General features: G+C 41.4%; 2 protein-coding genes across 6 annotated transcripts in view; one reads left to right on the top strand and one right to left on the bottom strand.

Annotated features, from left to right (window-relative positions):
* LOC121293128 (A-kinase anchor protein 12-like) overlaps positions 1-18,419 on the top strand; it is a 378,319-nt gene extending 359,900 nt beyond the window's left edge. For all 3 annotated transcript variants that reach the window (XM_041215844.1, XM_041215863.1, XM_041215854.1), the window contains 2 exons: positions 5,800-12,084; positions 16,900-18,419. In XM_041215844.1, the coding sequence (XP_041071778.1) occupies positions 5,800-12,083 (6,284 nt within the window). In that variant the 3' untranslated portion in view covers position 12,084; positions 16,900-18,419. The remainder of the gene's footprint in view (positions 1-5,799; positions 12,085-16,899) is intronic.
* Positions 18,420-23,459: 5,040 nt separating this feature from the next.
* LOC121274849 (zinc finger and BTB domain-containing protein 2-like) lies at positions 23,460-71,383 on the bottom strand. Of its 3 annotated transcripts, none has more exons than XM_041182223.1 (4): positions 71,300-71,383; positions 28,817-28,937; positions 28,304-28,485; positions 23,460-27,944 (listed from the first exon to the last, which is right to left on the bottom strand). In XM_041182223.1, the coding sequence occupies exons 3-4, from the start codon at positions 28,474-28,476 to the stop codon at positions 26,546-26,548; spliced, it is 1,572 nt and encodes a 523-aa protein (XP_041038157.1). In that variant the 5' UTR covers positions 28,477-28,485; positions 28,817-28,937; positions 71,300-71,383; the 3' UTR covers positions 23,460-26,545. The 3 variants fall into 3 exon arrangements, with proteins under 3 accessions (XP_041038157.1, XP_041038165.1, XP_041038174.1); XM_041182231.1 differs by lacking the exon at positions 71,300-71,383 and adding an exon at positions 30,198-30,221; XM_041182240.1 differs by lacking the exon at positions 28,817-28,937 and having other exon boundaries at positions 71,300-71,341.
* Between the last annotated feature and the right edge of the window lie 706 nt (positions 71,384-72,089).

Here is a 72,089-nt window from a genome sequence, read left to right as displayed (position 1 = left end):
AAGTGGGCAATAAATACCCATTTACTCTCATCCTGCCACTGGTATTCAACCGGGCACGGGCAGAGGACTCTCCATGCAGGAAGCCTGAAACGCAAAACTCTGTTGGCATCAGTGGTGGGGCTGGGTAGGGGGGGGGATGGTTCCAGCTGAGAGCCATAGTTCTGTTCTTGTTGACAACTTCCATTCCACCCTCACTCACTCACCTTTGGCCTGGGGTCCGTTGGGCCTCTGGTGGATGCATTACTGGCAGCTGCTACTGCTCTCGTTGCCTGCAGCAGATAACTGCCAGCCTGTTTGGCAGGCAGCTCTCGGGTGGGGGTGGGGATAGCCCTCTGCCCCGGGGAAGGCCTTCCGCTAGCCCCGCTGGCCTTCTCAAAAGGAGGTAATGTGGGGCTCTTGCCCATTGTCTACCCCCATCACCTGCATTAAATACCACCCACTTGCTGCTTCCCACCTCTGAACTCTCACTTTGAGCGAGCACTCGGGAAGGTCAGGGAGGGAAGTGACGATTTGGAGTGAGTCAGTGAGCAGACTGCAGGAAAGACCATTATGGGCCGCAAGTGACCTAGGGCCACGTATACCTCGGATCTTTGCGGAACACCATTGCTCAGTCTGCAAGCATGATGCCGGCCTTCCTGTCGCTTGCCATTTCAATTCACCATATTGCTGTTGTGCCCATAGCTCTGTTCTTGGCTTGCTACAATGTTCCAGTGAAGCTCGATGCAAACCAGGAGGAACAACATCTCATCTTCTGATTAGATACTTTGCAGCCTTCTGGACCCAGCATTGAGTCCAACAACTTCACACGATGAAGTTTTGACAGAAGTTTTTTCCCTGCCTCCCCACAGAGTCAGTCTCCAGCAATACCTCTGATTTAATTCGTTACTATATGCAGTGAATAGCTGAGGCCCCAACACACTCTTGCAGGACACGACCAGTCAATTCCTGTCTATTTTCCACGTGTTCAATCACCCTTAATTATAAACTTTAATCCTCCATCAGCGTTAGGCTGTTTGGTCTACAGTTCTCTGGTCTCCTTCTATCACCTTGAATAGTGGAATGAGATGAACAGTTTTCCAGTTTTAAAGGAATAGTTTCCAAATTGAGGGAAATTGGGAAGATTGCTGTTAGGGCCTCTATAATTTTCTCACTTTCTTCATTTAAAACCTGTGATGGGAACCATCTGGTCCTGTGGATTTGTCACTTTAGCGCTATTATTTTCCTCTTTGCTGCTGTTTTTCTTACGTTATGTTAAATTTGGTGAGCTCCTCTCCCTGATTCGATATTAGTTTCCTTGGGACACCTCGTATGCTTACCTCTATTGGTAAGCAATGCTGCAGAGTAATTATTCAACATGCCTACAATTTCCTCACTTTCATTGATGACATCATTCAGTTTTCAAGGGGCCTATGTTGCTCCTGACCAGCCTCCTTTTCCCCAATGTAAAGGAATATTTTTGTTTTGATTTTGATATCCCTTATAAATTTCCTTTCCACAGTTTTTACTATCTGTTTTGCAAGAACTGGCAAAGATATAAAGAGCAATCTTTTCATATGCTTTTTCTTTAGTTTTATGTTGTTTCTGGTCTTTTTCAGTTGTTCATGGCCTTTTTTGGCAAGCAGTGCTCTCGCCCCTTAGGAGTGTAAACTGGTTCCCTTTTAGAAGGGAACGAATTCTTTTGTGAATGTCTCCCACTGATCATTTGTCATTTGGCCCATGTAGATTTGCTCAGTTTATTGTTGACTGTCTTTGCCTCAGTCATGTTGAAGTGATTATCCGACAACAGGAGACTGACTCTCCTGTCTAGCCTGTTCCTTCCATTGAAAATGGACAACAACATACCGTGCTCAATCGCACATTATTAATGGAGTCACGTAAATGTCACTGAGTGATATTGGTGCAGCCTGCATGCAAATTCAGTAGCTAAGATACATCCATAGCTTTTACATCCATTCGTAGTCTCTACTGCCCATGTCACCCCCATTTCTCCAGCTCTACAACCCAACAAAAACTGTGCACTCCCCTACTCCCTTTGCACTACCATTGGCAACCATATCTTCAACCGTCTAGGTCCTAAGCTTTGGAATTCCCTTCAACCAACCAATCTTTTTGTTTTTATTCACCGTTCATAATATATCCTTTGGTTTAATGTTGATTTATTGTCTGATTGCACCCTGTTGTAAATTACCGTTGGTTGAACCTTTTGTTAAAGGTGCTATATAAGTGCAAGTTGATGCGCTGTGGATATGCTACTGTAGGCATTAGATTGGCTTTCTGTGTACCAGTCCATTAAATCACTGATCTTCTCAGGTTATTGAAGTTTGCTGGCAATGACGCTAACATGTATTTACATAGTTTTTCTTTAAGAATTGAGATGGTTGGTATTGTGCAAATAGACTTCCAAAAGGTATTTGGCGAAGTACCACATAATAGACTTGTTAGCAAAATTAAAGCCTGTAGGATTAAGTTGACACTGATGGCGTCAATACAAAGTTGGAAAAAGAACAGGAGGAGATTGAAAACCATTCACCACCAGACTGGAGGGAGCTATACTCTGGTGTTTCCCAAAGATGCCGCTGGTATTAGAACCACTGTTACCCTTGATGTATTTAATGACCTGGACTTTGGTATACAGGACTATAATTTCAAGATTTGCAGATGACATGAAGCTCAAAAGTAGTGAGGAAGATGGTGACAGACTTCAGTGCATCAAAAGGGAAGACATAGAAGGTGAAATTTAAGTGAAGTGATTTGTTAGGAAGACTGAAGAGAGGCAGTAAAATTAAATGGTATTATTTTAAAGAGGATGCAGGAACTGGGAGACCTGCAGACATACGCACATAAATCTTTGATAGTGACAGAGCAAATTCAGAAAATAGTTCAAGCATTTGGAATCCTTGGCTTTATTAATGGAGGAATAGTAGGAGGATAAAAAGTTATGTTAAGCATTTATAAAATGCTGGCTAGGCCTAGGATGGAGTATTGTATTCATTTCTGGGCATCATGCTTCAGGAAGGACTTCAAGGCCTCAGAGGGTGCAGAGAAGAATTACGAGAATGGGACCTGGGCTAAGAGACTTCAGCAATATGGAGGAGGTGGGGTTCTCCTTGGAGCAGAGGAAAATGAGAGGACTTTTGACAGACATGTTCAAAATCATCACTAGTTTGGATAGAGTAAATTGAGGAAAGTGGCATAAGGGTCAGTGACCAGAGGAGGCAGACTTAAAGGGATTGGCAAAAGAACCAGGGATGACATGAGGAAACCTTTTTGTTGTATAGTGAGTTGTGGTGTGGAATTCTTTTTATTCATTCATGGGATGTGGGCTTCGCTGGTTAGGCCAGCATTTATTACCCATCCCTAATTGCCCTTAAGAAGATGGTGAGCTGCCGCCTTGAACCGCTGCAGTCCATATGGTGTAGGTACACCCACAGTGCTGTTACGGAGGGAGTTCCAGGATTTTGACCCAGTGACAGTGAAGGAACAGCGATATATTTCCAAGTCAAGATGGTACGTGGCTTAGAGGAATTTGCAGGTGCTAATGTTTCCATCGGTCTGCTGCCCTCGTGCTTCTATGGATGGAAGCAAATTCAATAGTAACTTTCAAAAGAGAATTGGATAAATACTTGAAAGGATAGAATTACAGAGCTATGGGGAAAGTACGGGAGTTGGACTAATTTGATTGCTTTATCAAGAAGCCAGAACAGGCAGGATGGGCCGAATTACCACCACCCATATCATTTCATGATTCAACGTTAGCAGCTTTAATGTAGCGCAATGTTGCAAGGAGGCTTTGAAGCAGAGGATTGTGGAGCAAGCCAAAGGGCATGAGGGTTTGATTGAATGTCTGAACTGAAGGATTGGTTCCCTGGTTGGTTGGGGCATGGGGTGTGGGATCATCATTAGATGAGCAGAAGTTGGTGAGGCAAATAGGGGTTCACTGGGGAAAGGCTTAAAGAAGGACTTGAAGATGAGGGTAACTCTTAATAACTCCAGCTCCAAATTCGAGTTTGATGATGGCACTGCACCACTACAGCTGAACACCAACTGGAGAAGTTGCCAGATCAGAGGTCCTAAGAGCCTGAAGAACAACAAAGGCACCTGGGATCAACGAGATACCAGCAGAGCTATTGAATCAGGACAAGAACACTGTCACACAGAGCTTGTGGACCTCTTCAAGATCTAGACTGCGGACGATATCCCGGATGACTGGAAATGAGGATTAATTGTTGAGCTGCCAGAGAAAGGGAATCTCAGTGATTGCAACAACTGGAGGGACATAATACTGGTGTCAGTACCTGGCAAGGTCTTCAGCACATTGCTCCTGAATAGAAATAGATAGTACCCTTCATTCCCAGGCTGGCAGATTGTGCAGTGAACAGATCTTTACACTCAGGAACGTCATAGAGCAGAGCCTAGAGTATCGGAAGACATTGGTTATCAATGTCATCACTTTCAAAAAGGCTTTCGATAGCATCTATCAGTAGTCATTCTGGTACATCGCAAGATAGTACAGCAGCCCAGAGCAGTATGTTAACATTGTCAAAACCTTATACTGTGACTCCAGCTGCTCCGTCAAGACCAGCAGGGGCACCATGAACTCATCCAACATCACAGGAATATGGCAAGGCTGCATACCCTCCCCATTCCTTTTCTTCATGAAGGCAATGGTGGGTGCAGACTTTGGTGTCCTGTGGCAACACAACCAGTTGACAGAGCTGGATTTTGCAGACTATATTGCCTTGCTGGCTGAAAATCGATTACCATGATCACCAGTCTTGAGTGGCAGCACAGAGGTTGGTCTAAGCATTAGCTGCAAGAAGACAATGGTGGCTTCTCTGCAACGGGGCCCTTCCATCACCATTGGACAACAGAACCTTGAATGTTGACTGCTCCTCCTACCTAGAAAGCAACTTCTCTAGGGAGGGCATTGAAGTCCACAAGAATTGGTAAAGCAGCATCAGTCTTCTGATAGCTTACACGGTCTGGGCATCCAACACCAACATGGCCATGAAGCTGTGACTGTGTCCATAGTACCAATCGTAACCTATGCTGGCGAGACATAGAAGAGAAGAGCAAAGGTGTAATTTAAGTTGGATGCCATTCATCAGCATGGTCTACGTAAGATCCTGGGCATCGCATGGAGAGACATTGTTATCAGTGAAGTGCTACAGAGGGCTGGTCAGAGGTGCCTGTGGGACAACATGATGGAGAGACAACAGAGGCTGGCAGGACACAGATTTTGCCTTCTGGAGGACATTTTTTTTATATTTTGGCACCTGGACAGGGTGTCCATTCTGCCACTACCAAATGGAAGACGACAACAGGACTGGCTAAAGACGACCTGGTGAAGTACATTTCAGGAGCACCTTCATGAGCAGGACACTACCTGGGCTGGAACGAAATAAATTGTGATGGACCAGGGCTGATGACAGAGTTTTGCTGCTCATTGTTCCTCTGGTCCCACACAGGACAAAGTCTAAGTAAGTTTTTTAATAGTCTGGGGGAAAGAAATTCAGAAAGGTTATTTTCCTGTTGGAATTCTCATTGGAAAATTGAAATCAATGAATCTTCAAAAGTTGACTGTTTGGAAACAGCAAAATATTTTAACTTTCTTTGCCACAAAAGCAGGATTGAGGAGGTTCAAGTACTGTATTGTTTTGTATTATGCTGATTGTGTTTTAAATCTTTAATTGAATGTTTGTCTTAAAAATGCTGCCTATTTGTTTCATCCTTTTTTGCTTTGTCAAACTAAGTCTGATTCTGTGTCAAGAGACTGACTTTTGAGTGTTTCTGTTGCAGTTGAACCAACGAGTATATCCCGAGAGGAAGAGCTGGGGGAAATGGAGCTTGGACAGAAGGAGACTCCCACTGAGACTAAAGATGAGGAGCAGAAAGATTTCCAAGAAGTCACCGATCCTCTTGCAGAAATTGGAGAGGAGGCACAAGCTGGTGAGATTGGCTTTAAGAAGGTCTTCAAGTTTGTGGGCTGTAAGCTCACAGTGAAGAAAGAGAAGCCAGTGAAGTTGGAGCCTGTGCAGTTGCTGACTGTGAAAAATGATGAAGATGGTGAGGTGGACAGTGAATCCAAACAAGAAATGGAAGGAAGCAAAAATGGTGAAGTGAATCCAGCTGCTGATGAGGCAGACAGAAGTCCACCTGAAGTTCTTTCCCCTGGAAAAATGGAAGAATCCATTGGCCAGGCAGAACCAAAACCAGCTGCAGCTGAGGAGCCATTGGTGCAGGTAGAGTCTGCAACCAGTCCAGTAGAAAGCCCTGCTGTGGATTCTCCACTGAAGAGATTTTTCAGACAAGGCTTTTTCTCGGTATTGCGAAGGAAGCCAAGTTTTAAGAAGGCTAAAGATGAGCCGCTTGTCATCGGTGAAGAGAGTGAAGTAAATGGAGAGCAGAAAGAAAATGGGGAGCAGATCATTGCCCTTGGAGTTGTTAAAGGTGAGGAAGGTGACCATGGAGCTAAAACTCAAAAGGAGGCTTCCACTTCACAAGAAGCTGCTGAAATCTTGGATGTTCAGACAATTGAAAAGAGCGAGAGAGATGACGACTTTGAGGATCTCACGGCAGAACTAGCCAGCGTTAGGGAGGCAAAAGAGGCACCAACCATAGATGAAGGAGAAGATGGTGTCTCTGCAAAACAAGACCAGTTGCGGGGACCTGAGTTGAGGTTGACTGCCACAGCATTGGAGACGGATCAGGCGAACCAGCTGACGACGAGGGCTGAGCAAAGCGCGTTAGCTGGAGGACAATCTGTCTCCATTGAAGCTGCAGAAGAGCTTCGAGCTGAACACGCTGATATAGCCCAGGAGCAATCTTCACTCAAGGCCTTGGAACCTATAATGGGTGAGGCAGAGCTCTTGTCTTCACAAGAAAAGGCAAAGTTGCAAGGCAGCCCACTGAAGAAACTCTTCACGGGTAGTAGTATCAAAAAGCTGTCTGGTAAAAAAACAAAAGCCAAAAAAGGGGAAACCAATCTGGGAGATGCTGGTGACGATGTGCGTTTGCAGTCTTCAACTGAATCTGAAGGCAGCCCTGAAGGCCAGAAGCCAGATACTCCTTTAACTTCCCCAGAAGAAATGGGTGAGAAGATCCCGGTTGAGACGGTAGAAATGCCTGATGTGCATCCAGAGGCGGAAGGAGTAAATGGTGCTGCCAATGGAGAGACCAAGAAGGAAAGCATCACTGCATGGGCTTCGTTTAAAAAGTTAGTGACGTCAAAAAAACGTTCCAAAGTACCATCTGAGAGTGACAAAGAAGATGAACCAATCGATAAAGCGAAGAGTGCAACAATCTCTTCCAATGAGAGTGCTGCCTCAGTCGATAATGAAGAAGCTAAATCAGTTGCTGAGGAGCAAAGTTTAGAACAAAGCACTGAGGATCCTAAAAAGAAAGCTGATGCTCCTGTATCCTGGGAAGCATTAATCTGTGTCGGATCTTCGAAAAAAAGGGCGAGAAAGCTGTCCGATTCAGAGGCCCCAAAACTAAATGAAGAGGCCCAAAAGCTGACTGAGGATAGCAGTCAAGTACAAGATGGTGCTGAGGAATTAAAGGCTAGCAGTCTGCAAGATACTGATCAGGAACAAGGTGGAGCATCTCCAGAAGGTGTTGCGAGTCCTGTGGAAGGTGAAGTGTCTGGTGTTGCCTCCACATGGGAATCTTTTAAGAGGTTGGTGACCTCGAGGCGCAAGTCCAAATCCAAGCTTGAAGAACGTGTGGATGAATCTGTGACCTCCCCTGAAGCTGTTCTTCCTGAGACTGAATCTGCCAAGGAGGAGTCATGGGCTTCTTTCAAAAAACTGATACCCGGCCGAAGAAAGAAGAGGTCAGATGCTAAACCAGAGCAGTCTCTGGCTGAGGGCGTTGGAAAAGAGACCAACTGGACAGAGTTTGGAGTGAGCAAGAGCGATGAAGAGTCTGATACACCAGCAGTGGTTCCTCTCTCTGAATATGATGCTATAGAAGAAGAGAGACTGACTAAGGAGCAGCAGATAACAGTAGCAGCTGACTCAGTTTACATGGGTGAAGTTCCAATCACATCTGAAGCTCCACTTGAAACTAGAGAACTAAGTACTGAGCAAACCGTTACAGTGGAACGGGGACCATTAGAAGCCATCAAAAGCAGCATTGATGAAAGATCTCCATCGTGGATATCAGCAGCAGTTTCAGACGCCATTGTGAAGGATGTTGAAGATGAAAAGATAGTTGAAGGAACCGTGGCTGCAAATAAACTTGTAAAGGAACCGATGGTGCATGGCGATATAACCCCATCAGCGGATGTGACTGGTGAAACCTATCCTGTTGAGATTGCTGAAGAGGCACAAGAGATTACCTCTGAGGTGGTGATGGCACCAGAGTACCCAGCCGAGGAATCATTAACAGAGGAGACGACCGAGATGGTTTCAGCAGTCTCACAGCTGACTGAGACACCGGTGACGACTGCAGAGGGCACTCCTATACGTGAGGATGAAGCCCTAGTCAACAAGCAAACCCAGGAAGTGCTGCAGGAAGCTGCTGAAAAGGTGAAGCTCTCAGCAAGTCCAGGCGTGTCCTTCTGCAAAATGGTGGCTGCATCAGAGATGCAGGAGCCTGAAATTTCCATGGAAAAAATCCAGGATGAAGTGGTCAAAGTCTCGTGTGAAATAGAGGTGCCCGAGTCTGCCCAGAAGGGAGAAACTGAAACATCGGACACTGCCTCCGAGGCCTCTGAAGTAACTCGAGGGGCTAGCCAGGCGGCAACTGTAGAAAGTGAAGAGGTGCAGCAGGAACTTGGTGAAATGGTTGAGCAAACAACGATTGAAATGCAAGAGGTTTCAGTTGCCTGGAGCATCCAGCCTGAAACCACTCCTCCAATAGAGAGCACTGCTGCTCACCTAGAGATTACAGCTGAGGTGGTTCAGGATGTAGAGGTTAATGCAGCACACGTGGTTGAATGTGGCATTTTGCGAGACGAAAAGATTAAAGGGCCTGTGGGGATGCTGCACAAAACTGATGACGTTTTAGTGAAAGAGAATGTGATAGCTGAGATTGAAACTGGAAAGTCAGAAGCTGTGGTAAACAAGCTGGGGACAGAAAAAGTGGAGCGTGTACTTGAAGGGACCTTGGAAGCCAGTCGAGCAGAAGATGTGGCAAAACCCGAGGCTACATGTGAAGAGCCCACTGAAGCTATTAGAGCAAGCTGTATGGAAAAGATTCTGACAGAATATGAGGAGACTACTGAAGCTGCTCCTACAGAAGCTGCTGAGAAGATGGGAGCAGAGGAAGTTGCTGAATGCAGAGAAGCCACTGAAGTAATTCCAGCAGAAATCGCTGAGAATGTTGAAGCAGTATTGGAACAGACGGGTGAAGCAATTCCAGAAGTTGTTCATCGGATGAAAGTGGGAAAAGCTGAGGCTGTTTTTGAAGAGACTACTGGAGATTCTCAAGAGATTGGGGAGGTGGGAGCAGAAAAGGCTGTGGGCATATGCAGAGAGGCTCTAGTAAGTGTGAAAAACATTGAGGCGGTATGTGAACAGAGCACTGAAATCATTCCAGCAACGATGGAAGTGAATGTGACTGAAACTGTGTGTAATGAAGAGACTGTGCAAATCACTCCAGTTGTGGAAACGACTGAGGCCGTACTTGGTGAAGAGACCATTGAAATCATTCCAGTAGTGATGGGGACTGAGGTGTGTAGTGAAGAGACTGTCAACATCACCCCAGTTGTAGAAGCGACTGAGGCTGTACTTGGTGAAGAGACCATTGAAATCACTCCAGTAGTGACGGTGACTGAGGTGTGTAGTGAAGAGACTGTCAACATCACCCCAGTTGTAGAAACGATTGAGGCTGTACTTGGTGAAGAGACCATTGAAATCACTCCAGTAGTGATGGTGACCAAGGTATGCAGTGAAGAAACTGTCAACGTCACCCCAGTTGTAGAAACAACTGAGGCTCTACTTGGTGAAGAGACCATTGAAATCACTCCAGTAGTGACAGTGACCAAGGTATGTAGTGAAGAAACTGTCATCACCCCTGATGTAGAAACGACTGAGGCTGTACTTGAAGAGACCATTGAAATTACTCCAGTATTGACGGTGACTGAGGTGTGTAGTGAAGAGACTGTCAACATCACCCCTGTTGTAGAAACGACTGAGGCTGTACTTGAAGAGACCATTGAAATCACTCCAGTAGTGATGGTGACCAAGGTATGTAGTGAAGAAACTGTCAACATCACCCCAGTTGTGGCAATGACTGAGGCTATACTTAGTGAAGAGGATGTGCAGATCACTCCAGTAGTGGAAGTGACCGAGGTGCTACATAGTGAAGCACCCAATAAAAACACTCCCATTGTGGAAGCGATGGGGGTTGCGTGCAGGGAAAAGGCCATCGAAAGCAGTCCAGTGGTGGTGACTGAGATTGTGTGTAGTGAAGATACCACTGGAGTAATTTCAGTGGGAGTGATGGAGGCTGTAGAAAGTGAAGAGATTGTCAAAAGCAGTGCAGTTGTGGAAGTGATGGAGGTTGTGTGTGAAGACGCCGGTGCTATGGTGGCGGTGGCAGAGGCTGGACGTAATGAAGAGATCACTGAAATCAGTCTAGCTGTGGAAGTGATTAACGACAGTCCAGTTGTGGAAGAGACGGAGGCTGTATGTAGTCAAGAGACCATTGATGCCAGTCCAGTTGTGGAGGTGATGGCTGTACACAGTCAAGAGGCCATTGATGCCAGCCCAGCTGTGGAGGTGATGGCTGTACACAGTCAGGAGGCCACTGATGCCAGTCCAGTTGTGGAGGAGATGGAGCCTACACGCGGTCAAGAGGCCATTTATGTCAGTCCAGTTGTAGAGGAGATGGCTGTATGCAGTCAAGAGGCCATTGATGTCAGTTCAGATGTGGAGGTGACAGAAGCTGTAGGTGGTCAAGAGGTCACTGAAATCTGTCCAACAGTGGAGACTGTATGTAGTGAGGAGACCATTGATATTGGCCTAGTGAAGGTGGGAATGGAAGAGAGCAAGTCTGTACCTGAAGAAAAAAGTTGTCTTGTGATTATAAAACAGGGAGAAATTGAAAGAATTGAAAAAGATGTACATGTGATAGCAACAGACAATGATAAAATAGCACAAGAGCAGTTCAGTGCAGTCCAGATTATGCAAGAGATGGCTGAAGTCAAAAAGTATGTGGAAGCTGAAGCTGAGAATATGGAAACTGAAATGAATGAGGTAGTGTATGAAGAGATCACTAAAACCCTGGAAAGAATAGATGAGCAGAAAACAAAAGAACAAGTAGTTGAATCATTGATTCCAGCAATGGCAATTATACAGCAAGACCTAAGCATTATAGAACTATCCAAAGAAACAATTCAGGATGTTGCTATGCCAACTGAGAACACAGAGGGACAAGTAGATACTGTTTCTACTGAACAGGATAAAGATGATGACCAAATGCATAAATATGATAAAGAAAAGATGCCAGGGCTACAAAAGGTCACAGCAACAGAAGAAAAAGGTGATGAAGTCGTTGGCCAAACAGTGCAAACCCAAGAAAGCAAGGACACTGAAGCTTTAGAGCAAGAGGTGGTGGTGGTGATGCAGTCAACCAAAGTGGTGTTTGAGGATGATCAGAAACCAGTTGAAACTGAAGCTGATGCATCAGTGGGAGCTGAGAAAGAAAGGAAATTGCTGTCTGACCACGTTTCTGAAGAGTCTGCAATGTTGCCCGATGTAGCCAAAATGACTGAAGTAGAATGCTGCCAATCATTAGAGAGGCCTGAAGGAACATGCCTGTCTCTAGAACTCACTGAGGGAAAAGGCCAACCTATAAAAACCCAGCCACCGGCTGAAGAAAAAACATCAGTACAAGATGTCCCAGCCAGAATGATATCTCCTATCGAGGAGAACCTAACTCAAGGAGTTGCAAATGAGAAGCTGGAAGGTGACGCAACAGAATCCATTGGTCATGAGGATGATAAAGAGACAGATCAAAATAAGGTGATTGAGGCAGTTGAAAAGCAAGAAAGTCAAGAAGTGCAGATTAGGCACCAAATGGATCAATCTACTTTAGAATGTGCAAAAGATGCAGCAGAGAAGACACCATCCTGAGGCAAGTGAAACCTTAACTGTGTTGTGGGTAATGATCCTTGAAAGTTTTTTAATGTCAGGTCCATTTTTGCCCAGGTGGATTTCTTTTTCACTTTTTCCTCCGTGTTCTAATGTAAATATAATTTCAAGTTACTAGAATGAAATCAATTTAAGTTCCATCTACAAGTTTCCCGTCCAATTTTAAAACTCATTATCTGAGCGTAGCAGAATCGAAAGAGACAAACCAGTAAATTGGCTGAACAGTGTGGTTTAACATTTAAACGGTTTGTTTTTAGTTTTTCCTTTCCCATTTCTGGCACACATCCCAAAACACTTAAGCCGATGAGTACTTTTGATATGCAGTTACTGTTATGTCGGCAAATATACGGAAAATTTGTGCACAACAAGATTCTATAAGCAGGTGATTGGCCATCTAATCTGTGATTTGAGGGAAAAATAATGGCTTGGACACCAGGACAAGCTCTCCTGACCTTTGTCAGGCATCCACTCGTGAGCAAACAGGGGTGGGGGGGCTCTTTTTAACTTTTCATCTGAAAGATGCTACTTACCACTCTGGCACTCCAGTGCAGTACACTAAGTCTGGATTGTGTTCAAATCTCTAGAATGGGACTGACCTCCTGACTCCAAAGTGCACATTCTGTCACTTGCAGTCCTGCTGATGATAATTGAGTTTGATTTCATGTAGATGTTCAGGCAGTGATGCATAGGCGGGAGAATGTGGAAACTTAAAAGCAATGATTACTCTTTTTTGTCATTACTGTTCTAATGTTTCTCTTTCGAACACCAAGTAGAATGTTTGCACATTGCATTAATGTAAATCATATTACAAATGATATACCCTCCCCACCCCCTTTGCCACCATTGGAGAGAACCCTGTATTTGACTGAGTTCCATAAGAACATATCCACTCCATGCACAGAAACCTCAACTAACATCCCCTTCCTTAACTCAGGGACATGGACTACACATTGCACCTCTATCATCAGCAACGCCAACTCCTGACAGGCTGTGATCACTGATCCATCTTCCAGGCCCCTATGGTTCATTTACTCAACAATCTGTGTTCGAGGCAGAATCAAAACTCTGAAGTTGAACCTATGGCCTCCGCCTCAGCGGCAAGTGTTGTTAGTTGAGTCAAACTGGCAAAAAAAAGGCTTCTCAAGTCTCAGTCATCGTCTAAGTGCCACACTGATTGACATAGGTGACCATGGTCTTCCAAACTTTCTAATCATAGCAACAATGGATGACCTCGTTGGAGTTCTGGTTAAGCCAGTCTTTAGTGTTGTCTGGCTGCTTCCTTCACTGTCAGCCTCTTGCTCTTGTTCTGTTAAGCCTTCAAGTGGTGATTAGGCACTGCAACCCCTCTGCACGATAACATGTTTGAAAAATTCCCTTTGCCTTTTGATATTGAGTTCTCTTGTTCTTCCAACCTCAATCAGTACTACTTCATTAGTTCTTTTCTCCAGCCAGGTTACCATTGGGATCCTTCTTGGGCATAGACACCGCATTTTGAAGCTGTTGATTTTCTTCCTCTTTCCTAATGCTCCAAGCTTCACATCCATAATTCATTACAAACCAGACCTAAAACTATCTAGTACACATTTTTGGTTCAAGACTCACTGACATTTCTTAGAATGTTGCTTAGTTTTGTCAAAACACTTCTAGCTTGTCCAATTCTCTTTTGGACTTCAGTATTTGACATCGGATATTATTGTGCTTTCCATATAGTTGGAATTCATTGCTGTGCTCCAACTTGCTTCCATTTACTGTGATGTTGCAGTCTGGAATGTCTTTTTTCATTGTCATTAACGTAATGCATGTTTTCTTGCAGTTGAGTATAAGCCCATAACCACCACTTTGCTTTATGACTGTCAATTAATTTTTGTAGGTCGTCTCTTCATTTGTTGCTATAAGTACAGTGTCACTAGCATAGCGGATGTTGTTGCTCTCTCTCACTCCATCCATTCTTTCAATTCCTCTGAGAATGCAATCACTGTGGCGAAAGAGTCTGGTGAGAGAATGCAGCTTTGTCTAACCCTGCTTTTTTGATCACTTCCAATCACTGCAGTCACTTCCTGATTCCAGTCAATATTCAAGATGAATTGAAGAGCTTTCCCATTGATTGTTGATGTCTTTTGGCATTTTCACAAGATGATTGTGTTGAAATTTTATCAAATGCTTTAGTACAGTCAATAAATGATAGGTAGAGGTTGTTTGCATTTCAGTGGCTCTTTCTGCCAAAGTTTTAAAAAGTGATTGCATTATCTTGCATTCATAATTGCATTCATAATTGCATTCATTATCTTCTACAAAGCCACAGTGTCTGAAATCTCTGATTTAATTTTCTCAACTCTAGCCATTAGGTTTGTAAGGGTAATCTTTACTACATGACTCAGTCTGACTGATGGACGTACTTTGCATTCTGTTGCGCCAGGTTTCTTTGGCAAAGTGATTAAAAACTGATTGGCATTATCACTGGAGATCTAACAGTGTTGTAGATATTGTTGGCATGATAACACTCAGTTTTTCAATTCTTACCCCTCCTGTTGCTTCCCTCAGTTTCTGGGACTGTCATTTTCGTTTGGTGGTTGAGGTCTTCCAACATTGTTCTGCAATTCTTATATGTATTCACTCCATATTTCCCTGATTTGTCTTTTTCCATTAGAACTGAACCATCTTTTGCTCTCAAACTGGAGATACAAATTGTTCCCTTCCCCAAAATTCCATTAACTTAATTGCCTTAGGATGCAAACTTTTCATTGATAAATGCATTTCAATTGAGACATTCAGCTATTTTTATTTTTCTTTTCTCTGCACTTTGTTATTTCTCTTCAGTATGTTTGATTCTGACAGTTTCATTTTTCTTCCATCAATTCCATGGTTTCTTCTTTCATCCATTTTTTGTTTGAAATGCTTTGTTTTCATAGGAATCTTAACTTTCGCACTTTCCATGAAGACCTCCTTGAACATGTTAAACTCCCCTACTATGATATTGTTTTTTCTACCTCCAGCTGCAAAGCACTTCTTTACCTTCTCTTTAAGGACAGGGTCTAAGTGGAATTCTTTCATTCATTCAAGAACTGGTTTCCTTGGCTTTCCTTTTGCTTTAATAGGAATTTTCAGCTTGACATTCATTCTGGCAACCACTAGTATGTGATCGCTGTCACAGTCTGCTCCAGGATATGATTTTGACTGTTTAATGTAGTTTCTGAAACGTCTACTTATTGTAATAGTCAATCTGATTTCTTGATTGGTCACCTGGACTTTTCCATGTCCAGCTTTGCCTGGGGTGATGCTTAACTTATTACAAACATGTGGTTTAACTGTTCTGACAGCAACAGTCTATCCATACGTCACTTCTGTTACGTTCTGAGATCTTGAGCAAACAATTTCTTGTACACGAGTTTCCTGCTTTTGCACTGAGATCTCCCATGATGATGATGATATCTTGATCTGGTTCTTCATACAGCATTTCAGGGTCCTCATCTGACGCACACTGGGGTATGTACTTACATAATACTCAATTCGGAAAGTGTACCTGCTATTCTGACTAGAATTCTCTGAGAAATAGCTTGATATTCTAAATGGAGGTTGCAATGTTTTTTGATAAAGCCACTATGACTACTTTTTCATGTTTCTCTCCACCCAAGTAGATAATGACTCCATCATTGTGTTGGTACTTCCCAGCTTCCATACTTCACATAAGCCAAGAATATTGATTGACAATCTGCACATCTCGTGAATGGCGTTTTCTGCTTTCCCAGCTTGATAAAATGTTTTAACTTTCCAAGTAGCAGTTCTTTTGGTGTCAGTTTTTCTTTTCTTATGCTTGTTCTTAGCCTTTTGAGGGTTGTGTGGTAGTATGCATGAGTCTACTTGTAGTCCATGGATGTCTGTACCCAGCAAGGTATTGGTCTGAGCGGTGCCAACCCCCATTCATGCTGTTGTCTTGATTAAAAATTGTTTGTACTGACCATATTTGAATAGAGAAAAGGAAAGTGAGTGGTTTCCTGTTGCTGCCTTTGTGTGTTTGAAGGGAACACAACCGCACTTCCCAGAGGATCTCTCCGCCTGGCATCAGTGAGACATTGCCCTCTGAGCTTGTAGGTCCTCTGCCTTCAACGCCATAGGATCCACTCCTGGTCATCACTCATAACCTGAGCATGGGACCTTTCCAGGTATTGGGTATTGCCAGATGGACAGGGCCTTGCAACAGGGCAGGGTTGACCACATGCTGGGGGGAGTCATTCAGATACCCCTGCTACCCTGGTAAGTCTTAGTAACCAAACAATCCTAGTACGGAGGGAGTACTGCATTGTCTGATGTCTTCTAGATACAAGTTTTTAGGCTGAGGCTTCATCTGCCTAAATCATTTCCAATTCAGCCTTGAAGCCCCACTGCTCCCAAATGTCAGAGTGCCTTTTTTGCTTTGTAGCATTTTCTTAAAAGGAGCCTTATCAAACATTGTGACTCACAATTGGAATTCACTCATAAATTGAGTAGCAGCAGCTATACTCAGAAGTAATTAATTAGCCAAAGTGTAAGAAGGATCATGGGTGTGTGTGTATTATATATATATATATATATATATCTTCATTATAGACAGGCAATTAGTTATATGGTGAGAGAGGCACCACTCCACATCGTGTAGAACAAGGTAAGGAAGCAGGCTTCTGTGAACTAACACAGCCTGTACAAGGATTTGAAGCCATGCTGTTGGTATCATTCTGCACTCCACATTAGCCATTTAACTAACCACCCACCCTTCTCCCCTAACTCCTTGTAAAATATTAATTTTGTGTGTATACACTTACAGAGCTCCAAACAAACACTCGTGAAAAACAATGTGAAGGCGACAAGGCTGTAGGAATATCGCACAACTCTACTGTGACAAGACCAAGTACCACTGTTGTGTCCTGTTGATTGACAATCCCGAATCAGTTCGAGAGCTATATCTACACTGTTATAGTTATTTAACTTAATAGTTTCTTGCTTTTAGCCTGATGATAAATATTGTTGAACCAATGCCCTTTCCTGCTTTCTTCAGGTTGTGTATGCAGAAAGGTGGTACCTGAATGTTCGAGGAAGAGGTTGGGGTATTTGTTCACGGAACTAAAGATTCTCCCTGTATCATATTGTTATTTTAATGTGAAATGTAATTCTGAGAATATCCTAAATGCAAGAGAATCCTTTTCCGTAAGGTTATCACTGTGACTGTGGATAGAGGAGAATTGGATTGAGATATCAAAGTTTACTATAGCTGTCCAGGGCCTGATTTTTGATGTTCGATTAAAGTATTCATGAGGTGACAGTTTAAACCTAGAACAATCTAGTACAAAAGAAGTCCATACAAATTTGTAAATTCTCATCATGCAGCTACTACAAGCTACCACCTATGATGATATTTCATCATTTAATTTGCATGGCTGAAGCTGCCACCTTGGATACAGAATCAAATGGACCTCACCGAGGTGACTATCGAAGTGTGCTCAAAAGGTGCTGGCAAAACTGACCTTTTGAATGAATGACTTGAGGTTAAAATACCTTATGGGATTAAAAATAATTTTAATGCATTTTCAGCGTTGTTGAACCTGTAAGTGTAACTAAACGGAAGCCCTGGTTAAGCTAGGGGTGTTCCAGAGAATGAAATGTAATAATCATTTGGCTAATTGCTTTTGATTGTTGGGAAACTGAGGTCAGATTGCTAAAACTCATTGACTGAGGGAGTTGTATGTTAGAGGAGGCCAGGCTCGCTGGGAAGCCTGTTTATCTGTGAAAAAGATGCATTAAATTGGATTACTAGTCAAGGTTTGTTTGGACTTTCATAACAACCTCCAAGATGTGCCTTGGTATTGTGTACAATTAATGCTCAACATATCATTGTAATGTTCCTGTTTAGATGTTTCCTTTTGGTCTATTTGTGACTCTTCTCACCACCCCACCATGTTTCCTACAAAATAAATAGCATTAAAGCAATGTTGAAACTGATTGTTCAGGTTAGTTAGACCTGTCCAGCACATTTACCTCCCCCTCTCCATTAATAAACCAACACCTAGCCTGTAACACTGTCGCTGTACAGTTCCTGTCTTGTGTTAATGTAGTTTACAGTAAATGGTCAGGTTAACAAACAGTAACTACTGTACACTGATTTACCGCATGTATTTAACTAGAGCAGAATCTATGACTGAGTCCACTGCTGCTCTCATTAACACTGCTGTGCTTTTATAACTGAATGTGGAATTGACATTTGTACAAATTGTATTACCTGTGTATCTATAAAGCCATATTGGAATAATTAAAACACAACTTCTACAAATAAAGTAATATTAGCATTAACTTCCTTGTGGTTTCATTATTGTACATGGTATGGTTCTGTGCTGAGATTGATTACTAATGATTGCCATGAGGCAGAAAATTAGTCCACTACTCTAAACAAAGTCATCATTTTACAAGACCATTCGACCTATTTTGCTTTAATTAGCCCTACTCCCCTGCTCTTTCCCTGTAGCCTTTTTCTAGTATAAATCCAATTCCCTTTTGAAAGTTACTATTGAACCTGTTTCCACCACCCTTTCAGATTGTTCATTCCAGACTATAACACTGCATGTAAACATTTCTCATCTTAAGCCTCTGGTTACTTTTAAAGTGATTGTTTTGCCAATAATTGTTACATGCAGAAAAGGAACACTTTAGACAAAAAGGAAGCATGTTAAGTGCGATTGAATCTCCATGTTCAAAGACTTATATCACCCATCTCCTCCAATAAATGATGGCCAGCCTTAAGCTACTAACTTCCCCTGCCAACCTTGGACCAAGCATTTCCCTAACCTCTCCCAAAACCTTAGAGCTTTTTTTAAATCCCCCTCAATCTTTTGTTCTTAATTATAAACTTCATCCCTTGTCCTAATTGATAGTTCAACTCAGAGGTAACATTCTATCCAGAGACCAATGTACATAATCTGCTAAGGCTATAGAAGAGCAGTGTAATGTAGGAGGGTCCAGTCTTTCTGATGAGAACTGCAGTCTCAGCTGTTTATTGGCCCAGAATTTCTGCTCTCTGAGCAGGTTGTACCTAAGAGGTATCCCAGAAGATCAGCTGGCCTCCACCCTACCTGTAAGTATCCACACATGGGAAGTTCAAACTTCTGATGGGCAGTAGCCCTGCACTTGGAACCATCTGAGGTTCCAACTCTTAGCAGAATAGTTCCCACGAAAAGTTAGAATTATTAAAATCATCTCTAGCTGTTGGGTAAGTATCATTTGAACTGCTTCCCCCCACCCGCCCCCCCCCCCCCAAACCTTCTACAGCTAGTGCTATAAAATGGGGCATGGCTTCACTTCTCCCAACATTGCTGCCCTATACTGAAGGCATCGGGAACCTATGGCATTTTTCTCAAAAGTTCCTTTCAATCAGCGGATTAACTGGTCATCTCACTGTTTGTGGGACCTTGCTGTGTACAAATTGGCTGCTGTATTTTGAAGGCCACTGGCCCTGATGCAGCTCCTGTGTAGCTTCAGGGAAGATGAGATACAAAACTGCCTTTGTAACAACCTTCAAAGATAGACACAAGATAAAAAGCAAAATGCTGCGGCTGCTGGAAAAACTCAGCAGATGACAGCATCTGCGGAGAGGAAGACAGTTAACGTTTTGAGTCCATATGACTCATTAGAACTAAAGAAAAATAGAAATGAGGTGAAATATTAGCTGGTTGAGAGGGGTGGGGTGGTAAAGTTGGATAGAGGGCCAATGATTGGTGGAAGCAAAGAGATTGGCAAAGATGTCATGGACAAAGGGGTGTTGACGATGGTGATATTAGCTAAAGGATGTGCTAATAATGACATTAAGGGTAGAAAGCAGGATGAGCAAGTGACAGATAGCCCTGGTGGGAGTGAAGGGGGAAGGGATCGAAATAGGCTAAAAGCTGGAGATAAAACAATGGATGGAAATAAAAAAATAGAAATAGGTGGGAAAAGAAAAATACATCAAAATATACCAATTATTAGGAAAAAGGGGGATCGGAAAGGGGGTGGGGGATGGAGGAGAGTTCATAATCTGAAGTTGTTGAACTTAAATGTTAAAAGTCTGGAAGGCTGTAAAGTGCTTATCAGATGCTGAGGTGCTGTTCCTCCAGTTTGTATTGAGCTTTGCTGGAACATTGCCCTCTGCTTAATGCTAATGAGTAACAATGAATGGGCTAGGTCTTTGAATTCACAATCACTTGTTCCTGTGCTATCTCTACCAATGTTCTGGAGGGTGGCCTCCTTAAACTCATCCAAAATTGTTCTATTCAGTGCCTCTCCTTACATTTTTGTAGAAAGCATTTCACTTCACACTTCTCCCTGTTACATTTCATCTGCCAGTTTATTGGGTTTTTCTACATGGTTTCTCAGTAACTGTAGCATGCAAGATAAGCTGGTTACGGTGAGTCTATAAACAGCTTGTGAGATTGCAATTGTTGATGACCTTTGTGAACAGAAGTCTGAGATGGCCCAGTTGCAGGCAGTGCAACATGTGCAGTCATTGAACAAAGATGCTAGAAGGATGCCCACGTTGTCATCTTGAGACATATATACAGCACCTACCAATCATAACCAATATGACAGCAAAAACCAATTAAACTAAGCCTTATCAATGGCTCACTCCATGCAAACTTCAAACCTGCCCAGGACAAGATAGTGAGACTAAGATTTTATGAGCCAGATGACTGTAGTTGCCTCTATTGTTGCCACGTGCTACATGGTGGACTACTGTTTTGATTCTTTACATCGACACAGCACATAAGTCGTGGACACCTCCACAGTGGCTCCTCTGAGCTTAAAGTTACTACTCACATTCTCCAATGACTCCAGTAATCTTTGATGCTTGGAAAACATCCAGAGAAATCAGTCAAATCCTGCATACTGAAGATGAACAGGGTTTGGTTGCCCCCTTCAGCCAGGTGGTTACTAGTCCCTGCTCACTCAGTCATTTCATGATCAAAATCCCTTAGGATGAAGAGAGCTAAGGTTCTAGTGTAACTATGCATGTTTTCAGATGAAAGGTTCCTGTGGGCACTTGAACTTCTATTCATGAGGCATGTCTAGAGCAAAGGAACAATTGTTATATTGATCAGTGTGGAATAATCTGTGCACGACTTAATTTGATTCACCTTTTCCTGATGGTATGTGTGGAGGGGCGGGGGTTGGAATTATAAATTCTATTCATCATAGGTACCGAATGATTAAAAATAATAAACTTCTAACTCACTTCCATATTGTATCATGGATTCTTGCAGCTTTAAATTAAGTCTTGCTTAAATCTTTATTAAAAAGAGTTACAGCATCCACATTATTTCTAATGTCTTTAAAGAGGTCAAGTATGTTTGTTGAGCAGGATACTAGTAAAGAATTGGGCAGAATTTAATGTTAACAACCGAGGTTTTGCCTGTCAGCTGAAGGACTGGTAATGTATTGCCAGTGGCTGAGGAGCAATGAGGGACCCAGGCTACATTTGAGTGATGGGGGTCATGGACAGATAGTTGAAAGGGCAGGGTTTACTCCCAACATAGCCTCCCTTCCCAATGCTGGGCCCTCCATTAGGCACCAAGTGCCTTTGAACAAGGGGCACCCACCACCCCACAGTCCACAAGTAAACCCAATGAATGCATGCACTTTATCATAAGAATAGAAAAATACTGGAAACAATCAGTGGCCAGGTGACATCTATGGGAGAGAAGCAATTAATGGGCTGGATTTTCTTGACCTCATGGAAACATAGGCTTGGGAAAACATTTAGGAACTGTCAGGACAACTCCCCAATGCATTCATGCCTCTAAGGGACTTTCCCAGGCAGACTGAGAACTGGGTTGGTGCCCGCTTCACAGAGAACATTCTGAACCTGTTTTAACATTGTACTGATATCAAAGCAGCTCCCTACTGTGTACTGTAGCCACCAGCTCAATTGAGACAGTCTCCCAACAGCAGGTCATCAGAGCCAGAGGATACATATGCCAAAGACAGGGCTATGGCAATGAAAGGCCACAGTCCTTCAGTGAACAAGTCGGCGGAGAGGTATCCCCTCCAACCTGATGTCCCTACTGGCTTCAGGATCTTTAGTGCAGCCCTTCTGTATTGATCAGTGAGAACGTCTCCACGTTGAGGTGTCGCTCCCACCTGTGGTTCTGGGCCTGCATCAGCCACAACCACCTCTCCGCATTCCATGCAGCATCAGCAGCCTACCAACCCTCCTTAACAGAACGGTAAATGCAGAGACAGCTAAATAGGGGATTGTGCTGGCAAGAATGCGAGGATGTTAGAAATTTACACCTTTAACACAAATGCAGAACCAGGGAAAATGGGGGCGGGGAAGAGAAAAACCTTGTAATATGTGATAGGTCAGGAGTGATTAAATAACAAAAGGGATCTCTCCGTCACTTACCTGTAGCCTGTGTCCCTCATCATCCTCTGCTTTTGGCGATGTATTACTGGTCCTTCAGCTGGCAGTTTAGAAGTACATGAACAAAAATGGGTGCAAAATAGGTATAGATACAACTGCATAGCCTAGGGGGGAGGATATGGAAAATCTGTCAAACAGGATGGTCACACCAGAGTCTCTGGGAGTGGAGGTGCGGACTGGTGCTTGGGATGGGGTTTCCTCCAGTCGTCTACCTGCCTTTCTTCTGCCACATTCCAAAGACACAGGATCCTTCTCGTCTTTGCCAGGATTATGAGAAATTCTAGGAATTGATAAGAAATTGATTGAAAGGTGGGAAATGAGTAGTTGTTAAGAGAGAACTGAACCACTCCAGTTTGTAACTTCAATAAGTGATCTAGATTCAGAAACTCAGTGCTACAATTGCATTTGATATTAAATTAGGAGGGATAGTGGAAGCTGAAGGGGTAGTTCAAAAATTACAGAATGAGTTAGTCAAGCTACTTAAGTAGGCAGACCAATGGGGGGTGAAAATTAATGTAGGCAAATGTAAGTACTACACATTGGAAAAAAAAGACACGCATGCGCCAAGATAGTTAACGACGAAGGTGAAACAGACCTAGCAGTCTTAGTAGACTCAACACTTAACATGTCCAACCATTGCACAGTAGCACCTAACAAAGCCAATATGACGTCGAGCACAAATCAGATAAGGTACAGATCAAACTTAATTTTGTCCCAGTCAGATTGCACCTTGAAGGTTTTGTCCATTTCGATGGGACAGGAATAGCATCTCTCTAAATGAATGAATCAAAATGAGCCTCATTTATAATTATCTTGTGATACTAGTCCAGCTGTATTTCAATTCGTGGCAGCCAGAAATATCAAAGATAGTTAAGCTACAATTTGTAATGAGTACAATGTACTGCAGAAAGATTTCAGTGAGACAGTACAACAATGTTTCCAGTTCCTACCAAGCTCGTTTTATTCAAGTCTTTGGTATTGGCAGCGTTATATTACACATTATACAGTTATTAACTAACAAAATTTTTGATTTAACAGTAAAGTTGTGGCATGGAATCAAGACAAATACAGGTGCGGTGTGTATTCAGTTTGCAGATTTAGGACTTAACACAATGGCAAGTCATTGAAAAAAGTAAGGCTGAAATTTAGACCTGTGACTTAGTCAACAAGGCATACACAACTCTTCTCCAACTAATCTGTAGTCTATTACTGTATACAGCAAGGATAAAGAATCTGCATGTATGCTTTGTCAAATAAGGCCCCAATTATACAGGTGAACTGGCTAGCTTTTGAGCAGCAACTTAAAAGTTACACAAAAAAGGCAACACTGTACAATGCATTTCAAATTTTGACAATGCTGGTAAGGAGCACTACCGCAGGTGATATCACAGAAAACAATGCTCTTAACCTCAGCAATTTAAAATTCAAGTAAAGTTCGACTTTGCTATTATCAACATACTTAAAAACACGATCAGAAAAATTTTAAAAGAGCCATTGTGGGCCAAAAGGAAATGTTTATATGCCCCCAATTAAACTGGCTAACCCTCGATTTGTTTTGGTCAAGGATACTACAGTGTATTACTTGTTAACTAGAACGAAGGAATGTACTTTCCTCACCTGGGACTCATCTTACAAGACTGAACTACATTATTTTCTCTCTCTTGAAACAAGCTTTACAAATACTGATTTAAAAAACTACACGTTTTTTGAACCATAATTAATGCAAATAATAGGTTTGACACTGAACATCATGGTTATGCTTTCAGTATTTTAAGGCAGTTGAACTTTATTTCAAATACTAATTCTATTATAATAACTCTAAATGAAACTTGTAACAACAGAGCAATTTACATCCATTATTTCTTGGAATTTTATCGTTGTATTTTAGGAATTTAAGTTTGCGAGTAATACCTTAGTATAATCTGGGGGTTTACTGAGCAACTAGTTAAATAGCTATATAGACACAAAACTACAAATAATAAACAGTGAAACAAAATATCTTGGGGTTCAATGCTTCTTGTAACACTAGCATTTATATGTAACAGTTCCAAATGTACGAGTCTGGTGTATCCTTTCATAACCTATTGGTAAAATTAGTCATTTTGTTTGAGCAAGTATCATATTTATTCATTCTGTGTACTTCAGATAGTGGTTTTTAGTGCTTGTCTACAATAAGAGCACTTTAACACTATCGCACTGTTAGTAGTACAGTACTGAATGAAGTTAGCATGTGTACTAATTAGCAAATAAAAATAGGCTAATTGGAAAAATCAGTCATCACAAGCACACTTCTTAAAATTTGATCAATTTCAAGGTAACGGGACATTTAAAAAATTGCCACTTCTGTTCCAATCTAGGTCAATGTTTCGCACATGCCACTTTGTGGAGAAAAGTAAATTTCTACACAGCTAATACAATATCTACAGCACAAGTGCTTACATTTTTGGTACGTGTGCACACTTACTAAATATTTTGAGCAAGAAACCAAATGTGAATTTATTTTCATGGCACACAGCCACCTTTTACCCTTTCAGACAGCAATGTTACCGTGATTTTTTTTTTGCATATTACGAATCTCCATACAGTTAATCTGGAAATGATGAAAGGGGATAGTTTTTTTTTTCTTTAAGGGTTGCTATTCTTCAGCTTAGATTTTTTCCAGTATTTATTAAGGACTCTTAAATGTATAAAGACATACAACACAGAATAAATAATGCACCTAGTACTTCTGTAAAACAAGTTACAAATACTACTACTGTATTTTGAAGTCAGCATGCATAGATGTACTTTTAAATCCCCCCATACCCACTTTTGAAAGCAAATTACAGACATGTCAAAGAGCAAATTGTAAATAAGTGAGGTAAAAGTGATATTCAGAGTTACACTGAACACATTTAAAAACAAGATTATACAAGTTAATAGGGAAGAACATGGAGCACCAGAGCACTGCTTTGTTCTATCACACTGGAAAACGGGTCTCGAAACAAAATTTCCAAATGTGAGCAATTTGTATTTAATACCATATCAAACAAGTTCTATCTAGGAAATACTTCTCATATATATAATTCACTCATTAGAAGGGCATTCTAGTTGACATAGGATTTACTGCAATACCTTCACCCACCCAGGTTCATACATTTTTCTTTGCCAATAACATTGACTGAATTGTTGTTCCACTTTTGAGAGAATTAGTCATATGCTGACTTCACCCAGGGTATAACCATACTCTGGATTCATTATTGGTTCAGCAATGCCACATTATGTCTGCATATTGTTTATTTAGGCGGAATGGCCTGCTCTTATTTCCTCATGTTCCTTATGATTCGTCATTTGTGGCATTCATTATACTACCAACAGATGGTGTGTGCTCAGTGATCAGCTGATAATTAGTGAAGCATAAGAACATTTGTCAACAGCTCTTGTGTCTCTTTAGGGAGAACATGAGTTTTGCTTAATCACAAAATGTCAACTGCTGCACCGTGACCCCTGGAAACTGTCAGTCACCAATGCTTTATTCAAACTGGGTACCTTTTAGTTTGAGTACACATCCAAAGAGCTCAACAGGACTTTGTTCACTTCTTTGAGTCTGGAGTTGGTTCAGGGAGGCTGTGCAGAAATAACTCGGTGAAGCATATACATGATGTGATAACTTCTATGCATTTGGAACAGCGTGATTAAATTTCCTACTCAATCCACTTTACAAGGGCGGTACTCATCAGGTAACACCAGTACAAGTAAAGAACAACACACATCAGTTTCTTTTATATTAACCTGGTCCCAAAGCAGCTCATGATTGACAGGGGCTAGTCTGAATTCTAGTGCAAACACTGACTGATACAATTATGCCACCTGAATTTTCATCTTAAAAGTAACAAGGTCCTTGGATAATGAATGACATGCTTTTACCAAAGAAAGCTCAGATCTAATTTAGAAAATAAAATTTTAACGTCCTCATATCTAATGACTATTAATTTTGAATTGTACATTATAAGAAATACATTGAAAAGTGAGTAAATGAACAGAGTTTTCATTCCACTAAAACAGCCTGGCCATCCTCCACGTTATGCACTGTTTCTGACAATGACTGGCTCACTTCTGTCACTTCACAAGCTTCTGAAGAGCCCTCCCCCTGAACTGTTGGTTGGCCTTCCATCAAAACAAAGGTATCAGAGTTCTGGTTTTGGCACGAATGCCGAACAGCTTCACTCGCAGTCGAGAAGCTTTTATCACAGAGATTGCACTTGTACGATTGGTTTGACTGGTTTGTTGCTAGGAACACTGGATCCATTAGTGACTGACTCGTTTCTTCCGAGGAACCTTCAGTGAGCATCGCTTGCTTATTATCCACCATCATATAGGTATCAGAGTTCTGGTTAAGGCACACATGCCTGGCAGCCTGGTTGGCCCTACAGAATGTTTTATCACAGGTACTACACTTGTATGGTTTGCCTGTGTGAATATACATATGCTCTCGCCAGTGACTTTTCTGGATGAATTTACGTCCACAGATGGAGCACTCATATTTTCGCCTTTTTACTTCTCGATCTTGATCCCCTAGCTCTATGTTGTCAATGTCTGCAATGTCTGATGGGGGTGGTGTTTCTGCTTGTAGTTGGCCATCTGCCATTGGTGAATCGTTTTTCTGTTGCAGTTCACCATCGCTAATTACTTCTGCTTCTGGTATTTCTTCAGGATCTTTTGTAGGTTTCCCAGGCTCTACCAATTGTCCCAGCATATTCATTCCTGTTGGGTTGGTAACTGGAAGTGACATTCCTGTATGAAGCTGTAGGTGCTCACGCAGGCTGCTTCGTAGAGTGAACCTTCTGCCACAAAGATGACAGACATAAAACTTTGGAAAACCACTATTCCTTTTCATAATACTGGGCTTAACATGAGCTATTGCATGTATTCCTGGCTGCCCATCTAACATGGGGATATTCTCGCAACGTTCTTCAGCTGTTGGGGGACCAGCTGGAGAAATCAAGCCTTGTGTGCCTGAAGGAGCCACAGATGACTGCCCAAAATGCTGTGAAGGTTGGAGAATCTGTGCACCTTGAGGATGCTGCTGGTTACCTTCTGCACCTCGTTCTTGCTCCATCCGAGAAGGATGAGTATGTGACCTGGGCTCTCGCCCGGTCTTTTCTGCTCCTGCCGATAACCTACTTTGAGCTGTCGTTTGATTATCTGCAATCTGGATGCCATAGAGTGAAGATGTCCACGCGAAAACCTGATCAGGACGAGGAATCGCTCCATGGCTGGCTAAGCTGGCTTCCTGAACCAATGGGTATGCATGTAAGAACTTAATCCCCTGCTCGAGACGGACCGGATCAATAATCTGGGGAGCCATCTTCCCAGTGTACATCAAATGTAGGAGGTAGCTAAAGATATCTGGCTGAATATCCGTTGGTTTCAGTCGGACACAGTCACTGTGAAAAAATGTTAAAATATTTTCAGACTAGCAGAGGCATAAAGTAGAACAAATAGAACCAAGTAAACAACAGTCACTTTAACGTTAAACAAAGCAAAGCACACTTCAAGAGAGACAGTTTTGTCACTTGGGGAAAAATGATCCGTGGGCAGAATGCACCCTTCATCCTGCAGGTGAGGGGGTAGCAGTCACATGGCAGACAAGTTAGTGCCATCAATACCAAAATGTATCACACTTTAGAACATTCCTATTTTGGGACCACTGGGGTAAGAAGATGGACAAGGAAGAAAAATAAGTTTGTGCAAATAACAATAACAGTAATTTTTTTTTAGTTTAACATCGGAGTCAATGCATTACCTGGTTTGATGGATAAAAAGCATTTTGAAGTAATTGGAGAAAGAGGCAAGGACTGCTTTATGTGCCTTGAAATAGACATCACCTATAGCCACTGTGCAGTCACACAGGAACCCAAATTCTCGCTGGGCATTTAGTTGTTGAAGCAGGATTAGACCATGATTAGCCAGTTCCATATTTAGACCCTAGAAAGTACAAGAAAGCTACATTAAACACAAGACACATAATAGCTGAACTTATAACCCAAAGCTGCACTCATTTTGGATGTACTTTAAAGTTTCATATTCCTCCACGATATACTAAGATCATTTACACATTTTAATATCTATATCAACAAATGTAAATAATCAGCTGGATATCAAGCTTAAAAAGTTTTTTTTTCAGGAATTAATATGTTACATATGAATATCCAGAATTCAACAGCTTACATTTATAGTGCTTTTAGCAGAGAAATACTACCCAAGGCAACATACAAGGAGAGAAAGCAGAGTTTTAAAACAGAAAAAAATGACTTACCTTGATGGAATATTCCTTATTCTTCAAATAACATTACTGTACATGTACCACTTAACAATCTGAGTAATTTCCACAGTTCATTCCATCTTTTTTTAGAAGCTTTATCAGGCAAAATCTTTTGCTGTAACCAAATCATACGAAGACAAATTTAGTGAGATTGCACTTCCAGAGAGGTTCCTTGCTTGCCAGGAGTGCAAGTCATCGCTTACACTAGAATCTTATTCTCCTACCCACATTTCCACCTAGCCAAGTAATACTTTAACTGTAGGCACTGTTGTAAAAAAGAGTGTGGCAGCCAATTTAGAAGATTTGCACGACCCCACAAACAGCAATGAGAAAAATGACAAGATCATCTGTTTTAGTGGTATTGGTTGAAGAATAAATATTGTTGAGGGCACTGGGAGGATTCCCATGCTCCTCTTCTCTTACATCTGCCTGAGAAGGCACCCAGGGCTTTGATTTAATATCTCATTTAAAAAACAGGAAAAGGAAAATACTTTCATTATTAATAATTATTAGTCAGCGTCAAGAAACACAAATTTGAATACAAAGGGAGAAAAAGGTTGGAAATTGCAGGGTTGGTGACTGACAGTGGATCTCCAGAAGAATGCTAAAGGCCAACCTCTAAGGCTCTTCAATTGTGCACTTTGATCTGCTCATCAATTCCAGTGACCACTGTTTAGCACAGGAATTGACCAGTACAAATCAGCTAATGATCTAACCAAATAACTGAACAGCTCCAAAAGGGCTGAATTGTCTACTCCTTTTAGAAGTTACAGGTTGCAATTTTGAAACTTATAACAGTTTTAACTCTGGTAAAATAGTGTGAATTTGTGTGATTCACCAGCAACCAAGACCACTCTACACCCTATGGCAGTTTTTATTTGGGGGGCGTGGAGGCTAGTGATATATGGTTTAATTCTAAACTATGGTATTCAGAAGCAAAGAATACATTAACTAAATGGAGATAAAACAAAAAGATGGTCAAATTAAACACAAAATCTAAAAATGAAAGTGAATGACCAAACTAATCGGAGAAGTTAAAACCATAGAATTAAGAGTTATATTCTCAAACTGCATGTTATTATCTGCACACAGGATTGTCTTGTGTATATAGTACAAATCAATTCTTATTGGAGCAGTGCAGTGTTTAATGTATTTAATGTAAATAAAGCAGCACTAATAGATCTTCAATAGCATTGCCAAGAGCAGTCTGGGATGTGGAGTTTATTATCTGATGTTTATTATGATTTTTTTAATAGCTTAAACCTATCTTTAATTAAGCAATTTATGAGGTAACTAACTGATAGAGGATAAATATATTACATATTGGTGCTGAAAGATAAAGGTATCACAAGTATATAGTTATAATACTATTTACCTCCCATTGTATGTAAGATGCAAGTAATTCTCTTTTCCCTTCCTCAAACCTTTTTATTCTTATCATAAAATATGTATATTTACTTCCAACAGCCAGGGTGAATTTGTGGAAGATACAAGTGCTCTAAGTGTTTATCCTTGAAACCTTCCTCCTTTTTCTTAGGTGCCTAGATGATTATAAAGAATATGTTTTATTTCTTTTTCATGACTCAATTGAGCAATCTTTAGCATTGCTGAAAAAAGAGACATGTCCAAGATTTTCATCTTGCACTCATCAGCACACTCACAAGAATACCAATATAAGGGGAAAAAACAACAATTTATGCTGCATGTGAAGAGAGTGCTAATTGGTTGGCAAGTGGCATTGCCATGAAGAATGCACCAGTGATGACGACTGACAGTTAACTGCCAAGCATTGTTTGAAATTTAAACCAGGCAGCTTGACCATGATTGGTCAAGGCATTACCCTGAGGAATGAGTCAGCAAATGGCGGTCACTTATTTTGTTTAGCTGAAACAGGCACAGTTTATGTACATGTTCTTTCTGTCTGCAAATAACAGGGCCTTGCATATTAATATATGTAGCTTCCAGTATACGTAAAAGCGCCACATTCGATCCCAACTGACAATTTTAATCTGGTTGTCCAGTGTAATTCTTAGGACATTGAGGATTATTTAACAAATGGTGTCTATTCGTGAATTTACATCTAACGTTGGACACTATGTTTTGAGTTTTGTAAGCACGTGCTGGTTGGGTACGGTCTGTACCCTGCCCATTGTCAACAGCGGCTGTGATATGTGGTTTGATACGATATGCCAGTCTTTGGGAGGTACAGCCTATATAGCTAGCATCACACTGGCACTGCCATTCATAGACTACATTACTCATTTGTGTGATAGGCAGAATGTCTTTTAGCATCCTGTTAGTGACGAATACCACTCATGTTGTTACTGCATAGTAGCAGTGTGAAACCTGTTGCTCAAATTTTTGAGATATCTTGCCCTTCCAGGGTAATCTGAAGTAGACTGGACATTTTTCAGGACCGAAAGTGACGGCCTTAGGCCTATTAATGAGCTTGCGTGATATAAAGCGCGAAATGATCCAATCAGGGTAGCCATTATCCTTCAGGATGCATTCAATCCGCTCTATTTCAGCATCAAGCTTGCATGGTAAGCAAATGGTTCAGGCCCTATTTACAAAGTTGCCAATAAGACCAATCTTATAACGTGTGGAACTGTAAGAATCCTAATACGTATATTGATCAGTATATTGTGGTAGGCCATGGTAGAGAATCCTCTGGCAGATTTCTCAACTAGTACGTCAAGGAAGAGGAGTTCATTTTACTGCTCCATTTCATAAGTGAATTTGAGCGCAAGATGGAGCCCATTAAGGCATGCAAGGAGATTGTTACAAGCAGCTGCAGATTTAAACATAGCAAACGTATCATCCACATACCAGAAATCTGCGACGGGGTAGGAGGTTAGGTGTTATTCCATCGAAGACACATTTCTCATGAAACCCAACAAATATATTTGAGAGAACTGGGCCTAGAGGGGATCCCATGGGCAACACCATCTATTTGGGCATACGTGGTGGGCAGGGGAGAGGGTGGAGAGCGCCGGGCAGGGGAGATTGCAAGGAGGGGTGGGGGAGAGCATGGGGAGGGGCGGGGGAAATCAAGGTACACACACAGTGCTGTTACGCAGGGAATTCTAGGACATTGACCCAGCAACGATGGAAGAGCGGTGATATATTTCCAAGCAGGATAGTGTGTGACTTGCAGCTGGTGGCATTCTCACATGCTTGCTGCCCTTTTCCTTCTATATGGTAGCTGGATGGCACTGTTGCAGAAGTTTTGGCAAGTTGCTGGGTGCACTTTGTAGATGGCATACATTGCAACCATGGTGTATCAGTGGTCAAGAAAGTGAATGTTTAAGGCGAATCAAGTGGGTTGTTTTTTTTCTGGATGGACTTCGATTATTGTTGAAACTGCACTTACCCAGGCAAGTGAAGAATATTCCATTACACTCTCGACTTATGCCTTGTAAATGGTGGAGAGCTTCGGGGAAATCAGTAGATGGTTACTCACTATAGAATACCCAAATTCTGATCTGCTCATATAACCACAGAAGTGGTCTAGCTAAGTTTCTGGTATAGGTCCTGTTGCTCGCAAGCACGGATTGCTTCATTATCTGAGTTGCGAATGGAATAGAACTAAACATTCTGCAGTCAGCAAACATCCCGTCTTTGACCTTATAATGGTGTGAAGATCGTTGGTGAGGTAGCTTAAGATGGTTGGGCTTGGAACATGACCTTGAGGAACTCCTGCATCGATGCTCTTAGGCCAAGATGATTGGCCTCCAACCCTTGTGCTAGGTTATGACTTTCCTCAGTGAAGTGTGTGCCCCCACCATCACCCTTCCCATTCCCTTCAACTTTAATTTTACAAGGGTTCTTTGATACCACAATTGGTCAAATGCTGTCATGATGTAAAGGGCAGTAATCACCACCTCATCTCTGGAATTCAGCTCTTTTGTTCATTTTTGGACCAAGGCTGCAATGAGGTCTGGAGCCGTTTGCTCTTGGCAGAACCCAACTGAGTATCAGTGAGCAGATTTGTAAGTGCATTTTCGATGACCCCATCCATCACTTTACAGCTGATTGAAAGTAGATGGGGTGATAATTGGTCAGATTGGATCTGTCCTGCTTTCCGTGGACAGGACATACGTGGATAAATTTTCCACTTTGTTAGGTAACGCCAGTGTTGGAGCCGTACTGGAACAGCTTGACTACAGGCATGGCTAGTTTTGGAACAGAAATCTTCAGCCCTACAACTGAAATGCTGTTGGGGCCTGTAGTTTTTGCTATATTCAGTGCACTCAGCCATTTCTTGATATTATGTGCAGTGAACTGAGTTGGCTGAAGGCTAGTTTCTGTGATGGTGGCATCCTGAGAAGGAGGCCAAAAAGGTTCATCCATTCAGCTAAAAATGCTTGCAAACCATTCAGCGTTGTCTTTTGCATCACTGAGGATGGGGATGGTCGGGGATGTTTATGGAATCTCCTCCCTCCAGTCAGTTAATTGTCCTCACCATTCATGACTGATGTGCCAGATCTGCAGAGCTTTGATCCAATGCTGGTTGTGGGATTGCTTAGCTCTGTCTCCAAAATGTTGCTTCCACTATTGGCATGAATGTTGTAGCTTCACCAGGTTGGCACCTCATTTTCAGGTATGCCGGATGCTGCTCCTAGCATGCTCTTCTACACTCTTCATTGAACCAGGAGTAGTCCCTGGCTTGATGTAATGGTAGAGTGAAGGATGTCATACTCAAGAGTACAAACTGCAGTTGAATGATCTTAAAAGGGTTAACACCTCTGTTAAAATAGTATGCACAGGAATGTTGTTCAAATGTATTAAGCATTCATATGCCCAAAATCACCAACAAATTTCTAGACCATGAATCAGATAACATATTAAGGATGATAAGAAACTAAATTTATTATCTGTCCCTTAAAATTGTGGTGAAAAAGATCTATGAAATCATTGGTGCATTTTACTGGATTTTCACTGACTTCAGGTATTCTGGGTGGAGCAAATGTAGCCCCTTAAAATATATGCCTAGTCCTATCACCCACACCCAATTTTTAAGTGCAAAACTTCTAAACTGTTAAATAATTGAAAGCAAAAAAACTGCAGATGTTGGACATCTGAACTAAACATAGAAAATGCTGTAAATGCCAAACATGTTAGTCAGCATCTGTGGGGAGAAGAGATTAGATAATGTTTCAAGTGCAGACCCTTCTAAAGGTTTCAAACATTTTCAGTTTTTGTTTGAAATTAATAACTGAGTTAATTCCATTGTTTATAGTAATGACTACACAGAATTCCATATGTTGACTGGGAATTGATGCCTTTGGTTTTACATCATATAGTTACAGATTTAAAAAGAAATTGATATTAAAATTCTGAGATAAACAAGTAAGTCAGTATCCTGGTACCTCAGTGGTAATTTGGGATTTGGGGGTGAGAGGTCCAAGAATACTTGGGCAGAAAGAAAGCACAGGAGGTGTAGGTTGCCACCATTTGAAGAGGTTTGGAGAAGATAAGTCATCTGGGTTTAAGAGCACTGAACAGGATGGGATTGTTATTGAGCCCATCAGCTTTCAGGTTGCAGATTAATTAACTGGGTGGGACAAGGGGGGCAGGAAATGCATCTGGGGTAACTGGAAATGAGGCTCTGGGGCCCATGTGCTTTTGTGGGGAAGAGGGGAGTTGATAAGCATTATGGAGAAGTCTCGAGAGAGTAGTGGTCTCACATTTTGGGGTACTTACAGGAAAAGGACTACGCTTACTGTTGCACTAAAGCAGACGCAGCAGAAACAGAAAAACATTTCACACGTCCTGTCTCATTATGCAATCATGCTAAACCTGAAAAATAATATGCATTTAATTACAAAACATAGTCACTTATGGAATAGCATTCATATTAAAATCAATGCAAACATTCCAAATTTTCTGAGGACGGTGGAGAAGGAGCAAATTTGTAGGCAAATTGCATGAAGACTAGAGTAGTGATAATGGGAGAGTTCAACTATCCTAAAATATACTAGGAAACTAACAGTGCAAAGGGCAATGAGGTCAGAAGTTCTGAAGTCTGTACCAGCGAACTTTCTTGATCAGTATGTTTCCAGTCCATTGAGGAGGAAAGCAGTGTAGGATCTACTTCTAGGGAATGAGTGGGGCAAGTGGAGCATTTTCCAGTGAGGGAGCAACTGGGAAAACCAGGGAGTTATAGACTTAGCCTCAAGTGTTGTCGGGGAATTACTACAATTAAAGATAGGGTGGCTGAACACTGAAAATTTCAAGTGAGCAGAGAGGACAAAACATGGATTTGTAAAGGGGAGCTGATGAACTGTAATGAACTTGATGTACCGAACAGGTTTCTTATTTGAAACAGATAACTTTATTACAGAGTTCATTTAGAAGCTACATGCTTGAACCAGATCCACAACTAGAAAGCTCCAACCCTAAGATTACCCATGCTTAGGGCTCATTCATCAGTACAATCACATGACCCCTAAAAGCAGCAGGAAAGGTTATACCTACAATCACAACATTTCCTCTCACTTTAATTTTTTTTTAACATTTCCTATTTGCACAGAATATTTTAATCCACAACATATACATTTATACTCAAGTCATGCAATTAAAGATCAAGTCTCTGAGGTGGTTTTCTAATTCGGTTAGAGCAGCACAGCTCTACCACTTGAGATTCACCCACTGGATTGATGTCATAACGTTATTGGAATTTATTGTGATTTAGAGTAATAGTGTGTGTGTGTGTGTGTGTTAATTGAATTAAAGGCAACTCATCTGAAGGCTTTGATGTATCAGAAGATAAGCTAGGTTTGAAACGTTAAGTAGGTAAACATGGGGGAAGTTTTAGAACAAGGTTTTAATGGGAACATTTGTATTTTTAATTAAATCAGACTAGATTGAATTCAAAAGAGGGGGTGAAATGTTACACCCAGCCAGGGGAAGTTAAGAAACAACGTGTTTATTTTTCCCCAAAGATTTGTACTGCTAAAATTAGTACTTTGACGGATTTTTATTAGTAGAGAGGTAAAGTCCAAAGACATAGTGAAACAAAGGGAATTTGCGTTCAAAGGCGAAAATATGTACAAAGGAGTGAAGCTTTAATGTAAGGGCAGGCATTCTAAGATCTAACACAGGTGTGAAAAGCCTTTAGCATCTAAGCCTCAAGCTGCTGTCTACAAGGAACTGAAGCTGAGAAAAACTTACTTTGAATTGGACTGTTCAGGATATTGTGTTACTTTGCTTGGGTCTTTTAAAATCTGTGTCTCACTGTTGCCTTAATGGAGGTGTAACTGGGGTTTAGATTAATTAGGGGATTTACAAGTTATCATAGTAGTAATTTGTAGATTTATGTATGTGCTCAAAATAATTTCTTCTATTAATAAAGGTTTAATTTAGCTTTTTTAGAAACCTATAAGACTTGGTGGCCTTTTTTTCACTGAATTCAAAGCTCGCATCTTGAAATAAGTACAAATTGCAAATGGTTGTGGCAGCTGCTTCAAGTTTCCGTCTGGAATTTGGGCAGATTGGCATTTACCATCTGCCTGCCATAACAATCGACATGATCAGGAACTGCAGCATCAGGGACATCCTTAGACAATGGAAATTCAGGATTAGGTAATTCAACAGAGACATCAGTTATGTCTATTCTAGATCGATCTGTCACCTCAGGGGTTAAAGGTTCAACATCAATTACAGGTGGAATATTTGGTTGTTAGAATTGTCTCTCTACTCCTTAGATGATCCACCATGTTTTCGAACAATCCAGTCTTCCGCTTCGACTTGGAACGACAAGAGTCCAGTTTCAGAGACAATTATACCAGGAACCCAACTTTTCCAAAATTCTGTACGAAAACTATTTCTCACAGTAAATCTTTGAGCTTTGCTATGAATATCGTGATTTAATTTCTGACTACTCTGGTTCTTCTCAAACCATCTCTAAGTTTGGAAACGCCAGGCTTAACCTTGTACAAAGGCAGTGTTTCATCAGTAATTCAGGCAGTGTTGAACCCGTAGTTGCTTGAAGAGTCGTATGACAATTGAGAAGAAAACATGAAAGTTGAGTTTCTAAAGTACCTTTGGATAACTTATTTATTCCTCATTCTTCATTTGAAAGTTTGCACTGCTCTTTCAGCTAACCCATTTGATCAGGGATGAATGATATGGTGCTGTTTTAATATGCTTAATTCCATTTAAACTCATGAATCTCAAATTCTGTACAAGTGAAGACAGTACCGTTATCTGAAACAAATGACTTCTGGTAGGCCATGTATACTAAAACATTAGCACAGCTTTTCAATAGTTGCACATGATGGTGGTGATCTAACTTCGTACACATCCATCCACTTAGAATGCGCAATGATTAATAAAACTATGGAAACTAAAAATGGACCTACATATTCGATATGTAGTCTAGCCCAGGGCATACCAGGTCACTTCCACAGATGCAGTGGAGCTGAAACAGGCAACTTCTGTTGCTACTGACACTGGAGACAGCGCTTGACCATGCTTTCAATATCACTATCTATGCCTGGCTACCAAACATAGCTTTGCGCAAGTATCTTCATCTTCGAAATGCCTGGATGTGCACTTTGAAGTGTCAAGAGTGGTTGTCTTCCTTGCAAAGAGACGACGACTCTTGCTCCCCACAATAAGATTCCATCATGACAACTTAACTCTGATTTACATGCGTGGAATGGTCTTCTCTCTTCAGACATTGTTGAATTTGACCATCCTTGCAATACCTGGTCTCGGAGTTTTGACAAAATTGGATCTCTGTCCAATTCTTTAGTTGCTTCACACAGACCAGCAAAGAGTCCAAGAAATTCAACACAAGCACAACTTCTTGTGGCACTGGAGCACGTACAATGCTATCTGGTAATGGGAGACGACTGAGTGCATCTGCATTTGCAATATGCACACCAGAACAGTGCATAAAAGGTATACTCACGTGCCGGTAAAATCAAAGCCCAACGTTGAATTCTGGCTGACACTTGGAACAGCCTTATCCTCACCGAGTAAACCCATTAATGATTTATTGTCCAATACTATGGTGAAATGTCGACCATGCAGATACTGATGGAATTTCTTCACTCCAAACATTACTGATGAACCTTCTTTTTCAAGTTGTGAATAACCTTTCTCGGCTGTAGAGATGGTTCTGGGGACATGGCCTATTGGTCTTTCAGAACCATCTTCCATTCTGTGTGACAACAGTTCCCACCCCGTAGGGCGATGCATCATAGGTTAATATTAATTATTTTGATGAGTCATAATCTACAAGTAGACAAGATAATAGCTTCTCGACTTTTGCAAAGGCTTCTTCTTATTGCGCATTCCATGACCAATGATGTTACTTTTTCAATAATAAGTGCATAAGTGCTAACACACTTGACAAGTTTGGCGAGAAGCAACTGTAATAACTTACCATGCCCAAAAAAGACTTCAGTTCAGTGACACTGGTAGGAGAGGGCGCCTCTTTGATTGCCCTGACTTTCTCCTCTACTGGATGCAACCCCTGAGCATCCACTCGGTGACCCAAGTAAGTAACTTCAGTCACTTGGAATGTACATTTCTCTTCCTTCAATCATACACCAGCTTCCAAAAATCTTCTTAAAACCTCTTCTAGGTTGGTCAAGTGTTCAGCTTCCACTGATCCTGTGATCAGGACATCATACAGGTACACTACTACCGGGGAAGTCCTTGCAGTAGGCCTACCATGGTCTTTTGAAGAGTGCACATGCAGATGACACACCAAAGGGTAGGCATGTATATTGGTACAGGCCCTTGTGTGTGTTGATGGTTACATACCTTCTAGGCATGCTGTCCAGCTCTAACTGTTGGTATGCAGGACTCATGTCCAGTTTGGTGTAAGACTTCCCTCCAATTAGTTTCACATATAAATCTTCTTTCCTCAGGAGAAGATATTTATCTAACATAACAACCTTTTTCATAATTAATTAATTTGTAGTCTCCACAAATGTGAATAGTTTGATCTGGTTACATCACAGGGATTGCGGGCGTTGCCCACTCCAAATATTGGACTGGCTGGATTATGCCTAGAATTTCTTAGTGGCTCAATTCTGTATCCACCTTCTCCTTTAAGGCATAAGGCATAGATCTGGCCTTAAAGAACCGGGGTGTCGCCTTCGAATCTACATATATTTTTGCTTGTAAGCCTTTTATCTTTCCAATTCTTCATGAAACACGCTGTCATACTTCCTTAACAGCTCAGGAATTCCTTCTGTTCTCAGCTAAAATATTTCTGACCAGCTGAGCTTAAGTTTTTGTAACCAATCGCGGCCCAGAAGACCAAGTCCTTCACCTGTTACAATGATCACTGGAAGCTGGGCTTTGTGTTATCTGTAGGGCACAGGTACAGTGGCGATGCCCTTTACCTGTATTGACTCTCCGGTGTATGTCTTCAGTTGAGCCATGGTTTGCTCCAGATTCAGTGGTTGGGTACCTTCATTTAGCAATTTAAATGTGCGATCTCCCATCACTGTGGTCAAGGCTCCTGTATCTACCTCCATGACTAGAGGGTTCCCATTCACTTGAAGGGTGAGGGTTATTGGTTCAGTTTTTACTGCCGTGACATTGTATGTTCTTTCTTTTTTTTTATTCGTTCATGGGATGTGGGCTTTGCTGACTGGGCCAGCATTTATTGCGCATCCCTAGTTGCCCTTGAGGAGGTGGTGGTGAGCTGCCTTCTTAATCCGCTGCAGTCCACGTAGTGTAGGTACACCCACAGTGCTGTTAGGAAGGGAGTTCCAAGATTTTGACCCAGCGACAGTGAAGGAATGACGGTATATTTCAAAGTCAGGATGGTGAGTGACTTGGAAGGGAACTTCCAGGTGTTGGTGTTCCCATTTATCTGCTGTCCTTGTCCTTCTAGGTAGTAGTGGTCATGGGTTTAGAAGGTGCTTTCTAAGGAGCCTTGGTGAATTCCTGCAGTGCATCTTATAAATGGTACACACTGCTGCCACTGTGCGTCAGTGGTGGAGGGAATGAATGTTAGTGGATGTGGTGCCAATCAAATGGGCTGCTTTGTCCTGGACGGTGTCCAGCTTCTTGAGTGTTGTAGGAGCTGCACTCATCCAGGCAAGTGGGGAGTATTCCATCATATTCCTCGTAGATAGTGGACAGTCTTTGAGGAGTCAGGGGGTGAGTTACTTGCCCACAATTCCTAGCCTCTGACCTGCTCTTGTAGCCATTGTATTTATATGGCCGGTCCAGTTCAGTTTTTGGTCAATGGTAACCTCAGGATGTTGATAGTGGGGGGATTCAGTTATGGTAATGCCATTGGACACCAAGGAGAGAATATGGGGAATAGATATCAGTATCGGCAGCTTCTGGTTCTGTTATATTGTGCACTTCAATCATTTTGCTCTGCTGACTGTTGCGCTGTCTCGATTTCTCCCTGCATTACTTTATTACATGCCTTTTTTTGTAGCAGTAATGGCATTCTGCCTCCTTAAATCTGCAGGTTTCCAGGACATGGTTACCCCAACATCAATAACAGATTGATTTCTCAATCACTGCCTTTTCATTTCTCGAGCAGCAGAGACTGCTTCCTGCTTCGTGGCTGTCTCTCTAGCATTCGTGCCATGCCCGGTGGTAGGTTTCCACCCCAACTGAAGAACAGTGCCATGTTGCATATTCTATACAGCCTGAGTCCCTCTAAGCACTCTCCATGCTAGCGTTCCATGGTGCACTTCAAATCAATGTTTAACTTCTGCAAGCGAGCGGTACTGAATGGCATCTTCGTGAATGCCACAAACCAACCGATCCTGCAACGTCATTGAGTTTATCTCCGAAGTTGCAGTGCTCAGTCAACTGCTTCAACTTCACTATATAAGTTCCGATGGACTCTCACAGTGCCCTTACTTTGGAGTTGAACTTAAATCTCTGCATAATTCCTAATGGCTTTGGCTGAAAATGCTTCTTTACAAGGTCTACCAATTTGTTGTAAGATTTAGAATTGGGCACGTTTGGGGCCGTCAGACTGCGGTGAGGTTATATGTCTTGCTACCACAGACACTTAAAAGAATTACTTTCTGCTTCTCCTCCGCTGTTATTTAATTTGCTACAAAATAAAAACCCAGGCACTCTACGTACTGGCTCCAGTCTTCTGCGGACGAGTCACAAGGGTTGGTTCTGCCCAACAGTGGCATGACTGGTGAGTATACTTTGCTTTCTTTCCTTAAGAATTAATGTACTCAGATTCAGAAGGCAAGGTGCAGTGTCGTAGCTATTTATCCTCGTCGCCAATTGTAATGAACTTGATGTACCGGACAAGTTTCTTACTTGAAACAGATAACTTTATTACAGAGCTTGTTTAGAAGCTAAATGCTTGAACTAAGTCCATGAATAGAAAACTCCGCCTCTAAGATTACCTGCGCTTGGGGCTCAATCGTCAGTATAATCATGTGACCCCTAAAGGCAGTAGGAAAGATTATAACTACAATCACTACATGAACATAACTGATTTCTTTTGAAGAGGTGACTAAAGTATTGCACAGGAGAATATCTATGCATGTTATTTATATGGATTTTCATGAGGCATCTGATTAAGTCTCTCATAAGAGATTAGCAGCTAAAGATGAAGCCCATAGAATTGAAGGCATGTTATTGACCTGGTTCAGAAATTGGCAGGACAGTAGGGAAAATGAGCAGGTACACTCACTGGCAGGATGAGACTAGTGGTGTCCCACAAGGATGTGCTGGGGCTTCAATTATTCATTATTTATTAATGACTTAGGTGATGGGATAGAAAGCCACCTATCCGAATTTGTCAATGACGTAAAGATAGGCAGCATTGTAAGCAGTGTAGATGGAAACATAAAATTGTAGATTATGTAAATAGGCAAGGCTGTAGCAAATGGATTTCAAGATAGATAAATATGAGGTCATCCACTTTCGACCTAATAAAGGATAGAACAGAATGCTTAATGCTCAGAAACAGAGGGGGGTTCAAAGAATTCTGGGGATTTAGGTACATAGATCATCAAAATGTCATGAACAGGCACAGAAAATAATTAAAAAGACTCATGGAATGATGGCCTTTATTTCTAAACAACAAGAATATGGGGGGGGACACACACACATACAAACTAGGGTTGTTAAAGATCGCTAGGATCAAGGTTTTCAAGATATTAAAGGCAAAAGATGGGTAGCTAGGTAAAAACTATTCCACTGGTTGGGGAGTCTAGGACTAGGGGGCATAGTCTAAAAGTAAAGCCAGGCTTTTCAGGATTGAAACTAGGGAATAATTTTACATGCAAAGTGTGGTAAACTACAATTAATGGACCAATTGTAAATTTTAAATCTGAGATCAATAGATACTTGTTATCCAAAGGTACTAAGTGATCATTGGGCAATGGCAGGTAAATAGACTTAGGTTGCAAGGGAGTGGGACTAATTGGACATAAAAACAAAAACAGAATTACCTGGAAAAACTCAGCAGGTCTGGCAGCATCGGTGGAGAAGAAAAGAGTTGACGTTTCGAGTCCTCATGACCCTTCCAGTTCTTTTAAAGAGATGGCACACTTGGCCTCCTTCTACGCTGTATCATTTTATTATTTTCCAGCTGTGCTGTACTCCCTCTAATGCCAGGAGTTCCCACTGCAGTACAGTGCTCCTGGCTGGACCGGTTCAGTGCTTTGTGCAGTATAACATGATCCCTGCCTGGGCCTTATGCGTTTCCACTGGCTAAACACGCAAGATCTTAATTGCTTTCTTTACCGCTTCCACTGTGCTGATGGTTCACCATGTTCTCGAATTTTGAAATTTTGGATAAAGTTGAATGCTAAATAGTTAAGTGTAAAACAATTTGTATTTACATAATGTTCATGCACAAGGGTTAGGCATTGGTCTTTCACACTGGTTGTTGGGTTCAAATCCAGCCCCAGAATGAGTGGATGGAAGCCTGCAGGCTGTGACAGTCCAATGTGAAATGAAACTATCCTGTCCCTGGTAGGCAGGGGCCTACAGCACCAAACAGAACATAATTTGGCAGTGCCACAAGAAAACCGTCACCCAGTGTCAGCATCTAATGCAGCTAAGTTTGGACCTGAGGGATGTTGTTGGGGCAGAGTAAAGAAAGACTTACTACATCTGACTGCATTGTTGCTAATCTGAGATTGCTCACTGGTGACTCTAAATGACAGATCAGAAGAAAAACATTCCCCCTATGCTAACATGCCACATCTCAATAAAGTAACATCTTCAATTTCTTTACACTGAGTTATAGGCAGAAGAGGGGAAATCAAAAGCATGGTTGAAAAACCGTAAAGGTAGGGGAAGTAGTAAAGCAGCGAGAGAATTCCAGAGTACTGAAGGGGAAGTTCAGAGGCATCCATTGTGGAACAAAGGGAGTTGGGAATAGACAGCCAATCCAGAATTAGAGATTGAAGGTGGAATTGAGGTTGTGCAGGGAATTGCTGGTGAAGAAGAAGAACTGGCAAATAAGGAGACAATAAGTCTGCAGGACTCTAAGTGGGTAACCAGTCAGGCTGTCGAGTTGTGAATTACATGAAGGTTGTGAAGAAGGAACATGAGTATGGCAGGGGAAACATTTTAAAACTCAATTCTCAAATTGGAGGTGTAGATTAGGGTTTCAAAAGAAGAGAAGAGATATGGCGTTAAGTGAGATGAAGCGGAATCAAATCCTGAAGTGGAAACAGCCTGGATGACTGACTGGACAAGGAGTCAAAAACCTAGTATGGAGACAAATTAAATGCTGAAGTCATGTACCAATAATTTTTCAGGAAACCAAAGGGGCTGGTACCAGAGGTCACTAGGTACAGACAGGAGCCAGTAAAGGATTGCACCAAGTTGTTTAGTGTTGAGCCCACAAAAAAATTTGACTCATCCAGGATTTGATGAGGCAGTCAGATAGAATTAGGTGTCATTGTTGGCACATTTGGAACACATGATCTCTGCTTGCAGATGATTTTTGAGGTGTAGCACAAAGGTAACTGGCAGGAAAATAGTTCTTGCAAACACCTTTGCAATAGCAAAGATCTGGGAGATTCATTTGAGGTCAGAGGAGATGACCAGAATGTCAATAAAGGACTAAGAGTCCATATATCAAAATTAAGAGGCATTACCCATTGGTTGTGTTAATTATACATTAATTATGTTTAATTCTATACAGTTGGTGGGCATTAATTGTGATTTACTTGTGCTCCTATAAATAGGAACAGGCTGAAATTATGGTCGCTAAGTTAGGACCTGAATGCTTGTAATGTGTATCTCCATAAATAAAGCTTATAAAGTGCTGAAAGATTGACTCCAGTTCTATCTTTTACCACCTGACTTTCCGATAGAGAATAGGTTGGACTTGCAAAGAAAAGGAGGAAACTAAGTTATTCAAGAAGTGAAGTATAATTTTGGTTACCCCATTAAAGGGCATGGAGCACTTAACACACCACTTAAGCACAATGCTGCAAGAGGATTAAGTTAGTACTGAAGTGAAGTTTGAAAACTCAGTTGGGATGCAAACACATTGGCACAAGAAGCACATTTTTCAAGTATTGGTATGTTTTTACCAAAACTCAAATACATTTGTTGCAGAATACAAGAATAAATACTGCACCAAGAATATCAAAATGGTGGTCAAATTTACAAAAACATGAATTGTTTCAGGGTTAATCAGGAAATTAAACAGATTTGATTTAACAGAGAAGAAATAATGAAATGCTCAAAAGAATATTCATATAATTATTAGGAATGAAAATAATACTGTCCAGTAGGATGGAACCTTTCTAGTTGTAATTTGAATGATTTTGTCTGACCAGTTATTGTCTGTGATCAACAATAAACAAATGAACCACTGGGAGCCTGTCACAGTAATGCAGCCTGAAGAATGTTATTTATTAGCATCAGTAATAAGGTTGGAATCTCTAACAAGTCTGACTTGAAAACATTTCAGAAGGTTTACAGTGTATCGGATAAAGCAAGAAAATTCTTAAAAAAGCAACAACTTTTCCAACAGTAAATTAGCACATTTCTCTTTCATTACATTCTAATATCTTAGCTTGCTTGTTAAACAAATGTTCAATACCCTTCTTGCATAAATGATGCTATTACTTTAAATGTTACAAGGAGGGTCTTTCTCCTTTAGGCAGTACATGAAAACAGCCAGGTGGGATTATATCATTAGTTATAACATATAATCAAGCAGTTCTAATAATGCTACAACGTTGAGCTACTTAAAATACATGTAACTGACGGTCATTAGGAAACAAGAGGTGACCATTTGGTCCATCAAGTCTATGTCAGCTCTCTGTAGAACAATCCAGTCAGTCCCATTTCCCCACTCGATCCCATAAACCTGCAAGTTTATTTCCCTCAAGAGCCCATCCAATTTCCTTTTGAAATTATACTCTGTTTCCACCACCCTCGTAAGCAGTGAATTCCAGGTCATTACCACTCGCTGGGTTTAAAAGTTCTTCCTCACATCCTTGCTGTATTTCTTGCTGTATGTCCTTTACTGAAAGAAATCTGCTGTCCTTACCTGGTCTGGCCTACATGTGACTCCAGACCCACGGCAATGTGGTTGACTCTTCAATGCCCTCTAAACAAGGGCAATTAGGGATGGGCAATAAATGCTGGCATAGCCAATGATGCCCATATGAACAAATAAAAAAAAAACTAACAAAAGAAAACTTAAACTCACAAGATTACAGTTACACAATCTTACCACATGTCCCAAAAGATTTCTTGCTAGACTCCTTTTTCCAGGCAACCAAATTGATTCTTAAACCATAAAACAATGCACTGTTGCTATAGGAAGGTAGTTCACAGCTTTTCTCTTCCTCTCACTTAACAATGGAATTCCAAGGCTTTGAGAAAATAAACTTTGAGGGTAAACTAGCAAGTAATATAAAAATGGACAGTAAGAGCTTCTTTAAAAATATATAGAAAGGAAGAGAGAGGCCAAAATGAACATAGGCCCCTTAGAAACGAGGCTGGGGAAATAATAATGGGAACCAGGAAATGGCAGAGGAGTTGAATAAATACTTTGCATCAGTCCTCATGGTAGAAGACACTAATAGCATACCAAAAATGCTAAATAATCATGGGGCAAAAGCAAGTTGGGGGAGGAAATAAATACAATAACTATCACTAGAGGAAAATTATTAGGGAAACTAATGGGGCTAAAGGCCAATAAGTCACCTGGACCTGATGGGTTGCATCTTAGGATATTAAAAGAAATAGCTGCAGAGATAGTGGATGCACTGGTAGTAATCTTTCAAGAGGCCTTAGATTCTAGAAAAGTCTCAGAGGATTGGAAAACTGCCAATGTAATACCCTTATACAAAATGGGAGGGAAACAAAAAACAGGTAACTATAGGCCAGTAAGCTTAACATCTGTCATTGGGAAAATGTGGGAGTGTATTATAAAGGATGTAATAGCAGGGCATTTAGAAATGCATAATACAATCCAGTAGAGTCAGCATGGCTTCATGAAGGGGAAAACATGCCTGACAAATTTATTAGAATTCTTTGAGGAGGTAACAAGCGAGATAGATAAAGGAGAACCAGTAGATGTAATATATTTTGATTTCCAAAGGGCGTTCAATAAGGCACCACACATAAAGCTACTTAATAAGATAAGAGCCCACGTATTAAGGGTAGTCTACTAGCATGGATAGAGGACTGCCTAACTAAAAGACAGAGAATTGGAATATGGGGGCCATTTTCAGGATGGCAACCTGTAACTAGTGGAGTGCCACAGCGATCATCAGTGCCAGGGCCACAATTATTTATTATATATATTAATGACTTGTATGAGGGAAAGGAATGTGCTATTGCCAAGTTTGCGGATGGCACAAAAATAGGTGGGAAGGCAAGTGATATGGATGACAGAGTCTACAAAGGGATTTGGAAAGGTTAAGCGAATGGGCAAAAACATGGCAGATGGAATATAATGTGGGAAAGTGTGAAGTAATGCACTTCGGCAGGAAGAATAGAGGAGCTGAATCTTATTTAAATAGAAAAAGACTGAAGAAAGCTGCAGCACAGAGGGATTTGGGGGTCCTCGTGCATGAGTCCCAAAAAGTTAGCATTAGTTCAGCAGGTAATAGGGAAGGAAAATGGAATGTTGGTCTTTATTTCAAAAGGAATGGAGTATAAAAATAGGGAAGTCTTGCTCGAACTATACAAGGCACTAACTAGACCACACCTAGAATGCTGTGAACAGTTTTGGTCCCCTTATCTAAGGAAATATATACTGGTATTGGAGGCAGTCCAGAGAAGGTTCACTAGGTTGATTCCGGGTATGGAGGGGTTTTCTTATGAGGAGCGGTTGAGCCTGTACTCTTTGGAGTTTAGGAGATTGAGAGGCGACCTTATTGGAACATGTAAGATTCTTAGGGGGCTTGACAGCGTGGATGCTGAGAGGTTGTTTCCCCTTACGGGAGAGTCTCGGACCAGAGGGCATAATCTCAGAGTAAGGGGGCACCCACTTAAAGCAGAGATGAGGAGGAATTTCTTCTCTCAGAGGGTAGTCAATTTGTGGAATTCGTTACCGCAAAGGGCTATAGAGACTGGATCATTAAGTGTATTCAAGGCTGAGATAGACTTTTAATCAGTAAAGGAATCAAGGGTTATGGGGATAAGGAAGGAAAGTGGAGTTGAGGATTATCAGATCAGCCATGATCTCACTGAATGGCAGAGCAGACTCGATAGGCTGAATGGCTTACTTCTGATCCTACGTCTTGTGGTCTTATGAACAAAACCTTGCTTTCTGGAACAAGCGAGCACTTCTCTGGGGTGGCCAGAGGCTGCTTATTCACAAGCCTGTCTTTGCACAGTGTTAGGAAATAGAGACAGTTTAAGTGAGTTATATTGGTATTTGTAGGTGTTAGGAATGAGTTTTAGCTGTAAAGTTTAATTTTTATCTGTATTTCTGTATGTGCGTGTTAAGGAAAGGTCAGGTTGAGTTTTAGTTTCACTTTAAAAAAGGTGCCTGCATTTCTAATGAGGTTTTGAACGACTGTGATCTAAGTTAAGCAGACAAGAGTAGAAGAATTGGGCTGTTGCCTAGCAACAGAAGGCCAGAGAGACAGGTCCCTCCCACAGACACAGATACATGGAAAAGCTAGAAACAGCAGCTTTTTTTGGAAGCTGTTGGAGTTCAGCTGGTTTTGAAAGTAGTTGCCAGAGAGAGACTGGAGTAAAAGAGAACATATAGCTAGTCACAAGCTAAAGAAAAGACCCCAAAATCCAGTGGTGTGGAACAAGTCCCAAGCAGACCTTCTAGTCCAAGAAAGGATAGGAACCTGGAAAAGTTCCTGTTAATGAAGTTAAGAGTGAGGGGAAGAGTGAATGGCTCCAAGCTTCAGATTTAAAGAGATAAAAGCTGCAGAAAGCAGATTTAAAGTGAGAACAGCTTGTAAGAGGCAAGAAGGTCCAAAGAAACAAATGAAGGTCTGTAACTCTTACAATAGGCATGTGAAGCATCGGTATATTGTTGGCAGCTGAGACGGAGAGAGAGGGTGCATGGAAGACAGCTTGAATGCATGTGGCAACCCAGAGAAGAGGAACATCGGAAGGAGAATTTGAAACTTTGGAGGTGAACCGCAAGGGAAGGCGCCTGAGAGAAAGTATTGGTTTGGGAAAAGATTCCAAGCCTTGGAGAGTGGAGATTGGAAACCCTCTTGTGAAAGACAGAGTTCAGTGAGACTGGTTGGCTCATGGTGTGACAATCATCTGGGGGGAGTTGAGGAGAGATCCATAGCATCTGGTTGAGGTGGTATCTGTCCCTTGGTTCCAGAGTGTGGTGTGTCTGACCACAGGACACCTATTGGTACGTGAACTCATACTTTAATGTTCACAGTAAATACAAAGATAGCTTTTGTAACTTGTGTTATCCTTACAAATCTGTATATATCTGTAAAGGTATAGGTGTGGGTGAAGGAGTATTGTAATATAGTTCATCTTTTCTTGTTGAATAAATGTTTTATTTTGTTAAAAGTTCATGAGCTGACACCTGTGGCTCTGTTCAATAGCCCCTCTCTTCATATCTAAACAAACAAAAAAAAGTTAGGATTTATCAAGCTGGGTTCCACTCTGGGATCAGGCTTGTCCAGGGGTAACTTCAGTTGGGATCATAACAACAGCCCACCTTTCAAGATCTCATATAGCCACTGCCTATACAGCTTTCAATCTTTCCTTAAATATATTTTCTCCCTTTTGCTCTTTAAAACCCATTGTTTTAAAATTTCTTTGGAAGTTACTTTTCCCAGAATATAAAAATCCTTCATATTGTCATTATGGCCAGCATTTTCAGGAAAAATAAACGTAAACACCTTACTTTTTTTTAACAATTTTTGCCAGTTGCAAAACTTCATATTATATCTCTTTTGAAATTCAAACCTCTCTACAAATGCAAAGTCCCATTCACACTGTATCTACTGGGATCTCATCTTAGCTTGCCCATCTCCATTTCAAAATGCTTGCTTTTACACCTAACCCCTTTGATGATTCAAACCTTACAATCTGACTGTCTTCAGTTAAATTAAATTAGTTACACATACAAGCCTGCTTCAGTGTTCCACTGTAATGTTAGGGGAAAAAAATGAAATTTCCTTTATACTGAAATCTTAAATTGGTGTTCCCTAGTTCTATACTATAATCTAAATATGAACAACTTTTCTTTGACCACCCTATCTAATACTGTCATAATCTTGTACATCTTTATTAAGTCTTCCCTCAGCCTCCTTTGCTTCAAAGAGAACAACGCCAGCTCCTCCAACCTAACCTAGTAGTTAAAATTCCCCATCCCTGGGACCATTCTGATAAATCTCCTGTGCACGTCCTAAAGGACCTTCACATCCTTCCAAATGTGTGGTGTCCAGAACTAGATGCAATACCCTTTGCTAACCACTCTCTCAATATGTCCTTCTACCTTCAAAGATTTATAAAGCCATTAGAAATTGTGCTTACTGTATCTCACATTCCCGGAAAGAAATTGTCTATAACACATACAATCTTCTAGCCCATGTGTGTTTTTTCATTTTACTTCCCCTCCCACTCCAAGATCCACAAATGTGTCACATTATTGTGCAACTGCCCTTTCTTGATTGCATTCTCAGTTATGCAAATACAATCAAAGGATCTCAAAGCAATTGCTCCTCTTCCCTCCACCAAAGACCTATTCTCAACCCCCTTTGCCTTTGTTTTTTTTTATTCATTCATGGGATGTGGGCATTCCTGGCTAGGCCAGCATTTATTGCTCATTCCTAATTGGCCTTGAGAAGGTGGTAGTGAGCTGCGTTCTTGAACTGCTGCAGTCCATGTGGTGTAGTACACCCACAGTGCTGTTAGGGATGGAGTTCCAGGATTTTGACCCAGCAACAGCAATATATTTCCAAGTCAGGATGCTGAGTGGCTTGGAGGGGAACTTCCAGGTGGTGTTCCCATGTGTCTACTGCCCTTGTCCTTGTAGATGGTAGTGGCCGTGGGTTTGGAAGATGCTAAGGAGCCTTGGTGAGTTGCTGAGTGCATCTTGTAGATGGTACACAATGCTGTCACTGTGCATCAGTGGTGGAGTAAGTGAATGTTTCTGGTTGGGGTGCCAATCAAGAGGGCTTTGTCCTGGATAGTGTCAAGCTTCTTGAGTGTTATTAGAGCTGCACTCATCCAGGCAAGCATATTCCATCACACCCCTGACCTGTGCCTTGTAGACGTGGGCAGGCGTTCAGGAGTCAGGAGGTGAGTTACTCGCCACAGGATTGCTAGCCTCTGACTTGCTCTTGTAGCCACAGTATTCATATGGCTAGTCCAGTTCAGTTCAGTTTCTGGTCAATGGCAGCCCCCAGGGTGTTGATTGGGGGGACTCAGTGATGGTAATGCCATTGAATCTCATGGGGCAATGGTTAGATTCTCTCTTGTTGGAGATGGTCATTGCCTGGCACTTGTGTGGTGCGAATGTTACTTGCCACTTGTCATCCCAAGCCTGGATGTTGTCCAGGTCTTGCTGCATTTGGGCATGGACTGCCTCAATACCTGAGGAGTCACAAACATCCCCAACCTCTGAGCTTATGATGGAAAGAAGGTCGCTGATGAAGCAACTGAAGATGGTTGTGCCTGGGACACTCCCCTGAGAAAATCCAGATGTCCTGATGAAGTAACTGAAGATGATTGACTTCCAATAACCACAACCATCTTCCTCTGTGCCAGGAATGACTCCAATCAGTGGAGGATTTTTCCCAATTCCCATACATCCAGTTTTGCTAGGGCTCCTCGGTGCCATACTTGGTCAAATGCTGCCTTGATGTCAAGGTCAGTCACTCTCACTTCATGTCGAGTTCAGCTCTTTTGTCCACGTTTGAATCAAGGCTATAATGAGGTCAGGAGCTGAGTGACCCTGGTGAAACCCAAACTGAGCTTCAGTGAGCTGGTTATCGCTAAGCCAGTGCTGCTTAATAGCACTGTTGATGAGTGAAAGTAGACTGATGGGGTGGCAGTTGGCTGAGTTGGCAATATCATCAGCAGCATGAAATTAGCATTCATTTGTACGTTGCAGATACAAAGCTCTACCCTCCCTTACCCTACTCCAATATCAAATCCTGAATGAGTTCCAATTTTCTCCACTGAACATCAGCAAGACCAAAACTATCACTTTCAGCCGGCAACATAAATTCTACTCACTTACCACTCATTGTATCCTTCTCTCCGACCACACTCTCAGGCTGAACCATGTTAATTGCAATCTTGATGCCCCTGACCCCAAAGTGAGCTTCAACCCTTACATCTGATTATCAACGGCTTATTTCCACGATCATAACATTCCCCATCTTGCCTCATGCTCCATCACCTCACCCACCTTTGAAATCTTCACACATGGTTTTGCTACATTCAGTCTTGACTATTCTATAATATGTAAACCTGTCCCCTAAAAAGCTGTTAAGACTAAGTCAATTGGATGTTTCAAAACTGAAGTCAATAGATTTCTGCGGGACAAGAGTATTAAGGTTACAGAATCAAGGGGGTTAGATGGAGTTAAGAGTCATAATCTAATAAAATGGAGGAACAGGCCTGAAGGGCTGAATCATCAACCAATGGAAATAGTTGTTTATCAAAACCCAATATTTTAGGATCTTGTACTCAAAATTCCTTTTCATCTTATTTCTAATAAAGATTCGAAATTTCTCTTGAAATAAAATCAGAAAATACTGCATTACCCAGGTTTAAGATACATACCTAAAATGTCATAACCTGTCTTCTCTCTTTACAGATACTGACTGCTGTATTTTCAGGCATTTGTACTCTTTCCTTTAATTTTCCAAGTTTCTATAGCCTCTCAACATAACTGAAGTCTCTCATTCCTGGTATCATTTTAGACAAGAGCCTCTAATCCACCACTGCTTTGACGTATTTCCCAAAGGCGTCCAAAACTGGACACAATATGCAGTCTGTTCTAGGATTTATATAGATTTATTACCTTGTCCTACCACTTTTAAAGATTTGTGTATCCTCCTGACAAGTCTCTCTGGTCATTTACTCTTTTTAAAGATTTACTATTTAGTAATCATTTTCTCTCATTTTGCTTCCTAAGATGCATTCATGAAGCTCTTATATTGATTTATAATAAGCACACTTCAAAGTACAAGTTATTGTTATTATATTTCAACTTCAGATAGAATAGTACTTATCCTGTTTTTGCTAATAAAGCAGCGACATTCGTAAGCATATCAATATGCATTGCCATGGGCAGAACCTGTGTGTTCCCATTACTGCCTGTGATCAGTATGTTTTTGTATGTAAGAGGTATGGGTTTTCTTACCCAAAGAGCATGGAACCCAAATAATTCCAGCAGCAAGAGTTTAAATATAAATGTTATTTATTCTCACTCACTACCCATTAAAATAACAATTCACTCACTCATCTCTCTCTCTCTCTCTCACATACACACACACACACAAAGATTAGATACAGACGAAGAGATCATATTGTTACAGACCGTAAATCATCTCAGTCTCTCTTTGTGGCTAGCCTGTAGTTTCTTAGATGGTTTTGATGCTTCAAGTTTGAAGTGAGGGTCTTGTAAAGCAAAGGGTTTTCAGCAGTCTGAGGTTTTTTTGTAGTCGATTTTCCAGGAAGTTGGTTTTCAGGTGAACTTGAAGTTGGAACGGGTTGGGGAGTCCTCTCTTTCAAGATTTCTCACTTTCAAGATATTGCTGTTAATCACCTTGATTGCTTGGATGATTTGCAGTTAGTTTGATAGCTCTCTGGTGGAGCTCTATCTGCAATATGGCTGATTTTAAAAGCAGGCAACAAAATGGCTCCCTCATCATGTGACTTTCACATGTTCAAAATCCTTTTTCCAGAGGTGAGGTGTGTAGGTTAACTGTAACATCCTGTGGTGTTGTTTAACGCCTTGACATTCACGCAGTCTAGTTTGGATGGGGGAAACCACCATAACACAATGGATAGTTGACAGGGTCCATTCAATGCATATTGATAAGCATTCTTACACACTTTGAATTTCAATGTTTCCATTTGTCCAGGGTGAAACAGAGAGAGACATGATGGCTGGAAAGTCTATAGTCCTTTTGTGTTGGTCCAGCCTAAAACAAAGAGAAGTGTGAATTCCCCAGATGGCTGTGAATGTCCATACTTAATAAGGTATTCACTTATTAGTCCTGTCTATAGCTCGAATGCCAAAGATCACATGATTTGCAGCAGCTATTTTAATAATCTGTTTGTGTCCAGTTTTAAGAGTGTTGACTTTTTAAAAAATGTATTATTTCATGGTATGTAGGTGTCGCTGGCAAGGCCAGCATTTCTTGTCCATCCCCAACTGCCCTTGAACTGAGTGGCTTGCTAGGCCATTTCAGAGGGAAGTTAAGAGTCAACCTCATTGCTGTGGGTCTGGAGTCACATGTAGGCCAGGCCAAGTCAGGGTGTCAGATTCCCTTCCCTAAAGGATATAAGTGAACCATTGATGATAGTTTGAAGTCAACAGACCTTTGGCTGATCCGTCAAATTTTCCATCTTGCCCACAACGATTCCCACTGCGGGCGGGACCAGAAAATCCCAGCCATGGTTACCATTACCGAGACTAGCTTTCAATTCCAGATTTTATCTTTTGAATTCAAATTCCACCAGCTGCGGTGGTGGGAACTGAATTTATGTCTTCATAGCAGTAGCCTGGGCCTCTGGATTACTAGTTCAGTGACATTACCACAATGCTTCCGTCTCCCCTAAACTGAACTGAAAGTTCATAAGATACTGAGGCATGAAGACAATGGGCAGAATTTTGCAGCATGATCAAGTTCACACATTTCGAGGTACGAACAGCTGTATTATACATCATGTTTTGTATTCTCTCTCTTCCCACTCCATCCATTACAGCACAAGAGGTCATTCAGATTCTGGCATCAGTACTAGACCTTCAACTACTACCATCTAGGCTAGTTCCAGTTTTTTTAGGCTTTCCCAATTCTATTCTTTCTCTTCAAATATTTATCCAATTCCCTTTTAAGTGACATTATAGTGTCTGTCTCAACAGTCATTTGTGATAAAGCATTCCATGTTTCAATGGCTGTATGTGTAGAAAAAAAATTCCCTCTGTACTTTATTACTGATCATCATCAGTGTATGGCACGACAAGAGGTCAATCAATACACATTATTTAACCTCAATCTCAAAGTTTTATTATACATCCACCCACCCTCCCTCCTCCCATTAATCTTTTCTCTTCCACTGGGGAAAAAAAAGTTTTTCAAGCCATTCCCTAGAACAATAACCTCTCATTCCTGGTGTTATCCTAGTGAAGCTTCACTGTATCCTTTTATGATTCCAATATGTTTCCCTTTTTGGGTGCCTAGGACACACATAATATTTTAAACCAATCTGGTATAAACGCAACATCACTTCCTTGCTTCTATACATTCTAAAAAATACTGAATTCTCTCAGCCTTTTCTACCCACATTTGAAGATCTTTGTGTTTACACCTTAAGATTTCTATTTTCCACTCTGATAATAATCTGAATTCATTACCTCTAAAATACATTTTTACATTTCTCACTACTGAACATCTGCCACCAGACTGCCCAGCCTGCTAATTTGTCTATGTCCTCCCACCATTCCTCCAAAGTTTGCCATGTCCCCTAATTTGATGCCATGTCATTGTGTTTATGACTAGTCGTTCACATAAATAGAACTTAAGAGGAACCAGCACAGATCCCTAGGGTGCAGCACCACCCACATCCCACCAATTCAAAAAGCATTGATTCAGGTCACCTTTTTGCTTTGTCCTTGGCCATTTATCTATCTATGCTACTATATTGTGAAGATGGATGTTATCTTTTTTAATATTTTTGGGAATATGGTGCTATTCTGTAAAGAAGTGTGTCCATTGGTAATTAAATTGGGGTAATGTTAGTAATGACAGTTTGTCTGGGAACTGAGAGATGAAAAATAAAGGTGCTAGATGCATGCATTTGTAATGAGAGCATATGAGAAGTTGGAATTACAAGTAAATAAGTTGGGGTCTAAAATTTGTATTAGGTGATAGGTAAGGACTTGATTTTTCAGCTGCTAAATTTCAAAGGAAGTTTAAGGGACTTTTACAACTTACAGCAGTTTCATAAGTAAATGGGGAAAGGTTATTAAATTTTATTTGATACAAAAGTGGAGGTAATAGGAAGACATTAAAGATTTTATATTTTGGAAAAGTTGAGCTCAAAGGGGTGCTCAGGACAATGGAATCAAGCATGAAAGGGGGAAAAAAAGATACTGAAGGGAGATATTTAGTTGAGTTGAGGTGGCTGTGCGGGGGAGATATCCTGAGACCAGCTCTGTGCTGAGAAAAGTTGTGAATCTGAAGCAGCCATCCAGTTTCAAGCCAGAGAAGTCTTTGATTTCAGGAAGCTGCCCGTTTCTGAACTGCCACTCTGCTGTGGAAATCCAAAGAGAGAGAGTGAAGTCATCTAGTATACTTTATTGAAGTAGCAGTTTTTGCCTTGGGTAATATTACTGGATTTTTATGGTTAAAAAAAATCTATAAGGGAGCCGTTGCCAAGTAGTTTGCTTACTTGTGTAATCTGACCAAGTAGGTTTTTTGGGCAGAATGTTTTTTAACTGTTTCAACTGTATAATTTTAATCTTATGCGTGTTTATGTTTCTTTTTTCTTGTTATTAAATCTTTTGATTTTAAAACCCTAAAAGTGATTCTATGCTTCTGAGATCAGTAGTTTTCGCCTTGTTTTCAAAAAAAAGTTATGACCGGTAAGACAATTTCCCTCTGGAATTTGGCTTGCTCAGTGAATAACATCGGCTGCGGTCATAACAAATTTGGGGGCTCTTTGCAGGATTTAAAATTCCTTGATTGAATTGTGATTTTTGAATTTAAAGAATACAAATACAAGGAGAGTACTGAACTCAGGAGTTTTGTGTTGAGGGATTTTAAAGTGGTTGGACTACAACATAGCTTTGGAAATTGCTAAGACTTTTCTGGGAGTGGAATATGTAACTGTGGAGTAGTTGAAATCTGTGACTAAAGCTCAGCTAAGACAGTTAGCAGATGAAGCGCAAGTAGAAATAAAAGCAGAATTTCATAAGGCTGATATGGTTTAAAGTGCTTACTCAGCATCAAAAGTTAGAGAAGGAGACACCTGAACTTTGTGTCACAGCTGGAGGTATTAAGACTTCTGTTGCAGATGAAGCAGCTTATATAGAAAGAGATAAGGAAAGGCAGAAACTTGAATTGGAAGAAAAAGAAATGAGAAAATTTGAATGAGAGAGAAAGGAGAAAGAGAAAGAAGAAAATAGATTAAAAGTAGAAATGAAAAAAGCTTCAACGGGAAAAAGAGCAGGAAAAGGAAAAGAAGAGATTGAAATGCGAAAGCTTGAACTTCAACTGCAGAGAGAGAAGTTAGCAAGTGAGGAAAGAGAGAAGGAAAGAGATTGAGAGCTTCAGAGAGAGAAAGAAGCCAGATAGTTTGAATTGTCTAAAGTGAAGCTTAGAATAAAGGAGAGATGGTGGTTCAGATGGTGACTTTGATTCCCTTGAGGAATTTGATTTAACTAAAAATCTTCAGTTAGTGCCTAAATTTACAGAGGATGGAGATGAAAGATATTTCACCTCATTTGAAAAGATAGCTATAAAATTGAATTGACCAAGAGATGCTTGGACTATAATGTTACAGAGTGTTTTGTCAGGTGCAGCAATGAATGTGTATGTTAGCTTATCAGAGGAGCAATCTGCAGACTACGAGGTAGTAAAAAAGGCAATACTAAATGTTTATGAGCTTGTCCCTGAAGCTTAGCAGTTGAAGTTTAGGACTGTAAGAAAGAGACCTAATAAGACCTTGCAAGAAAAAACTCTCTGCGATCGATGATTTAGGGTATTAAAGTTAGACAAGACTTTTGAAAATGTAAGAGAAATTATAATTATGTAAGAATTTAGAAATAGTATTCCAGTAACTATCAAGGCATATTTAGATGAAAGACTAAGTAAAAAGGTCAGGGAAGCTGCTGTTTTAGCTGATACTTATATTTCACACAGAAAGTTGAGTGTAGGAAAAGGATCCTATGGGAGTCAGCAAGGAAATTGGAGATATTGAAAACCTAGTGATGGTAAAATATTAGTAACAAGGAGCTAGCTGAAGGACACCAATCTATTAAAGATGAAAAGGTAGAAGGCAGAGGTGAAGGAAGAAAAGTAGTATATTGCCATTGTAACAAGGCTGGACATACAAGAACGAATTGTTGGAGGTTAAACGGGAGAGCGATTGCAGAGATAGGAACTCAGAAGAGTTCTGTAAGTAAAAGTGCTGTGGGCTCTGAGACCCTAGTGCCAGACATTTGTACAGGTGAAAAAGGAAGAGTCAGTATTAGCCAGAGAGGTGGGCATGTGTTCACAACCCATCCAAGGAAGTTCTGAAGGGCAAGTTACAGAGGCATTTAAAGATTTTATATGCAAAGGGAAAGTATATCAATGTGTTCCAGGAGGAGCAGGAAAGACTGTTAAGATCTTAAGAGATACAGGGGCTAGCCAGTCATGAATGTTTTGGAATAGTGCTACCTGCTGTTCAGAAGGGTTGCGGCAGGAGAAATGTTAGTGGAATTCATAGAGGGATCAAGCCTAGTTCATTATATAAAGAAAATTTAAAGAGGGACTTGAAAACAGGAGAGGTGATTATTAGAGTGGTGGAGAGATTGCCTACTGCATGGGGTTCATTTTATTCTAGAGAATGATATAGCTGGATTGCAAATATTGACTATGCCTACTGTAATAGAGGAACCCGTTGAGATACAATCAACAGGTTTTACAGAAAGAGCATCCTGGATTGTTTCCAGGTTGTGTGTCTGTGATCCCATCACCGCACAAACTTAAACAGGAAGAGGAAGAATCTAAAAGACAGGGGGAGGATACAGAACCTCAGTTGGCTGGGTTAATCTTTGAAAAAATTACTCAGGAGGAGATTAGAGGAGCTGAGGTTGAGGTGTTTCGTTCATTGAAGTTAGTGGAATTACACCCAAAGGGGCCAGAATTAAAACAGTTATACTTTGACAGAGAGGATAAACAGGAGGTACTGGTAGTGGTAGGTAAGGAGGAAGAAACAGGATTAATGATTCTAAAATTGATCTTCCTCTGATTAAATTGGGAAATGAGGAAGTACTTAAGAATCTAAATGTGGCATTAAGTTACCTTCCAGAAAGCTGTTGAACTGATTTACAAAAGCTGTTGCAATCACACAAATCAATTTGTGGGAAAATACCAGGGAAGACAAATTTGGCTTTGCATGATGTTGATGTGGAGGATTAAATTTCAATAAGACAATACCCATACAGATTAAATCCAGTAAAATTGGCTCAATCATGGAAAGAAATTGAATTTATGCTTGAAAATTACAAGAGAGCCCAGTCACAGTAATTGGAGTTCATCCATTGTAATTGTGTCAAAACCGGACAGACCACAAAAGCTATGCATTGATTACCGCAAAGTAAAAGCAGATTCATATCCTTTTGCACAATTACAGGATTGTATCAAAAGAGTGGGACAGTCAGCTTTTAACACAAAGATTGACTTGCTGCGAGGATATTGGCAAGTACCCTGATCAGAAAGGGAAAAATAGATACCAGCTTTTGTGACAACTGATGATTTATATCAATGAAAAGTATTGCCCTTTCGAATGGAAAATGCACCAGCAACATTTCAGAGACTAACAAAGCGATTGAAGGACTAAGCAATTGTGCTGTCTATATTGATGACTCAGTGGTATTCAGTCAATCCTGGGAAGAACATCTACGACATTTAAAGATAAAAACAAAAAATCATTTAAAGAACTGTTTGACAATTTGGTTGTCAATTTGGCTAAAAGTGAATTTGTGAAAACACAAATTACATATTTACTGTTGGACATGGTCAAGTGGCCTCACGAGATGCAAAAGTAAAAGCTACTGTAGAGCGCCCAGTGCCTACGACGAAATGGGAAGTTTTGAGATTTATGGACATGAGCCAATTTTATGGGAAATTCATGCTGAATTTCAGCAGTGTACTTGCTCCACTGGCTGGTTTACTGAAAGAGAACAGGAGATTCCAATGGACACAGTAGTGTCAAGACTGTATTTGACAGCTTGTAAGCCATATTAACCGCTACACCTGCTCTAACAGTGCCTAATTATGCAAAACAGTTTAAAATGGCTATTGGCATCAGCGATGTGGGTGTTGGTACTGTGTTGCTACAGGAAGATGAACTGGGACTTGAGAAGCCAGTGGGGTATTTCTCACAGAAGTTGAATGTTCAAGAGAAGAAATATTCAACTATCAAAAAAGGGACTTTAAGTTTAGATTTAGCTATGCAGCATTTTGAAGTGAATATTACAAACAACTCTTCTGAGACAGTAGTATATATGGACAACAATCTTTTGAAGTTTCTGGAAAAGTTGAGAGATAAAAACACCAGACTATTCTGGCGGAGTTTGTTATTGCAACCGTTCAATTTAAAAATTATAGATGTGGCTGGACGAGAGAATTTAATTGCAGATATGTTATCAAGAGCTTAAATTCAAAAGGACTTTGATGTTGGGGAATTGAGAATGGGCTGCAACGACCTTTATTCTTACAAAAGAGTTGTAGATATTTTCATAGTTGATGCATGTACACCATAGCGTAATAGTTTTTTTGCACATAGATAAGTACAATAAGTAATATGAAATGGGTTTAGAAAATAAAAACATCTTCTTGAAATATGACGTTTCATTTTTTTTCCATTGAAGGAAATGTGAAGATGGATGTTAGCTTTTTAAATATTTTTGGGAATTTGGTGCTGTTCTGTAAAGAAGGATGTGTGTGTGTGTGTGTGTCCATGGGTAATTAAACTGGGAGAATGTTAGTAAAGACAGCTTGTCTGTGGGAACTGAGATGAAAAGTAAAGGTACCAGATGCATGTATTTGTAATGAGAGGCTATGGTGAAATTGGAATAATAAATAAATAAGTTGAGTTTTAAAATTTGCATTGGGTGATAGGTAAAGACGAATTTTCAGCTACTAAATTTCAAAGGGAGTTTAAGGGACTTTTACAACTTACAAAGGTTTCATAAGTAAATGGGGAAAGGTTATTAAATTTTATTTGACCTGAAAGTGGAGGCAATAGGCAGACATGAAAGATTTTATATTTTGAAAAAGTTGAGTTCAAAAAGGTGCTTAGGGCAATGGAATCTAGAATGAAAGGGGGAAAAAGATATTTAAGGGAGATGTTTGGTTGAGTTAAGGTGGCTGTGCGGGGGAGATGTCCTGAGACCAGCTCTGTGCTGACAAAAGTTGTGAATTTGAAGCAGCCACCCAGTTTCAAGCCAATTAAGTCTTTGTTTCTGAACTTCTTTCAGACTTCCATAGCAGAGAGGAAGAGAGCGAATGAGATGTCGTGTGCTATACTTTATTGAAGTAGCAGCAGTTTTTGCCTTGGTTAATATTACTGGAATTTCATAGTTAAAAATCTAAAAGGGAACTGTTGCCAAGTAGTTTACTTGTGTGTTCTGACCAAGTGGTTTTTTTTGGCCGAATGTTTTGTAAAACTGTTTCAACTGTGTAATTTTAATCTTGTATGGGTTTAAGTTTTTTTTTTCTTGTTAATAAATCTTTTAATTTTAAAACCCTAAGAGTGTTACTGGGATTCTATGCTTCTGGGATCAGTAGTTTTCCCCTCATTTTCAAAATATAAGAAAAAAAGTTATGATCAGTAACACAATTTTCCCTCTGGGATTTGGCTTGCTCAGCGAATAACATCAGCTGCAGTCATAACAATATTTACTTTAATACTTTGCATGTAAACTATATGTAGTACATCAAACAATTGCTGAAAATCTATATAAACAATATCCATCATGTTTCCTTTATCTATTTGAGCTTTCTGATAAAATAACAAATGTAATTAGTCAAGCCCTTTATAAATCATGCTGAATGGTCCAGTTAGCTCATGCATTTCTGTGCATTCATTAATTTAATCTCTGATTATGGAGATTAGTTGTTTGCACACGTTATAAGCAGCAAGTCGGGAAAATTAAAGATGAATCCAATGTCAGTAGAGCTTTGTTTCAGTGCTTACAGACTTTGAATTTTCAAATCCTGTTGTCATTTTTATTTTTAAAAGTTTAAAAGCCTGCTGTGCCAGACCACACCCTTCCTTAGCATCTGCCAAAATTCCAGATTGCTGGAAGTTCAATATACAACAAATGATATTTATTTGGATTTCTGGTGCAGAGCAAATCAACCACTTGGGGGCATTGGAGCACAGAGATTAGAACTACGTGACCAAAGTTGAAGAACAAATATGTTAAATCACTGTGGCATGGCAGGAAGATAACTTTTTTTTGTGTAACGTTATCACCAGAATATGAATGATAACATTCTTGAAGACTTCTAAAACCCAGAGAGGAAACACTTTAAAGTCCTTTGCCCATTAAAATTACAACGTACACATATATGATTCTTGGAGTAAAGAAAGAAAGGCCGGCATTTCAAAGTACTTCACTGATACAAAGAACTTTGTGAAGGGTAACCACTGCTGTAACGTACGAAACTTGGCAACCAATACGCACTCATCAGACCCCAAAAAACAGCAAATTGCAATGGCCAGATAATGATGTTGATTGAGGGATAAATATTGGCCAGGGATAACTCACCTGCTCTTCTTCGAAATAGTGCCATGGGATTTTTTACATCCATCTGAGTAGGCAGAGGGGCCTCAGTTTAAGGGCTCATCCAAAAGACAGCAACTCAACACTGCAGTGTTCCCGCAGTACTGCACTGGAATGCCTTGGAGTGGGACCTGGACCACCGTGATTCAGAGGCAAGAATGCTGGGAACTGAACCACGACTGTCCCTCAAATTTACATGGAGTCTTCCATGCAAATGCTTAAAACGTTATACAATATTATATGCAAAATGTATCCATTTTTCTCTTAACTCATCTCAGTCAGCAGGAAAAGAAAAAGTATCACTTACACAGCTAACATTGCTCAAATGACATAGTATTTTACCACACCACTAGCCCAGATGGTGATGAAACACACTAGACGAGCTGGTGTCATTACCTCTCAAGACCAGGGACGCTATCAAAAGAAGTACATTTATTTATATTGGAACCATTTCCTGAACATGTTCTGCAACGATGCATCAATGTGACTTCTACAGCAACCAGCGCACGAAGTGCACATGTGCTCACACAGCTATTTGAAGTTACTATTTAGGATTATCTAGCTGCTCTCCTTTCCAGAATGACTGAGATAAAACCACTTTGCGGGTCTCTAGGTGCAGGATGAAATATTCAGCCCGTTAGTTGTAAAAATATGACTGCCTCTTTTTATTGCCTTCTTGCTGCACCCAACTGTTTGCAACTTTGACATCCTATTTGATCCAGAGATGAGTTTCAGTCCACATATCCACACCATTGCTAAGACAGCTTATTTTCATCTCCAGGACAATGCATCTCCAACCTCCATAAAGGCCATTCTAAACTCTGCTGCCCTCATCCTAATTCTCTACAATTCCCATTCACCCATCACCCCTGCTCTTGCTGACCTACACTGGCTCCCAATTAAGCAACACCTTTATTTTAAAATTCTCATCCTTCTTTTCAAATCCCTTCATGGCCTCCCCCTGACCCATTATTGTAATCTCCTCCAGACCTACAATTCCCCAAAATATCTGCCCTCCTGCATTTCTTCATCCTCTCTGGTGAGCATCCCCAATTTCAATCTCTCCACCAATAGCAGCGGTGCCTTCGGCTGTCAAGACCTCAAACTCTGGAATTTGCTCCCTATATGTCTCCACCTCCTTAAAACCTACCTTTCTCATCTGCCCCAAGATCTGTTTATGTGGCTTGATTTCAAATTTGGTTTGATAATGCTCCTGCAAAGCACCTTGGGATGTTTTATAACATTAATAAATACATTAAATATATAAATGCAAGTTTTTGTTGCTATTTTTACTGGGTTGTCAAGTGTGGATGATGTGTCAAATATAAACTAAACCTCTCAGTTACTTTTCCTCTCCAAACAGACTCCTTGATTTGTCTCAATGGATTCAAAAACTTAAAGTTTAATCTCAGCAATATGCCCAAAAAAAGTGACCCCCCCCCCTCCCTTTCCCCATACCTTTTAGTGTAAATTGCAGTCATATCAGAGTATGGTTTCCTCTGCTTGTTACACATAACAAAATCATAAGCCCCTTGTTTGAAACATATCTAGGAATTTGATTCATATAGTAGCTACAATCTCTCCCACAGCCCAACATCCCTAATTCCCATGTTATTTGACAGCCTCATACAAACCATTTAATAGGTCACACAAGGCTCAACATTAGACCCACTTTCAATTTTTTTTTGTTAGTTATTTGGATGTTGGCACCAAGTGGTGAATTTGCTGTTAATTACAATAGCAACTGTCTGGAATAGGCCATTCATCTCCTTGAGCATGATCCACAATTCAAATAGATCATGGCTGATCTGCACTTTAAATCCATTTATGCTTCTTTGATCCATATCCCTCCATACTCTTACCCAATTGACCAATCCTAATCACAGATTTTCTTTTATTCTACCTCTGTAATAAAAGCTTTAAATTTGAATTTCTGGGTCCATTTATTCAGGCAATGTCAACAGTGACGAAATAAAATGCCTGTGGTTCTCCAATGTCAGATTCAAACACAAGATTCAGTAGAATTCTCAACTCTATCCCAACTAAACTTCAAGACTCAGCCCGATGGCACCAGAAGATTTTTTTCTGATTCCCCAAACCAACCTTCCTTATGGCCAATTTGTAGTGGACATTGGTCTTTTGTTTTGAATTCATTCATTAGGAAATAGATTTTGATTTCAGAACAAAAGGCTTCTCAGAATGCCTAAACTCATTTTACATAGGACACTTTTAAACTGACAGGATACTTTCACTCTAAACCTATCATTAATTCAAACCTAGATTTCACAGATGAAAGGGCAAAATTCCACCCCTAACACCACATCTCCCACAGTGCGAACTGGCTCTTCAAAATACAACTCCTTTCACCAAAAATATGCAAAAATGGAATCATTGTAGAACATCCCTCATAAAAGTGGAGCTGAACTCTGAATGTAGATGACACATATAGCTGCCCCCTGCTGTTGTACTTAAAATGGCAGCAGGCTGCCAATTTAAGTTGCAGAATTCTATTTCAGTACCATTTGCAGGACTGCTTGATTATGTTTCAAATTAGCTTGTGGTTACTCTAATAGTGACTTTGGTACTATTTATTGAAGTGTGTTCTTCTGATATGTTTTTTATTTGGTCTTTCAACTATACTACAACCCCAGATAAAAAATTACAACAGGATAAACTGGAAAGGGCGTACATATGCTGAACCCAACTTGGGGGAGCTGAGACTACATGTCAACTCCTCCAGTTAGTTGACAGGTTGTGACTGAGGTCATGCTGCAGATGAGGAGTCTGAGATGCTTGACATCTGGATAGAGTTAGGATTCTGCAGTAATATGTGTTAGGCCTGTACTATAGGTTAGATGCAATAATAACTGTTTATGGGCGTTTTAAGGATCTGCTCCAATAAAGACTAACAACTTTTGTAAAGGTCATTTCAAAATGACCAAAAGCAGGACCAGCTGGTTATCACTGGGATAAATATTCTTAAATAAAATGCTTACTATTAATGCAACAGTTTATATACAAATTACTCCATCATGCCATTTTCCCCAAGTCTGCACTCAGAAATGTAACAAGTGACCATTTAATGTAGTCAGCTGTGATTATTACCTGCAGTAGTATATCCACTAACTGATAAACTCTCACATGGAATAAGCCATATTTGTTTTTACTTTCAGGTATCAGCTGTAATTCAGTTGGTTGCACTCTTGCTGAATTAGAATGTCCCGGGTGAATCCTACTCCAAGGCTGGAGCACAAAAATCAAGGTTAATTCTCTGGTGCAGTAATGAGGGACTATTGCACTGCCAAAGGTACTGTCTTTCGGGTGAGACACTGAACCAAGGCGCCATCTGCCCTCTCAGGTGGTCAAAGATCCCATGGCACTATTTTGAAGTAGAGCCAGAGAGTTATTTCCAGTGTCCTGGCGAATATTTATCCCTCAGTCAACATGACAGGAACAGAATATCTGCCCAGTATCATTTTGCTGTTTATAGGAGCTTGCTGTATGTAAACTGACTGTTGTGTTTCTGACATTATAGTAGCGACTACAATTCAAAAGTACTTCATTGGCTGTAAAGCGCATTGAGACATCCAGTGCTCATGAAAAGCACTATATAAATGCAAGTTTTTATTTTAAGTGTAGATAACACTTTACCACCATCCCCTAAGGTCGCCTGCAAGGTTTGCATAGTAACCAAATAAGCTAAATTTCATTTTCATGTCATGGGTATCGTCACGAGACTATACCCCATTATTTTTGAAAACATGACTTTTCAACTGACTGCAAATTTTGCAATTTGAAGTGAGACAGAACAAACTACTTAAAAATGCAAGGCCACTTGCCAAGGTGAAGGTGAAAAAGCAACCAGATACCCTCAGGAGTGTGAAGGGAGGCCATTTCTTATAATAATTCAAAACTCCACTGAAACTCGTCACTGTCTAAAGAAGAGGCATTAATATGCAAATTTCTGGATGTTAAAACAATGGCTGCAACAGACATAGCCTAAGTCCTTTGGAAATACACAATGGGTGAAGTATAAAGGTCAGTCTGCAGCCAGTGAAGAGAGATTGAAAGTGACATGAAGTGCCAAGAAGTTTTCAGCAGTGGAAACAGGATGAAAAGCTGCGTTCTCTCCCTCTCTCTCTTTTGGAAAAAGTGTGTGTCATCCAGTTTGAGAAGTCAACTAACAGAAACCTACCAATGAACTAAGATCTCATAATAATTGCAACATCTCCAACTGCATCCAAGAAACCAGCTAACCTAAATTGGCTGCGACGTTTAACAATCTATGCCTTAAGGACAAGCGAAGGACACTTAACCGTATATTCTTCTAACTTTTTTAAAAATTGGACTCTAACTTCCCTTCCGATATCTATGTGTGCGCGCGCGCAAGTGCGAAAGAGAGACAGTGCATTTTTAGTATTTTTTCCCTTAGGTTTAGTGGTTAAATTAGCTCTTTCTTTAAATCAAAGAAAACATTGTTTGATTGGCTCTTCATTGTTCACTGCATAACCAGTTAAATACATTTGGGTTTGGAAAAGACATATCCTCATGAAAAAGAAACTTAAAACCCTGTTGTGACCAACTGAGGAGGTTGAATAGTAAGGAGCCAGGTTCACTCCTTTTCACCTGGTCATAAAAGTTTTGGATACTGCTATTGGTGTTTTGGGGACTACTTTGATTTCATCCACATTTTAAAAAATAAAATAAAAACAATGCTTTCCGATTGTATACAAAGGGCTGTTAACCCCTTATAAACGTGGTGATTCAGTCAAATGCTTTTTATTCCCTAGAATTTATACCATATTTCTAGGATAACATTGTGATTTTCCAAGAAAACCACGGACCTCAGGTGTGATAAAAGCAAAATTCTGCAGATGCTGGAAATCTGAAACAAAAACGAAAATAGCTGGAAAATCTCAGCAGGTCTGACAGCATCTGCGAAGAGGAACACAGTTAACGTTCTGAGTCCATATGACTCTTCATCAGAACTAAGAAATATAGAAATGAGGTGAAATATAAGCTGGTTGAGGGGGGTGGGACAGGTAGAGCTGGATAGTGGGCCAGTGATAGATGGAGGCAAAGAAGAGATTGCCAAAGATGTCATAGACAAAAGGGTGTTGACGGTGGTGATATTAGCTAAGGAATGTGCTAATGATGACATTAAAGGGTAGAAAGCAGGACGAGCAAGGTACAGATAGCCCTAGTGGGGCTGGGGTTTTGCGCGGGGGTGGGGGGGGGGGGGGGGGGGGGGGGGGAGAGAATCAAAATAGGCTAAAAGGTAGAGATAAAACAATGCATGGAAATACATTTAAAAATAATGGAAATAGGTAGGAAAAGAAAAATATATTTAAAAAAAAATTAGGTGTGAACCTCCTCTCCAGAAATGAGCAACTGCCTTCTGGTAAACTTCCTAATGAGGATCACTAAATACTGATCATTTAGTTGGTGCCAATAGCAACAAAGATAGCAACTTAAATATGATTAAGTACAGAAACATGAGGCACTGTTCACTCTCGGAATACAATCCATTATCATTGTGCCAAGAGTGGCTTTCCTTTAAGCTAATACCCATTGATTTAGGGAAACAAAATAGAGTCATGACCCAGTCATCAGTCAACTAGTTAAAAAGGTAATAAAAACAAAAACAGAATTACCTGGAAAAACTCAGCAGGTCTGGCAGCATCGGCGGAGAAGAAAAGAGTTGACGTTTCGAGTCCTCATGACCCTTCAACAGAACTTGAGTTCGAGTCCAAGAAAGAGTTGAAATATAAGCTGGTTTAAGGTGTGTATGTGTGGGGGGCGGAGAGAGAGAGAGAGAGGGGGGGGGGGTGGTGGTTGTAGGGACAAACAAGCAGTGATAGAAGCAGATCGTCAAAAGATGTCAACAACAATAGTACAAAAGAACACGTAGGTGTTAAAGTTAAAGTTGGTGATATTATCTAAACGAATGTGCTAATTAAGAATGGATGGTAGGGCACTCAAGGTTTAGCTCTAGTGGGGGTGTTTTTTTTTAAAAATAATGGAAATAGGTGGGAAAAGGAAAATCTTTATAATTTATTGGAAAAAAAAGGATGGGGGAAACAGAAAGGGGGTGGGGATGGGGGAGGGAGCTCACGACCTAAAGTTGTTGAATTCAATATTCAGTCCGGAAGGCTGTAAAGTGCCTAGTCGGAAGATGAGTTGTTGTTCCTCCAGTTTGCATTGGGCTTCACTGGAACAATGCAGCAAGCCAAGGACAGACATGTGGGCAAGAGAGCAGGGTGGAGTGTTAAAATGGCAAGCGACAGGGAGGTTTGGGTCATTCTTGCGGACAGACCGCAGGTGTTCTGCAAAGCGGTCGCCCAGTTTACGTTTGGTCTCTCCAATGTAGAGGAGACCACATTGGGAGCAACGAATGCAGTAGACTAAGTTGGGGGAAATGCAAGTGAAATGCTGCTTCACTTGAAAGGAGTGTTTGGGTCCTTGGACGGTGAGGAGAGAGGAAGTGAAGGGGCAGGTGTTGCATCTTTTGCGTGGGCATGGGGTGGTGCCATAGAAGGGGGTTGAGGAGTAGGGGGTGATGGAGGAGTGGACCAGGGTGTCCCGGAGGGAGCGATCTCTACGGAATGCCGATGGGGGGGGTGAAGGGAAGATGTGTTTGGTGGTGGCATCATGCTGGAGTTGGCGGAAATGGTGGAGGATGATCCTTTGAATGCGGAGGCTGGTGGGGTGATAAGTGAGGACAAGGGGGACCCTATCATGTTTCTGGGAGGGAGGAGAAGGCGTGAGGGCGGATGCGCGGGAGATGGGCCAGACACGGTTGAGGGCTCTGTCAACGACCGTGGGTGGAAAACCTCGGTTAAGGAAGAAGGAGGACATGTCAGAGGAACTGTTTTTGAAGGTAGCATCATCGGAACAGATGCGACGGAGGCGAAGGAACTGAGAGAATGGGATGGAGTCCTTACAGGAAGCGGGGTGTGAGGAGCTGTAGTCAAGATAGCTGTGGGAGTCGGTGGGTTTGTAATGGATATTGGTGGACAGTCTATCACCAGAGATTGAGACAGAGAGGTCAAGGAAGGGAAGGGAAGTGTCAGAGATGGACCACGTGAAAATGATGGAGGAGTGGAGATTGGAAGCAAAATTAATAAATTTTTCCAAGTCCCGACGAGAGCATGAAGCAGCACCGAAGTAATCATCGATGTACCGAAGAAAGAGTTGTGGAAGGGGGCCGGAGTAGGACTGCAACAAGGAATGTTCCACATACCCCATAAAGAGACAGGCATAGCTGGGGCCCATGCGGGTACCCATAGCCACACCTTTTATTTGGAGGAAGTGAGAGGAGTTGAAGGAGAAATTGTTCAGCGTGAGAACAAGTTCAGCCAGACGGAGGAGAGTAGTGGTGGATGGGGATTGTTCGGGCCTCTGTTCGAGGAAAAAGCTAAGGGCCCTCAGACCATCCTGGTGGGGGATGGAGGTGTAGAGGGATTGGACGTCCATGGAGAAGAGGAAGCGGTTGGGGCCAGGGAACTGGAAATTGTTGATGTGATGTAAGGTGTCAGAGGAATCACAGATGTAGGTGGGAAGGGACTGGACAAGGGGAGAGAGAAGGGAGTCAAGATAACGAGTAATGAGTTCTGTGGGGCAGGAACAAGCTGAGACGATCGGTCTACCGGGGCAGTTCTGTTTGTGGATTTTGGGTAGGAGATAGAAGCGGGCCGTCCGAGGTTGGGCGACTATCAGGTTGGAAGCTGTGGGAGGGAAATCCCCAGAGGAGATGAGGTCAGTGACAGTCCTGGAAACAATGGCTTGATGTTCAGTGGTGGGGTCATGGTCCAGGGAGAGGTAGGAGGAAGTGTCTGCGAGTTGACGCTCAGCCTCCGCGAGGTAGAGGTCAGTGCGCCAGACAACAACAGCACCACCCTTGAATGCCCTACCATCCATTCTTAATTAGCACATTCGTTTAGATAATATCACCAACTTTAACTTTAACACATGTGTTCTTTTGTACTATTGTTGTTGACATCTTTTGATGATCTGCTTCTATCACTGCTTGTTTGTCCCTACAACCACACCACCCCTCCCCCCCTCCACCTCTCTCTCTCTCCGCCCCCCACACACACACCTTAAACCAGCTTATATTTCAACTCTTTCTTGGACTCGAACTCAAGTTCTGTTGAAGGGTCATGAGGACTCGAAACGTCAACTCTTTTCTTCTCCGCCGATGCTGCCAGACCTGCTGAGTTTTTCCAGGTAATTCTGTTTCTGTTTTTATTTTGGATTTCCAGCATCCGCAGTTTTTTTGTTTTTATCTCTGTAGTTAAAAAGGTGATGGTCATAGTTCCAGCTGCTTTATTTGTCACATATGGACATATTGGGGGGGGGGGGGGGGGGGGGAGAAGAGACTCAAGTACCAAGGAACACATTTACTGTTTAACAAAGCAGTACATCAATGTACTCTTGCAATTTGTACTACATGAATCATTTACAGACTGTTCATACTATATTTAAACTAATATTGACGTTTACCAGCACGATTTAAAGCCGTCTGCCAGGTTAACGGTACCAAATTCCTACACCCGGGGGACAGTGAATAGTTAAAGGAAGTCGGCAAACTCCCAGTATTCTCCTCAAACACACACACAAAATCACCAGCGGAAAGTCACATCTCAAACCTTACCGATCACACACAAAATTTACATACACGGATATCAAAAAAATAAAGTGCTCAGCCAATTGAAAGCTGCAAACTGATTTTTTTTAAAAAAGTGATATGATTTTAAAAGTAGAGTTGGGAGTAGAGGGGATGGGTGGAAGAATCGCCCGTTCGAGGAAAGGTGCAAGGGAGGGAAGAGAGGGCGGCGGACTCTCAAACAGTGAAAGAAATAAAGAGAGTGGGGCTGGAGGACTCCGGAGAGGGTGTTGGCGGGCGCTGTGACCGACTCCCCAGCCCCGGCATTACTGCAGCAGTTCGCTGGTATCCCGCCCCGTTTTGCTGGTGGCGCTGTGGGGCCGCCCCACACACACACACACACTCTCTCTCTCTCCCTCCCCGTGTGACCGGATGAGTATCTCTGATCACAGGCCGCCACTTCCGCACCTCGAGGGGGTGGGGAAGGACATGGCGGGCGGGACAAAGAAGAGACCGGGGACCGGCAACTCGCCGGACTGCTCGCTCGGCGCGGGCCGTGTGCGCGGCGTGACCGTCCTCCCGGGGGCCTAGCCCGAGCACGCCACCCCATGCGAGGAGACTCCGACCCACGGCGAACACCCTCCCCACCCCCCTCCTTCCCAACCAACTCCCGGTCCCGCTCACTCCACACCCCCCCCCCCCCCCCCCCCCAAGAAGAAAATCCCCCGGTACCGACCTGCCTCCTCCAGCTCCGTGCGGCGTTTCGGTTAATATTTTTCCAAATCCGGCCCCTTCTCCCCCTTCCCTCCTTCACCTACGCGCACACCACCCCCCCCTCTCGGTTTCTGCTGTTTCGCACACCGACCGAAGCTCCGCTCCGCCGCCGCCGCCTTCCTCCCTCCCAACCAAACTGCCAAACGGTTGCTGCACGTTCCGTTACGTTCGCCGGTCACATGACCGGAGTGGGCTGAGAGCTCCCGGGGCGCTGAGGCGGCGCGAGGGCGACAGGACAGGATAGCAGAGGGGCGCCGGCCGAACGGCCTCTGCGGCCAATTACACACATGCACACAAATACAACCGCGTTATAGCCGGTCAACCGGGACCATTTATTTCCCCCTGCCCGGTAATCGAACAAAAATGCAAACAAAACACCATGTCCCATAGCTGCTGCAATACAATGCGAAATGCAACCCCCTCATCCATCTTTTGCCCCACTTTTAATTAAATATATAACCTGCATTGGGACCGCCCGGTTATATAAAAAAAACTAAATAAATGCAACGGCAGAACCACGTTATTTGTTGCCACCCTCACGTTAAATAAATAAAACCGCTTTTAACTTTTCATCAAAACTTTGTATTGTTTACTCCGATAGGAAAAAAAGTTAACTTGCTCTTGAGTTCTGCCCCCTTTATACATAATTTTTTGACATATTTGCAATACATCTCCCCCCCCCCCCACCCCGGTAAGGTCCGCAGCAACAATCCAAGGTCATTTTGGTAGCACGATGTCCAAATATGGTAGTG

Source organism: Carcharodon carcharias, chromosome 2 (genome assembly GCF_017639515.1).
Source record: "Carcharodon carcharias isolate sCarCar2 chromosome 2, sCarCar2.pri, whole genome shotgun sequence".
Lineage (NCBI taxonomy): Eukaryota > Metazoa > Chordata > Chondrichthyes > Lamniformes > Lamnidae > Carcharodon > Carcharodon carcharias.
The sequence above is the reverse complement of the archived record's forward strand: the minus strand, read 5'-3'. Positions and strand labels throughout refer to the sequence as shown.

Coding starts and splice junctions, on each gene's coding strand:
- LOC121274849 (XM_041182223.1), bottom strand. CDS start 28,476: ATGGAACTGGCTAATCATGGTCTAATCCTGCTTCAACAACTAAATGCC. Junction 27,945..28,303: donor CTTTTTATCCATCAAACCAG/GTAATGCATTGA, acceptor ATTTTTTCACAG/TGACTGTGTCCGACTGAAAC.